Raw genomic sequence first — 72,089 nt, forward strand, 5'->3', positions numbered from 1 at the left:
ACATCCACCTCCCTAAACTCCTCTAAGATGCCCTCCAACTTTTGGGAGCCTCAGAAAAATCCTGAATTACCCACAAGAGTTCATAAAACAGAAATAGAGAGGTATGGGTCTGGACTTTGGAGCTTAAGAAGAGAGAGGTCAGGCTCCTTTTATGATGGATGACAATCTTAAGCACTTTGGAAACTGTTTTGATCCAAAATATCTCACTGTGGACAAAATCAATCTCATTTGCTGGTTCCTTTAGAGAACTATGGTGAGAACTCATTTAGGAATTTCCTCAGAACAGAAACTATTTTTGTATCAGGGAACCTTTTGGAAATTTAGTGAAATCAAAATTGTGTGGTCCTTCTCAGAGTAATGTTTTTATATACATAAATAAAGCATATAAAATTATAAAGAAAACCAATCACATTGAAATATATTTACAAAAATATTGTAAGAAAAACACATACATGATTTCATGGGCTCCAGCTTAAAAAAATTCTGCTCAAAAATATTCAGTGGCTCACTGCCTGTTAATTTTGATTCCTTTATCTGTTATTCAAGTCTTCAAGGATTTGGGCACTGATCTTCCAGCTACATTCCATATTACACCTGTATGGATATTTAATTCTCCAGTCATGAAACACTAAGTGTAAAATTCATTGAAAGTCTTAAAGCACTATGTAAGATTTTTACTCTCCATGTTATCTACATTTTAGCTAACCTATATTTAAAGTTATTTTCCAAATTCCTACTTTGTCACATAATTTTCTGTTATGCTAAAAACTTGTGGAATAAAATATTCTCATTTCTTGTGTCCTTTAGGGACTCATTGGGACAACCTATCAAAGAGGTTCTTTAGAGCTTTCTTCTTATCTTTGATCTGAAGGTTGTGGATGAGGGGGTTGCAGAATGGAGTAGAACAAGCTTACAAACTCTAGACTGGTTCCCAGACTGGTCCCCAGATTCCGGGCTCACATACATCATCGTGACTGAACGAGAGAATGGAGAAACAGCATTGAAATCAAAAGCACATGTTCAGAAGCCTTATTTCTTCCACAGCTTGCTGGCACCCTCCGTACAGCATTTAGGACATATCCAAGGTTAGTGATGTCTATCAGTGGAGGTATTCAACAGCAAACTGTACAGCATAGAGAATTGTAGAGCAAAGAATCTCAGCAGAGAATACAACTGGTTACATTTTTATCTTAGCACAAGTGGTTCCCAGATGTGTTCTCATTGGCCATGTTCTCTAGTCAATTGCACTCTTGGCATGTGTCCTATTACACCCTCTGGAGGTGAGAGTAGTTGTGGAAGAATGTATCCTTGTATGTATAGGGGAAACCTTTCTGAACACTTATCTTGTTAGTTAATTAGATAGTTCTTGTCTTTAAGTAATGTGGCCTATGGTTGGTTGGTATAAGAAACACATCAGTAGGCCATATGAACAAAGGAATTCAGTGGATGCAGAAGCCATGTGCAAAATATGCTTTAAGCATGAGCTAACATTAAAGGGGTCCCAAGAGCAATGAGCACTATATAGACATATTATTATATTGAATCAAGTAATACTTTGAATACGCTGCTAATGAAACCTTATGGGAACATTTCATAATTTATGCATTTCAACATCAGAAACTTGTTTGATTTTATCCTTGAAAATGACATTAAATAAACAGCATTACTATTTATTTTGCTACTGTGCCCTAAAGACTGTTAATCTTTTCCATGTGACTTGTAATTGTAACTATATGTATGCTGTTTCCACCATTGAAATGTGAACTTCATGAGAATTAGATTATTCTATTTTTCTCCTCTAATACTACTAGACTTTTCTACTTTTCTATGTGTATCCCTAGCTCTTAGCACACTGCTTGAACATAGTAAGCATTTTCTTTCATTTTTCGTTCATTCATTTATTCATTCAATATAAAATCATCAAAGATGTAAGATACATTATGTTGGGTAGAATTTTATTAAGTTCAAAAGTGGTATAAAAGAAAAGAAATAATATAATTTCTATGTGAAAGGGGCTGATAGCCTCAAGAAAGACATAATGTACATGACGAAATTGGTATTTACTTTTTCAATGAATATTTACAACACCAGCAGTTGAGACAAGACCCCAGACTTAAACCACACACAGAAGATAGTAAGTACTAGAGTAGGAAATCCTTGGGCAATGTCAACATTAATATGAGACAATTAAGCACTGCAGTTAGTTGAGTGACTTTTGCCCTCTTCTAGAGGGTGTTTGAAATTATTTAACTATGATAGCTTTCCTATAAATCCTTTTTTTTTCACTCAGGCACCGTGGCATGGTATACAGTGAAGTCCAAACCCAAAACTCATAATTTTTTTTTGGGGGGGGGGGACAGTAACTAACAAAACTCTTTGATATAGGGCTTCCATTGGTCTTCTACAATGTCCACTGCGCTGGTAGATTTCCACTGAGGAATCATCTTGGAGAAGCTCAAATAAGTTACTGTTATTCATGAATTATGATAATAGGCATGTGATGTATGTGTAACAATAAGACCCTTAAGATGAGATTTCAAGTGGAAATGAAATGTTGAAATTAAATAGTACCAATGCATGCAAAGAGATAAACATACGTATTGTAACACTTTTGTTTCCTTGCTGTACTTGTAAATTTTATAATTTCTGCAAGATCTCGACCACATAGATTGCTGTAGATGTATCAGATTAGGGCTCTTAACCCTTTTAGGTTTAGAGCCTAGGAAACCTTTTCAGGAAATGTTTTGAAATAATTGAGGGGAATGCTAAAATTTCAATTGGAGGTTAGGTATAAATAAAATAAGCCTGAAAAAAAATAAGCCCCTAAAGTTGAAATCTATCTGTCTATCCCTCTGGGTTCTTGAACCCATATTTAAGGACAATTATATTTACATGATGCCAGCTTCATGGCTTATAGAAGTGATCCTTGATACGTGGACTTTGATGGATATCTTGCAAAAACAGGCAAAGAAGAGTCACTCTCCAGACTCCTTCAAACAATTAATATGGCTCCAAACACTCAATGTTAAGATATAGAAGTAAAGACAATGAGAGAGCACCCCACCTCCTAAGTAACTGAGATTCAAGAAAATGCAAAGCAGAGACTGAAAAGAAAGGAAGCAGAGAAAGCAACCCAGGACAGGAGATTTTAAAATAGAAAGTCAGGAAGATTGAGTCACTGTGGGCATCATCTTTCCTTGTAGATGTTTCATGCTTTATGCTAGTGTGGAGATATATATTCACTGAAGTGATGTGTGCCACTCTTTCTACCCTATTCCCACTAGCTCTAAATTCATCCCCTTCTTCAATGTAAAAAAACAAAGACAGCCATGTCTCCCTGTAATAAAGGTTCAGTTATAAATGGAGCATATTTCCTTGATGTATACCGAAATTGAAATCAATCCTATGCCCCGAAGTCCATTTACATGGTGAAGGGGAGAAAAGTGTTTCACCTGAGTTTGGAGGTGGGAAGGACTGAATAGCCCACTTACTTTGGAGAAAGCTAAGCACAGTAGAGGAAAGGAATAATGCCCATAGTTGGTTAGAGCCCCATTTTTCAGAGGCTGTATTTAACTCCGTATTTGATTCCCAACTCTGAGGCAGATACCATCTTTCCTCAGCCCTAAAAATGAGGGTTTTTTGTGTTTCACTGGCTATATGAGTTGTAAACTCAACTGTTTTCAAGAGTTATAAGAACCAGGGGAAGCTAAGTATTACAGCGGCTAGAACTCTGGGCCTGGAGTAAAGACCTGAGTTCAAATCTAGTCTCTGAGCACTTACTAGCAGTGTACACCCATGGCAAGTCGCTTAAGTTAGGACTATTACAGTTTACTCACCTGTAAAACGGGGTGACAATAACATCTACATACTGGAGTTTTTGCAAGGCTCAAATGTGATAACAACCATAAAGCTGAATTAGTACCCTTCCTGGCAGTGTGGCCATCTTATTTAACCCAGATACAAATGCAATGCCCAGTTTAACATAATCTGCAAATAGAGATTGAAGAGTGAAGATCTAAGCATCCCACCTTTGTGCCAAGATAATATTGAAATTCTCCCCAGGACTTTTCTCAAAGCAGCCTTAATTTCTTTATTATGGAAGCTATAGATCATGGGATTGAAGAGTGGAGTGACAACTGAGTAGAACAAAGTGATAAATTTCTACATCTCACGTTGACTGGCTGACTCTGGGCTGACATATATCATCATGACTGAGCCACAGAATAATGAGACCACAGCTAAATGGGAAGCAAATGTAGAGAAGGCTTCCTGTTTTCCAGTCATTTGGCACTCGCAGCATAGCTCTTAGCACCTGGATGTAGGATCCAAAGATGTAAATTAATGTGATAAAGGTAATAAGGGTACTAGCAACACCACATATTAGAGTAGTTTTTGGGACAGGTGTATATGGCAAGGCCAGCATTGCCACTAGATCACATAAATGGTAGTCAATGATATTTGGACCACAGGAGGGTATCTGGGAGAGTAGAGTGACAGAGGTCAGAAACCAAAGGAAGGCACCCACCTAGCAGGCACCCACGAGAGTGACACAGAGCTTCACAGTCATAAGACTGGGATAGTGGAGTGAGTAGCAGATTGTGATGTAACAATCAAATGCCATCAGGTCCAGGAAGAAAAGTTCTGTTACACATAGAAAAGAAAAGATGTAGAACTGGAGGATCCACTGCACCACCTAGCTTATGGATAGAGCACCCTTGCTGCAGTCAGGAGGACCTGAGTTCAAATCTCACCTCAGATGCTTGACATTCACTAGCTGTGTGACCTTGGGCAAGTCCCTTAACACCAGCTGCCTCATTCTGGGTCATCTCCAGTCATCCTGATTAATATCTGGTCACTAGATTCAGATGGCTCTGCAGAAGAAGTGAGGCTAGTGACCTGCACCAGCCCTCCCTCCCTCAAAACAAAGACAAAGACAAAGACAAGTGCAAGTCAGGTCATTATTTCTCTGATGGCATGGTCTTCTTCAGCAATGAAGGATGAACATGCAAACTGATTATATCATTGAATCAGAGTAATAATAATTATATAATAATAATAATTATGCATACATCATGAAGAACCACACAAAGAGAAGGATTTCTATTTCTTGGCTTCAGGAAAAGCCCAGGAGGATAAACTCACAGTCCCAGAGATATTTTGATTGCCCAAGATGATCATTTCTTCATCACCTTTGAAATGGAAATAGATTTTGACTACTTCTAGTGTTCAAACACATAGAAACACACAAAATTACAGACATAGTTTACTTGACACAAGGAAACATCTAACATCTGGGGGGCATTATTAGGTTGGTAGGTGGGGAGGTAGGGGATGATATTTAAGGACTTAACCTTGGGTACAACCGTTCATAGGTAAGAGGAAGAAGAAAACTGATGATTTGTGTAAAAATCTCTCCACTACTTTAGCATCAGTGTATGCCAGGTTCTTGGTTACTCTTTCATGTCTCTGCTGAGAGATGCTTGTGTTAAATAACGTGACTAAACAGTTACGTGGAAGAGGGTCAAGTACTTTACAGGGAGGGGTGGGGTCTCATTCAGGCGAACCTTATTGATTTCTTATCTATAATTTCATAAGCTGGGGAGTGTTAATCAGCTAGGAAGTGAAAAGTATTTAGTTTGATTGTTTCCAGGCATAGAACACTTTTGATGAGGAATAGGTGAGGGTTCCAGAAAATGGGAAGAGTAGAGGTTGTAGGCAGTAGAAGTATTTCTAGAACAACAGCAACAAAAGCCAGTGGAATAAATAGACCAGGATATCTAAACCAGAGGTTTTTTTCTATACTAATACAGGTAGAAAGATAGATTAAGGGCAATTTGAGGAAGACTTTTATGCCATTATAAGAAAGTATTCATATACCATAGTATATCTTACATCTTTCATAATTTTAATGTAGAATGAACAAATGACAGAAGCAAGGAAGGAGGAAAGAAAGGAAGCAATGAAGGAAAGAATGAAGGAAAATGCTTACTATGTGCAAAGTGCTGTGCTAAGAATAGAAAATGGAAATAGATAAAAATAGAAAATAGAAATAGAAAAGTAGAAATAGAAAAAGAATATAGAATATTGTAGGAAAGTAGAAATTGAAAAGTAGTGGAGTCTAGTAGTATTAAAGTAGAAAAAACAGAAGTTCACATTTTAATGAGGGAAACAACATATATGTTTGCAACTACAAGTCACATGGAAAGATTTAACAGTCCTTAGGGTACAGCAGCAAAGTAAATGGTAATGCCTACTATTTTTATTTCTGAGAATAAAATCACATCCATTTCTCATGTTGAAATGCATAAATAATAAAAGATTCTCATAATATTTCATTAGTAGCACATCCAAAGTATTACCTTATTCAATGTAATACTATATCTATATACCCCTCTTTACTCTTGGTTGACCTTTAATGTTAGCTCAACTTTAAAGCATAGTTTACACATGGCTTCTGCAACCACTCAATTCCTTTGTTAATAAACCCCCACTGATGTCTTTCTTTCACCAACCAACCAGAGAGCACATTTCTTAAAAGTAAAAGCCATTCAATTAACTAACAAGATAAGTGTTCAGAAAGGTGTACCCTATACATACAAGGATACATTCTTCCACAAGTATTCCCTCCTCCACAAGGACACATGTCAAGAGTACAATTGACTAGAGAACATGCCCAGTGAGAACACATCTAGGAACCACTTGTGCTAAGGTAAAAATGTAACCGACTTGCATTCTCTACTGCGATTCTTTGCTCTACAGTTCTCTGCGCTATAGAGCTTGCTGTTGACTACCTCCACTGACAGATATCACTGATCTTAGATATATCCTGACTGCTGAATGGAGGGTGCCATCAAGCTCTGGAAGAAATAAGGCTTCTCAACATGTGCTTCCCATTTCACTGCTGTTTCTCTACTCTGTGACTCGGTTATGGTGATGTATGTGAGCCCAGGATCTGTAAACTAGTCTGAAATGTTAAAGCCTGCAAGCTTGTTCTACTTCATTCTTCAACACCCTGATCTACAACCTTCAGAAGAATGTTATGAAGAAAACTGCAAAGAAACTCTTTTGTGGCTTGTCACAGAGAATCCCTAAAGGACACAAGAAATAATATTTTATTCCATGAGTGTGTTTAGCATAACCAAGAATTAAGCGACGAAGTAGGTATTTCAAATACAACTCTAAAAAATGAATGTTTGAGGTTGTTTTTACGTTCAAGTAGGAAATAAGATATATAAGCAATGGGATATAGAATTTTTCATTTGACTTATTCTACTTTTTAAGGCATTCTTCTCGTTGTCTTTGTGGACCTCTTTTGCTATTTGGGTTAGTCTAATTTTAAAGGTACTATTTTCTTCAGTAATTTTTTGGGTTTCCTTTAGCAAGCTGTTGATTCATTTTTCATGGTTTTCTTGCATCACTCTCATTTCTCTTCCCAATTTTTCTTCTACTTTTTAAACTTTATTTTCAAATTCCATTTTGAAGTCTTCCATGGCCTGATACCAATTCCTATTTTTCTTGGAGGCTTTGTGATTGTGAACTTTCGCTTTGCTGTCTTCTTCTGGCTGTATATTTTGATCTTCCTTGTCACCAATGACCTATGAAAATATCTCTTCACTGAGAATGTAAAAATCTACAGTCTGTTTCTTTTCCCCTCATTTTCTCATTTTCCTAACCAATTACTTGACTTTGGAGCTTTGTTAAACACCAGCCTCCACAAGCAGCTTCTTCTTTAGCAGTGGTTACAGCTTCCCTGGCACTGGGGCTGGTGCTGGGGCTGGACCAAGCTCCCCTCTCAGCCAGATGTGAGACCCTTCCCACATACCTTTCAAGCTGTCTTTAGGATTTGTGGGTTGAGAAGTCAGGAATCCACAGCAGTTCCCAGCAATTCAGTTCCCTAAGGCCTACACCAGCTCAGTCCATGGCTGGCATGATTGAATTGTGCTCCACTCCCAGCCTGGTGCAATAGGCCCTTCTTGTCGACCTTCCAGATTGTCTTGGGCTGAAAGTTGCTTCAGTCAGTCATTTTGTGGCTTCTGCTGCTCTAGAATTTGTTTAGAATCATTTTTTACAGGTTTATTGGGGGATTTCAGGGAAGATCTACAGCAGATCTCTGTTTCTGCTGTGCCCTCTTGGCTCTGCCCCCCTCATTCTTCCCTTTTAGAAAGAAACAATCAGAAACACTCCCTTTGTAAATGTGCAGATGGTGGAAGACTCCATGGTGAGATCATTGAGATAATATTGATTAATTGATCCATTAGGCCAATCATAGTAAAAGGGGCAGTCATTTGCTGCTTAGAATAAATTTTCATTGCTATGACATCACAAGCACTCATTTACACTTCAGTCCCTTGTAGTTTGACTTCCGGTCCAACCACATGGAGTTGTTTCCTTCAAGGTCACCAAATCACTCCTTAATTAGTAAGGTGATAGTCTTTTTCAGTCTGCAGTATAGCTTCTTTCACATCTCTACATAATTTTGTATTGTTGATCCTACCCTGCTTCCTGGATACGATCCTTTTGGTTTTTGAGACTGTATTTCTCTGGTTTTCTTCGTACAGATCTTTTTTGGATTCCTCTGCAGATTCTTCATTTTCCTCCAATCTGATAAGTGTGGGTGTTTCTCAAGGTTCTGTCTTATATTCTGTCATCATTATTTTGGTGATCTCATCCATATCTATGTACACACATTACACACACACACACATACACATATGTATATAGTTGATGTATCTCGAATATTAAACTTGTATCAGAAATATCTGATACAAAGATTTTTTCCCCATTCAACTGCTTTCCTTCTTATTCTAGGTGCATGAATTCTGACTTTGCAGAAGATTTTCCATTTCAAATAAAGTTATCTACTTCATCTTTTGTAATTGCCTCTATCTTATGTTTGGTAAAGAATATATCTCTCATCCTTAGCTTTGAGAGGTATATGAACTGCTTTTCTTTTAATCTTTTTTAAAAAATTTATTTATTTAACTTTTAACATTCATTTTCACAAAATTTTGAGTTCCAGATTTTCTGCCCATTTGTCCCCTCCCCCCACCCTAAAACACCGAGCATTCTAATTGCCCCTATCACCAATCTGCCCTCTCTTCTATCATCTCTTCCTTCCCTTGACCCCATCTTCTTTTTTTGTCCTATAGGGCCAGATAACTTTCTATACCCCATTGCCTGCATTTCTTATTTCCTAGTAGCAAGAACAGTACTCGACAGTTGTTCCTATAACTTTGAGTTCCAATTTCTCTTCATCCTTCCCTCCCCACACATTCCCTTTGGAAGGCAAGCAATTCAATATAGGCCATATCTGTGTAGTTTTGCAAATGACTTCCATAATAGTCGTGTTGTATAAGACTCACTATATTTCCCTCCATCCTATCCTGCCCCCCATTGCTTCTATTCTCTCTTTTGATCCTGTCCCTCCCCGAGTGTTGATTTCAAATTGCTCCCTCCTCCCATTGCCCTCCCTTCCATCATCCCCCCCACCTTGTTTATCCCCTTCTCTCTCACTTTCCTGTATTGTAAGATAGGTTTTCATACTAAAATGAGTGTGCATTTTATTCCTTCCTTTAGTGGAATGTGATGAGAGTAAACTTCATGTTTTTCTCTCACCTCCCCTCTTTTTCCCTCCACTAAAAAGTCTTCTGCTTGCCTCTTTTATGAGAGATAATTTGCCCCATTCCATTTCTCCCTTTTTCCTCCCAATGTATTTCTCTCTCACCACTGAATTTCATTTTTTTAAGATATGATCCCATCCTATTCAATCCACTCTGTGCTGTGTGTGTGTGTGTGTGTGTGTGTGTGTGTGTGTGTAATCCCATCCACTACGCAGATACTGAAAAGTTTCAAGAGTTACAAATATTTTCTTTCCATGTAGGAATGTAAACAGTTCAACTTTAGTAAGTCCCTTATGACTTCTCTTTGCTGTTTATCTTTTCATGCTTCTCTTTATTCTTGTGTTTGAAAGTCAAATTTTCTTTTCAGTTCTGGTCTTTTCATCAAGAATGCTTGAAAGTCCTTGATGTCATTGGAAGACCATTTTTTCCCCTGAAGTATTATACTCAGTTTTGCTGGGTTGGTGATTCTTGGTTTTAGTCCTAGTTCCTTTGACTTCTGGAATATCCTATTCCATGTCCCTTAATGTAGAAGCTGCTAGATCTGTGTTATCCTGATTGTATTTCCACAATACTTGAATTGTTTCTTTCTAGCTGCTTGCAATATTTTCTCCTTGACAAGGGAACTCTGGAATTTGGCCACAGTGTTCCTAGGAGTTTCTCTTTTTGTATCTCTTTCAGGAGGTGATTGGTGGATTCCTTGAATACTTATTTTGCCCTCTGGTTCTAGAATCTCAGGGCAGTTTTCCTTGATAATTTCATGAAAGATGATGTCTAGGCTCTTTTTTTGATCATGGCTTTCAGGCAGTTCCATAATTTTTAAATTGTCTCTCCTGGATCTATTTTCCAGGTCAGTTGTTTCTCCAATGAGATATTTCACATTATCTTCCTTTTTTTCATTCTTTTGGTTTTGTTTTGTAATTCCATGATTTTTCATCAAGTCATTAGCCTCCATCTGTTCCATTCTAATTTTGAAAGAACTATTTTCTTCCATGAACTTTTGAACCTCCTTTTCCATTTGGCTAATTTTGCTTTTGAAAGCGTTCTTCTCCTCATTGGCTTTTTGAACCTCTTTTGCCAATTGAGTTTACCTATTTTTCAAGGTGTTATTTTCTTCAGCATGTTTTTGGGTCTCCTTTAGCAAGGTGTTGACCTGCTTTTCATGCTTTTCTTGCATCTATCTCATTTCTCTTCACAGTTTTTCCTCCACCTCTCCAACTTGATTTTCGAAATCCTTTTTGATCTCTTCCATGGCTGGAGCCCATTGAATATTTATTTTGCCTGTTTGGGATACAGAAGCTTTGATTTCTATGTTTTTTCCTGATGGGAAGCATTGTTCTTCCTCATCTGAAAGGAAGAGAGGAGATATATGTTCACCAAGAAAGTAGCCTTCTATGGTCTTATTGTTTTTCCCTTTTGTGGGCATTTTCCCAGCAGGTTACTTGATTTCTGAGTGTCCTCTCCACACCCACCTTGCCTCCAGATCCACCCAGCTTCCACCCAGCCAGTGCTTGGGGTCTGAGATTCAAATGCTGCTTCCCAGCCTTATTGCTTTGGTGGGGTGGGGCTGCTATTCAGTGTGAGATTAAGTGCAGGTTTTCAGGTCCATTGCAAGGGGCTCAGTTCCTTCAGGGGGTTTATGCAGAGACCTTCAACAATGGATCTGAGCTCCTGCCTGCTCTGGGAGCCCCCATCTGCTGCTGCCTCCACTGCTGGCTCCAGAGGGGACCTGAGTTATGGGGGCACCCCCCTCCTCTCTTTGGGAACTGAAAAGCCCCTCTCACTGACCTTTGCCGCCTGTGGGTGGAGGGACCTGCTCGGCAGCTGGAGATTCTGTCTCTGAAGCCTGCTTGGATCCGCTCCTCTCAATGCCGCGGCCAAGGCAGGGCTGGGTTCTGTTCTGCGTCTGGTGGGCGAGGGACCTTTCAGGTCAGTTTTTCAGGTCTCTCTGGAACAGAAATCTCCTCTGCTCCGTTGTTGTGTGTCTTCTGCTGCTCCAGAATTTGTTGAGAGTTCTTCTTTACAGGGAGATTTTCAGGTACCAGGGAAAGAATGACTCAAACCTTAGGGTGCCTTTTTTTATCAAGAGTCTTTAGAGGATGAACCTGGGAAAGGGCACCTCAACCTTTAAGGCACCTTTGCATCCACATCTGATGGTCATGGATTCATTTGAAATGTGGCATGGAAAATGAAAAAAGGTGTTAGTGTAAGCCTAATTTTTGACTTAGTGTTTTTCATTTTTCCCAGCGCGTTTTAATCAAATAGAGAGTTTTATCAGATAATACTGGGGAGAAGAGACATCCTTGCTGTTCTATAGTTATTGGCAAAGTTTCTTGTGTCCTACTGATTCATTCTAAGTTATATCCCTTGCATCTCCCTCCTCTCCAGGCAGAGCCATTAAAAACCACCTCAGGAATTCATCACCTATTATTTAGACTATAGTAAATCCAGCCCCCATATTTTTACAGTCTGTTCTCTCATCCATCCTTCCCATAGTTGCTAATATAACGTGTGTTCATCCTTCGTTGCCGAAGAAGACCATGCCATCAGAGAAATAATGACCTGATTTGCACTTGATTTTGTTTTTGAGTGAGGAAGGGCTGTGCAGGTCACTAGACTCACTTCTTCTCCAGAGCCATCTGAATCCAGTGACCAGATATTCATCAGGATGACTGGAGATGACCCAGGATGAGGCAATGGGGGTTAAGTGACTTGCTCAAGGTCACATAGCTAGTGAGTGCCAAGTATCTGAGGTGAGATTTGAACTCAGGTCCTCCTGACTCTTGCACTGGTATTCTATCCACTGCACCACCTAACTGCCCCTGCTAAAATAATATTCTTTGCTCAAAAACCTTCAGTGATTTCCTGTTGACTCTATAGTAAAACAAAAATTTTCAACAGCTTTTGTTTCAACCCTTCCTACCCTGAATCCCAAGTGTATCTTTCTAATTTTATTTTATACTAATCACACTACCATTGTTTCTGAGTGAGATAATAATTGTAAAGTCCATTGAAGTTCTTAAAGAACTATATAAAATTTTTACTCTCCATGTCATCTGCATTTCAGCCAACTTGTATTTGAAGGGGGTTTTCGAAATTCCTACATTGTCCCATAATCCTATGTTATGCTAAAATATTATGGAATAAAATATTATTTCTTGTGTCTTTTAGGGACTGTCTGGGATAAGCCACCAAAGAATTTCTTTACAGCGTTCTTCATATCTTTCTTCTGAAGGTTGTAGATCAGGGGGTTGAAGAATGGAGTAGAACAAGCTTGCAGGCTTTAACATTTCAGACTGGTTTACAGATCCTGGGCTCACATACATCACCATGACTGAGTCAGAGAATAGAGAAACAGCAGTGAAATGGGAAGCACATATTGAGAAGCCTTATTTCTTTCAGAGTTTGATGGCACCCTCCATACAGCAGTCAGGATATATTTAATATCAGTGATTTTTGTCAGTGGAGGTATTCAACAGAAAGCTGTATAGCACTGAGAACTGTGGAGCAAAGAATCTCAGTAGAGAATGCAACTCAGTTGGTGACACTTTCACCTTACCACAAATGGTCCCCAGATGTGTTCTCACTGGTCATATTCTTTAGTCATGTGTGCTCTTAGCATGTATCCTGTCACCCCCTGTGGAGGAGGAAGTACTTGTGGAAGAATATATCCTTATATGTATAGGGGAAACCTTTCTGAACACTTATCTTGTTAGTTAATTGGATGATTTTTGCTTTTATGAAATGTGCTCTCTGGTTGCTTGGTGAAAGAAACACATTTGTAGGAGCTTATGAACAATGGAATTGAGTGGATGCAGAAGCCATATGCAAAATATGCTTTAGAGTTGAGCTAACATTAAAGGTCAACCAAGAGTGAAGAGGGGTACACAGATATATTATTACATTGAATCAGGTAATATTTTGGATGAGCTGCTAATGAAACATTATGGGAATATTTCATTATTTATGCATTTCAACATCAGAAACAGATGTGATTTTATTCTTGGAAATAACATTAAATAAGAGCCATTAGTATTTACTTTAGTGCTGTAATCTAAGGACTGTTAAACCTTTCTATGTAACTTGTAGTTGCAAACATATGTATGTTGTTTCCCCCATTAAAATGTGAGCTTCTTGAAAACTAGACTATTCTATTTTTCTACTTTAATTCTGTTAGACTTTTTTACTTTTCTATTTGTATGCCTAGCTCTTAGCACAGAGCTTTGCACATAGTAAACAATATCCTTCCTTCCTTCCTTCCTTCCTTCCTTCCTTCCTTCCTTCAATATTAAAATAATCAAAGATGTAAGATACACTGTGCTGTGATACACTATAGTACAAAAGAAAAAGACAACATGGTTTTGGTCTGAAAGGGGCTGATAGCCTCAAGAAAAATATAATCCACGTGAAGAGATCTATATTTTATTTTCAATGAACACTCACAACCCCAGCTGTTGAGACAAGACTCCAGACTTAAATCACACACAGAAGATAATACTTGAGTAGGAAATCCTTGTGCAATGTCAACGTTAAGATGAGATAATTAAACACTGGAGTTAATTGAGTGACAGTTGCCCTGTCATAGAGGGTGTTTGAAATTACTTAATTAGGATAGCTTTCATATGAAATCTCTTATTTTTTCACTTAAGTACTAAGTTCATAGATTTTTTTGCGGGGGAGAGTTAACAGTAACAAACAAAACTCTTTTATGTAGGGTTTCCATTGGTTTCCAACAATGTCCACTCTACAGGAAGATCTGTGCTGAGGAATCATCTTGGAGAAGCTCAAATAAGTGACTATTATTCATGAGTTTTGATAATATTTGTGTCATATAACTCTAGAAATATGACTTTTAAGTGGTTTTAACTAAAACTGAAATGTTGAAATTAACTAGTACCCATGCATACAAGAGAGATAAACATACATGTCATAACACTTCTGTTTCCTTGTTGTACTTGCAAATTTTATAATTTCTTCAAGGTGCCCACAACATAGAACACTGCAAATGTATTAGACCAGGGCTCTTAATCTTTTGAGGTGTCTTAGATGCATTTGGCAGTCTGATACTTAGGGATCTTTCTCAGGGAACTGTTTTAAATAGTTGAGGGCAATGCTAAATTTCAATGAGATGTTAAGTGTAAATAAATATGCAGTTTGCTTCCCATAAATCTAAAATCTATTCCTCTGGGGTTCTTGAACCCAAGTTTAAGGACAACAATATTAGATGATGCCTGCTTCAGGGCTTATAAAAGTGATCCTTGACATGTAGAGTTTGTGGGATGACTTGTGAAGACAGTCAAAGCAGAGACACACTTCACTACTCCTTCAACCAATTAACATGATCCCAAACACTCAATGTGAAGATATAGAAGTGAAGACCACGAGAGAACACCTCACTTCTTAAATAATTAAAATTCAAGAAAATGCAAAGTAGAGACTGAAAAGAAAGGAAGCACAGAAGGCAACCGTGGAAAGGAGATTTGAACATAGAAAGTCGAGAAGACTGAGTCACTGTGGGTATCATCTTTCCTTATAGATGTTTCATGCTTTATTCCAGTGTGGGAATATATAGTCACAGAAGAGATGTATGCCACTCTTTCTGCCTTGTTCTACCTGGCCCTAAATTATACCATCCCCCTCTCCACTGTAAAAAATTATATAGCCAGGAAGAGGGACAAGACAGCCATGTATCTCTCTGATAAATGTCCAGTCAGTAATGGAGCGTATATATCCTTGATGTGTTGCTAAATTGAAATCAACCTTAGGCAATGATGTGCATTTACATGATGAAAGACAGAAAAGTGTTTCAGTAGAATTTAAAGATGGGAGGTAATGAATAGCCCACTTACCTTGCAAAAAAGGTAAGCATAGGAGAGAAAACAAGAAAGATGCTCATACTTAGTTAGGGCCCTGTCTTGCAGAGACTGTGTTTGGCTCTGTATTTGATTCCTGACTCTGGTGCAGAAAACATCTTTCCTTAAGTATAACCATGAGGTTTCTTTATGTTTCACTGGTGAATAGGATTTATAAATTGAACTATTCCCATAAGAAGCAGAGACAGCTAGGTGGTAGAGTGGATAGAGCTTTGGGTCTATATTCATGAAGACCTGAGTTTGAATCCAGCCTATGACCACTTACTAGCTCTGTACAACAGAGGCAGGTCATTAAACTTACGTCCATCAGAGTTTCCTGAAGAGTACAACAGGGTAATAGCATCTATATCCCTGGGCCATTGCAAAGATCAAATGAGATTAATAACTTCAAAGTTAAATGAGCACACCTCCTCGCACACAATAGACATATAAATGCTTATTTCTTCCCCCCACCCCACCCTTTTACCCACTTTCACATAAATCATAGATTCCTAGTATTGGCAGCGAACTCAGAGGCCATCTTATTTAACCAAATACAAAAGCAATCCCCACTATAATATACCCTAAAAATAGAAATCAAGAAGGGAAGATCTAAGCATCCCTCATATGTCAAGATGATATTCAAATTCTCCCCAGAACTTTTCTCAGAGCGGCCTTGATTTCCCTATTACGGAAGCTATAGATCATAGGATTGAAGAGTGGAGTGGCAACTGAGTAGAACAAGGTGATGAATTTCTGCATCTCAGGTTGGCTGCCTGACCCTGGGCTCACATACATCATCATGACTGAACCATAGAATAATGAGACCACAGCTAAATGGGAAGCACATGTAGCAAAGGCTTTTTGTCTTCCAGAGCCCTTTGGCACTCGCAGCACAGCTCTTAGCACCTGTGTGTAGGACCCAAGGATGTAAATTAAAGTGATAAAGGTGATAAGGGTACTGACAACTCCACAGGTTAGAGCAGTTTTAGGCACAGGTGCACATGATAGGGCCAGCATTGCCCCTAGATCACATAAATAGTGGTCAATGATATTTGGACCACAGAATGGCACCTGGGAAAGGAGAGTGACAGGGGTCAGTAACCATAGGAAACCACCCACCCAGCAGGCAGACACCAGAGTGGCACACAGCTTCCCAGTCATAATGTTGGGATAGTGGAGTGGGTAGCAGATGGCGATGTAACGATCAAATGCCATGAGGGCTAGGAAGAAGAGTTCTGTTGCACATAGAGAAAGGAATATGTAGAACTGGAGGATGCAGCCATTGTAGGAGATTGTCTTGGTCTCAGAGAGGAGGTTGACTAGCATGTTGGGCACACTGGAGTTGATGTAGCAGATCTCAAGGAAGGAAAAGTTGGCTAGTAAGATGTACATGGGAGTGTGGAGCTGCTGGTCCCACCACACAGCATAGACAATTGTCCCATTCCCCATCAGAGTAAGTGTATACGTAATGGAGAACAGCACAAAGAGAAGGATTTCTCTTTCTTGGCTGCATGAAAAGCCCAGGAGGATGAACTCGCTCACAGTCCCAGACATGTTTTGAATATCCAAGAGTGTCATTTCTTCCTCACCTTTGAAATGGACATAGATTTGACTATCATTAGCATTCATATATATATATATATATATATATATATATATATATATATATATATATATATATATATATATATATATATATATATATATATATATATATCAGATATATATGTATAAGCCTATTTAGACATCCATCTGTCTATCTATCTATCTATCTATCTATCTATCTATCTATCTATCTATCTATCTATCTATCTACCTATCTATCCAATCTATCTATTTCAACGTCTGTGTCCCCAGTGTTTTGTGGAACAAATATTTTTGTATTTCAGGAAATGTGTCCTCAGAGGATCAATATGACATATCATCTTGTATATACACATACACATGCATATATGCCTGCACAATTTATGTGTGTACATATGCGTATGTATATGTATATGTGAAGATATGTGTGGATGTATGTACGCATATGTGTATAAAGAAAGAGCATTTTCAGGTTTGTGGAAATACCCAGTGCTTTTGCTCTACTGGTCTTATCTATCAGAGTTCTGGATCATCTGCATGACACAATGCATCCCAGAAGAAAGTCTTCACTGGAGTTCTCTAATAGTAATTGTTTCTCTTTCACCTAGGAACCCTGAGGGTCTTCTCCTCCTGGTTTGATTTTTTTTTTTTTTGTGGTTAAAGGGGCCATCCCTTGAGCAGCTATTTAAAGAAGCCTATTCATTGAATAGTGTATCTCTTTCAGAGTGAGAATGGTGTAAGACCTTAGCCTGAAAGGGCCAGAGTTTCACATTGCACCCTTGGCAATCTTCAGCCATCCTGATGAATATCAGTCCACTGGATCCAGATGAGGTTGGTGACCTTGCACAGCCCTCCTTCACTCAAATCAAAGTCAACTGCAAGTCATGTCATCATCTTGATGTCATGATCCTCTTTAAGAAGGAAGTATAAACACAACAAAAATTCTATTACTTCAAATGCTCCATCTTTCAAAGGAGCACATGTTGATTGAATGAAAATCTGAGCTCATTCTTTAGAATAGGTAGCATGTTAGGGAAAGTCAGCAACAGTATTTGAGTAACAAAAGGAATGTTGAGGTCACTTGAATCCCTCATTCCAATCATCAGAGAAGAAGAGATTCGTTCCTGTACCATTATTCATGATAAGACTCAATTTTTATGTTAGAGTATAAAGAATGATAACCATAGATCAAGAGCTAGAAAATACCTCAGTGGTCCCCAAACTTTTAATTTTATACATAAGACAAGTGAAGTCCAGGAAACTTGTGATTTGCTCAAAATTACATTTGGGAAATTAAAAAGTCAAATACAAATTTGAATCTATTCCCCTGTCACTTGAGCCTGACCTCTTTCTACTTTCTCATGTGTTTTCTTCAAGCAAAATTATCCCATTTCCCAAACAAAATTTACATCTCTTGTGGTAACAGATTTCATCAAGGTGTTAGGCCACCTAAGTTAGCTGAAAGTCTGAATGAGAATAAAGACTAGAGGTTGAATTTCAATTTCATTGCCAGAGGGAATTCCCTATTTCCATTCCATTACCAATAGGGACAATCACCTTCACTACAACCCTTTGAACTCAGGTTTAATTGATTTAAGGGCACTTGTCTTTAACACTCTGCATTGTTTCCTTTATTTTTAATCAAAGTGTTCTCTGCAGTTACTCAGAGAATGTCTTGCCCTCCTTCCTTTGTGTATTTAAAATCATTTGGCGCAGTGTCTGGCATAACAGAAGCTGAGATGGGCTAAGAATAAAGACAGGTAATCAATAATTTCATCTCTGAGTTCAGATGTGAACTCCTGATTATTAATTATTACTATCTGGATGACTTGGGTAATTGACTTAACTTCTTTGGGCCTCAGTTTCCTTATTTGTAAGGTGAAGAGGTAATACTAAATCACCTCTGAGGCCTCTTGTAGCTCTAGAATCATGATCTCATGGATGTACCAGTCTTAAACCATATTATCCCTGCACATAAGCAGATGCAACAAGTGGAGAGAGGGTAGGCTTTATACTTGCAATTTAATTTAAAAAATAGGCATTAAGAGGACCAATACTTTCATATTTGATAGACTGAGCATGGCAGGAGTTGAGGGCCAAGAATATTGTAACATTCAAGTAAAACGTGTGTTTGATGATGGAGTGAAAGGCTTGGCAAGAAAGAGAGCTGAAGTTCAGGAGACATATAAGTGCTTGGAGAAAGGTCAGCTTCTTTGTTTGGATGGAGCATTTATGAGAGTGAGGAAAAGCCAGTTTCCATGATAATTCCATGCAAGTGACACTACAATAAAGTCAAAGGAAATTCTTTCATTCATATGCAACCTGAAATGAGGCATATGTCCTCTTATGACTTTTGATGTAATTTTATAAGACTCATCATTAGTTCCAAATTCAGAATTTCATTTAGATTGTATTGGAAAACACCCAATGGTAGAGCAGGAGAGTTGAAAAATCCAGGTGTCATATGTTTCATAATTTCTTTTTGTATGGGGATAGGGATCGTGCCATTTTTGTTAGCCTTCCAGTTTCAAGAGGTATTTCCCATTCCTTTCTTAATTATGTGAAAGGAATAAGGGCCATATATTTAAAGATAGAAACTGTCTAGTCCAACTCCCATCCCTTTACAGATCTTTTAACTAAGACCAAAAGTGTTAGGTTCACAGTCAAGGTCACACAGGTACTAAGTGGAAGATCTGTTACATGATGCCAGGTCCTCTGAGTCTATGTATCATCAGATATTTTCCCCACTGGATCAACCTGTTTCCCTCAAGTAGAGCTGTCCTTTCCCACAGCCCTTGCATGTTACAGAATTTGGCATGGAGATACAGGGCCTTATCACCACTTACCCCAGTAATTTGTATCCAGTGTTAGATACCAGCTTTCTATGCTCCAGTCACCTAAAGGCGTACCAGCATCTGACTTTTGTTAGAAGAGGCCCCAGTGATTACTGTAAGAAGATTGTGTTCTCTGGAAGTTCTTGCTTTCTTATGATAGTTCTTCCTTCTTATTCCTACTTGCTTTTATCCTTTAGGGACTTCTCCAGAGGAGCACCAGGAGAAATTACTGATTGCTCTCTTGGGTAGGTAGATTTTATTTTCATTGAGTAGTAATAAAGAAAATAATAGAACTTCAATCAGCATTACAAGAAACCACCCCCTCCTTTCTTCCTTTTCTCCACCCCAGTCCTCTAGTATAGAATCACAGGGGATCAGAGAACATCAAAGCTGGGAGGGACCCAAGAGATCATGTTGTCAAATTTCCTCATTTTATTTATTGATGACAAAATTAAGGCCCAGAGAATGGAAATGACTTGCCCAAGGTCAAATAGCTAGTAAGTGGCAGGGCTGGGATTGAAATGTGTTTCCTGTGCATCTTGACTTAAAGACCAGTGCTCTTTCTTCTTCCAAATAAGTGATATGAAGTCAAAATGCACCTGAGAAATTAAGGGGATAGGAAGTAAACTAATATGGTTGGCCTAGATGAGGAGTAGGGAATCATGTTTCAAGTTTTTGCAGTTTCTTTCTGGAGAATTGAGATATTCCCACAGAAGAAATATGCCAACCAATAGTGCTAAAAAAAAGCATTAGACTTTTTAAAATTACAGGCATAGTTTACTTTACACAAGGGAAAGAAACATGCAATATCTTGGGGCCATTATTAGGTTGCTAGGAGGGAGGTAGGGGAGGATATTTAAGAACTTAGCCATTCTCAGGTAGGAGGAAGAAGGAAATTGACGATCTGTGTAAAAACCGCTCCACTACCTTAGCATCAGTGTATGCCAGGTTTGGTGACTCCTCCATGTCTTTGCTGAGAGATGCTTGTCTTAAATAATGTGATTAAATAGCAAAGTGGAAGAGGGCCAAGTACTTAATAGAACATAGAACACTTTTGATGGGGAGGAAGTAAAGGTTTCAGAAAATGGGGCAGAGTAGAGGTTCTACGCAGGAGAATTATCTCTAGAACAACAGCAAAAGGCAGTGAAATAAATAGACCTCTAATCCAGAGATTTTTTCTGTACTAATAGAGGTAGAAAGATTAAATTAAGACATTTCAAGGAAGACCTTTATGTCATTATAAGAAAATATATATTCATCTTTAAAATAATGGAAATCATAAAGGATTTTGATCAATGTCATAATAGATTAGAGTGATTCTTTAGAGAAATTCATTTGGCAGCTGTGTGTAGTATAGGTATTTCAGAAGGAGAATGGTTAAGAATGAGCAAGCCATTTGAGACTCTGTTCCAATAATGGTTTGAGGAGATATGAGCTTGGCCTAGGTTGGATTAACGATGAAAAGGAAGAAGTTACTTGATAGCCCACAGGAGATAAGAATCAATATGACAGACTGACATGGTGAATTTGGCAAGTGAAGGATAACATATTATAAAAGATGACAGGGATTTCTAGCCTCAGTTTTTAGAATAATATTAGTTCCTAGATAAAACGAGAAGAAATAAAAAAAGAGAAAAAATTTCGTATGAAGATATTGGTTACAGTATAAGATACATGTTAATTTTTACAAGCCAAAGGAATTTAAAATAGTTAGATGTGTTATGAGGACCATAGATGTAGAGATGTGACAATCATCTTTTTTTGGCCCATCTGGTCCCAGAAATTATTAGGAATAACAAAATAGTTACATAGTAACAAAATCTCTGAGTGGGAAGGGATCTGATTTTTTTTTCAGTCATTTCACTCATATTAATTCTTCATGATAGCATTTGGGGGTAAAGATTCTGGAGTGGTTTACCATTTCCTTCTGGAATTCATTTTCCAGATGAGGAAACTGAGGCAAATACGGTTAAGTAACTAGTCAGTCACATAGCCAGTGAGAGAGACAGAGACAGAGAGAGATGGAGAAAGAGATCCAGAAAAACAGAGACAGAGGATCAAAGACAAGAAGACAGGAGAGAAGAAGAGAGGAGAGAGAGAGAGAGAGAGAGAGAGAGAGAGAGAGAGAGAGAGAGAGAGAGAGAGAGAGAGAGAGAGAGAGAGAGAGAGAGAGAACAAAGAACAGGGGAAAGTGAAGGGGGAGACAGGACAGAGAAAACAACAGCACAACAATTCTGGTATAGAAGATGGTTGATTTGAGGAAAAATGAAGGTGAATAGTAGAATAATTGTGTGGTTGAAATAATATTGGTGTCAAGTAACAGTTCTCTCAGTGTTGGCTTTTACAACTTCGAATAGATAATTTTTGCCTTTGTAGATTTCAATTTACTCACCATGTGGATTAGATGATTTTTATATTGTTACAGCTCTGACTTTTCAATTCTATGACTGAAAAAAAGTATCTAGACAGGCAGGGACACATTATGGATCAAGACTCTTGGGCACTTTTCAAGGAATGAGTTCCAACAGAGGCTAGATTCTTTTTGCACCTTCTGCCTTTGGTTTACTCACTGAAGTTCACATCAGGAGGAGTTGCCAAAATAAAGTGAGAGGTAATTAAATTTTTAGAAAGTAGCTTGTTACCCTCCCCCTGCAACAAACCTGTGATTAGTAGTCTTCCTGCCCTTGAAATGAGGTGTTTTTGTCAACATAGTCTCTAAAGTCCTTTAATTCTTCACCTTATATGGTTCTAGCATCCTATGCTTTAAAATAGTTTACTTACGACAGAAACTAATTTTTTTAATTAATTTATTTAACTTTTAACATTCATTTTCACAAAATTTTGGGTTCCACATTTTCTCCCCTTTTGTCCCCTCCCCCCACTCCAAAACACCGAGCATTCTAATGGTCCCTGTCTGCCAATTTGCCCTTCCTCCCTCCCCACCCCTTCCCTTTGGAAGGCAAGCAATTCAATATAGGCCAGATCTGTGTAGTTTTGCAAATGACTTCCATAATAGTAGTGCTGTGTAAGAACTAATTATATTTCCCTCCATCCTATCCTGTCCCCCATTACTTCTGTTCTCTCTTTTGATCCTGACCCTCCCCATGAGTGTTGACCTCAAATTGCTCCCTCCTCCCTGTGCCCTCCCTTCCATGATCCCCCCCCCCCGACCCTGCTTATCCCCTTATCCCCCACTTTCCTTTATTGTAAGATAGGTCTTCATACCAAAATGACTGTGCATTTTATTCCTTCCTTTAGTGGAATGTGATGAGAGCAAACTTCATGTTTTTCTCTCACCTCCCCTCTTTTTCCTTCACTAAAAAGTCTTTTGCTTGCCTCTTTTATGAGAGATAATTTGCCCCATTCCATTTCTCCCTTTCTCCTCCCAATATATTTCTCTCTCACTGCTTGATTTCATTTTTTTTTTTAAGATATGATCCCCTCCTCTTCAGTTCACTCTGTGCACTCTGTGTCTATGTGTGTGTGTGTTATCCCACCCTGTACCCAGATGCTGAATAGTTTCAAGAGTTACAAATATTGTCTTTCCATGTAGGAATGTAAACAGTTCAACTTTTGTAAAGTCCCTTATGACTTCTCTTTGCTATTTATTTTTTCATGCTTCTCTTCATTCTTGTGTTTGAAAGTCAAATTTTCTTTTCAGCTCTGGTCTTTTCATCAAGAATGCTTGAAAATCCTCTATTTCGTTGAAAGACCAATTTTTCCCCTGAAGTATTATATTCAGTTTTTCTGGGTAGGTGATTCTTGGTTTTAGTCCTAGTTCCTTTGACTTCTAGAATATCCTATTCCATGCCCTTCGATCCCTTAATGTGGAAGCTGCTAAATCTTGTGTTATCCTGATTGTATTTCCACAATACTTGAATTGTTTCTTTCTAGCTGCTTGCAATATTTTCTCCTTGATCTGGGAACTCTGAAATTTGGCCACAATGTTCCTAGGAGTTTCTCTTTTTGGATCTCTTTCAGGAGGTGATCAGTGGATTCCTTGAATACTTATTTTGCCCTCTGGTTCTAGAATCTCAGGGCAGTTTTCCTTGATAATTTCATGAAAGATGATGTCTAGGCTCTTTTTTTGATCCTGGCTTTCAGGTAGGCCCATAATTTTTAGATTGTCTCTCCTGGATCTATTCTCCAGCTCAGTTGTTTTTCCAATGAGATATTTCACATTATCTTCCATTTTTTCATTCTTTTGGTTTTGTTTTGTGATTTCTTGGTTTCTCATAAAGTCATTAGCCTCCATCTGTTCCATTCTAATTTTGAAAGAATTATTTTCTTCAGTGAGCTTTTGAATCTCCTTTTGCATCTGGCTAATTCTGCTTTTGAAAGCATTCTTCTCCTCATTGGCTTCTTGAACCTCTTTTGCCAATTGAGTTAGGCTAGTTTTCAAGGTGGTATTTTCTTCAGCATTTTTTTGGGTCTCCTTTAGCAGGGAGCTGATCTGCTGTTCATGCTTTGACTGCATGTCTCTCATTTCTCTTCCCAGCTTTTCTTCCACCTCTCTAACTTGATTTTCTATGAGCCCTTCTATGGCCTGAGCCCATTGAGTGGGCTGGGATATAGAGGCCTTGACTTCTGTGTCTTTGCCTGATGGTAAGCATTGTTCTTCCTCATCAGAAAAGAAGGGAGGGAATGCCTGTTCCCCAAGAAAGTAACCTTCTATAGTCTTATTTCTTTTCCCTTTTCTGGGCATTTTCCCAGCCAGTGATTTGACTTTTGAATATTCTCTTCACACCCACTTCGCCTCCAGATCCTCCCAGCCAGCGCTTGGGGTTTGAGATTCAAATGCTGCTTGCCAGCCTCAGGGCTTTTGGCGGGGGCAGGGCTGCTATTCAGTGTGTGATTAAGTTCAGGTGCTCAGGTCGGGGCAGGGCCGCCTCACGGGCACAGTTCCCTCAGGGGGTTTTTGCAGAGACCTTCAACAATGGATCTGGGCTCCTGCCTGCTTGGGGAGCCCCGGTCTGCTCCCGTCTCCGCTATTGCCTCCCGAGGGGGCCTGAGTTATGGGGGCACTCCACTCCTCTCTCGACCCACCAAAGAGACCCTCTCACCAACCCCTGTCACCTGTGGGTGGAGGGACCCACGTGGCTGCTGGAGATTCCATCCCTGAAGCCCGCTCACATCTTTTCCTCTCAGTGCCATGGCTGCGGCAGGGCTGTACTCAGCTCCCAGTCCCGGCGCCCAGTCTGCAGCGTGAAGGACCTTTTGCGAGAGGTTTGCAGGTCTCTCTGGAACAGAAATCTCCCTCGCTCCCATGTTCTGTGTCCTCTGGGTGCAGAATTCTCAGTGCGTTACTTTTTTATAGGTGTTCTATGGGTTGTGGGTTTGGAGCTATGTGTATGTGCATCTTTCTACTCCGCCATCTTGGCTCCGCCCCCCCAGAAACTGATTTTTTGGAAGAGCATAATAATAGGTGTGTGTGTGTGTTTGTTTGTGTGTGTGTGTGTTTGTCTATGTTTGTGCAGGTGTCATTGAATTACTTGAGAAATAAGAGGAGGATGAGGATATGAATCATACGTTTGGCAGAAAAACATAAAAAGAAGGTGGTAAAGGTTATTAAAATTTGATTGAATTTGGTATGAGAAACTTGAGAAAATAACACAGATTTTTCAGAGGACTCTTTAATGCAATCAATTTTACTGAATGTAAGGGAGTATGGGCTCCCATCACTACCACAGCCATCAACCTCCTCAAGTAAATAATTAGAGATGAGCAATAACTGTTATTGAAGGGACTTTAGTGTAATATGGCATGTGCGTGTATGTGTGTGAACATATTCACAAACTTTCCAAGGCTCCAATCTCCAAGTCCAGGGTCCAGTTTGAGTATTAGTTGGATGGGAAATCATTCCTTCTGGTACAGCAGACCTTGTATCTTTCTTGACTGGCTAGAAATGAAAGTAGGAAATGTATTTCCTCTTGGTAATGGACAAGGAGATGTCACCTTAGAAAAGCATATACCTTCTCCTCAGTTCTCTAACATGGAATTTGTGTGGGATGGCTCGGATCCCTACTTAAATTAATTACTCAGAGGCCTCTCAAAGTGATGACAGAAAGCTGATTTATTCGATTCTCGAGAAGCGGGGCAATTCCTGTACCAGTTCACCTGGAGCAGGAAAAGCTGAAGACAAAGGAGAAGCAATGATATATATAGACTAACGCAAGTCCCTCCCTCCCCACTGACCATTATCCTCATTAGCTGAGAATATGATCTTACATTCTAGACGCGAAATCTAGTCAATCCCTTTTGAAATGAAGACATCGAAGAATTATGTAAGCTTCATCCAATCATTGAGACCCTAATGTACTACACAGTTTTATATCCTTATATGGAATTATTCCACTCTAAAAATATTGTAACCTTGAGCCTCTCGGTCTTACCTCACCCCTGGGAGAAGAATTACAATCTGAGAAGTCTTCACTAAACCTATTTCACTCAAACTGAAATATGATTTCCACAGCAATGAAAACGTGGAGATAGTGAAGATAGTCTAGTCCTTTAAATATCACCATGCTTTAAAATAAGCACACACAAACAATAGGGGTTTTGAAAGAGAGAAAAAGAGTCTATCAAAACTCACTGAAGGAGTCTACATCCAATTCTAGAATTTTATCTAAGAGCCCTCTGACCTATCTCCCTGAAGGCTGTTTTTAATATCTGGCCCTTATCAGAAGGGTCAGTCAAATTTCTGCCTCTTACAGGAAGATGAACTCTGGAAAATATAGCAGTTTTCTAATAAGTCCTCTATTTATAGTGGATCATTTTCCCCTGACACTTTCACCAGAAGTGTACCCAGAGAAATGACTGATTGCTCTCCAGGGCAGATCAATTCTATTTCCAGTAAGTTTTGATAAGGAAGATGATAGAATTTTGCTATGGTTACGGCATAACACACCGAGAGGAGCAAGTCTTATGCCTGGCTAGCAGGCTGCTCATCCTCCTGTGGAGCTTGCGAGCAACAGAATGAGGTGTAAGAGTGGGTCATGAAGCAACTCTGATTTATTCAAGCAAGCATTCTGGTTATATAGTCCCTGCCAGTCAGCCCAACGAACCATGGTAACGCACACAAACAAATCCGAAACTAAAGTAACAAACAGAAGCCGAAACTATAGTAACAAACACAAGCAGGGGTGGGGCCGTCCCTTCCAGTGCCATCTTGTTCACCCTTCCCTGTTCTAGACTCAGTTTACCTGATGTCTGTCAGTGTGGCGTCCCAGGTGGCATGGTGGTCAGCGCCCCTTACAGAATTCAACACGACAACAAATATCACTCTGTGTGAGTTGAAGGGGCCTCTGTGGCAAGTAAGTAATTTGGAAGTAAGAATGGATACGATGTATTCAAGGAGATGGTTGGAATAACAACAACAAGACACCTTTTCATAAATAGTAAGTTTTTGTTTACTTCTTTGCTTGTACTTGTGACTTCACTGGTATAGGGAATGATCCAGTTCTTTTCTCCACCTGCCCCTACCTCAATGCATGCTACCCTTAGTTTTATATCTGCAACTGATCATCTTAGAGAGTTGCCTGAGGGCACTGAGATGTTAAATGGTTTGTTGATGGTCATCCAGTTAGCAGGTGTCAGAGGTAGGATTTGAACCTACGTCTTTCTGACTTCCAGATCAGCCTTCTAGACATACTACTGTTGATATTCAGGCCTTCTTTGACAGTGTATGTATTATTTTCCTCTTTTTACAGATAAGGAAACTGGGATTTCGAGAGAACAGATGACTTTCCCACAATGATACATCTATTAAGTGTAAGTGTTGGAATATAGGCTTCCTGAGTTCATGTGATCACGGATAACATGGTGAGAATAACTCTGATAACAATACCATATTTCACGGCATAATTGCTATGTTCTGGTTTTTTTTTCAGTTCAAAACTGGGTTTATAACCTTTCATCATGTAATTGTCGAAAGGTATAATTCTGTTTGACATGCCACTTAAATGATAAACAGAGCAACTTTTTCTTCATCAGTGTCATTGCATACCCATTTATCTTTTGCACATTGCAAGCGGATCCTAGAATTCTCAGCACACATGTATTCTCAGTTTTTAATTTTAACTTAGATTCAGGAGTATTCCACACATCCTAATCTTGCACCAATGACATTTGGATAATAAATGATTTTTAAGTAATACCAGTACAATACAAAAGATTCATAGAATGTTCACACCCCATTTTTTGCAAAGAAAAGGGTATAAAATCTGCAATGAATATGAAATATGGTAACAGGGATTTGTTTGATATAGAAAAAATCCAATTAAATAATAGCTGATATTAAGATCTGCAAAGTATTTTGCATAAAATAGCTCATCTGAACCTCAAAAGTGACTTGTGAGGTGGGAATTAGTCTCATATCCAATTTAGAAATGAAAAGCTATGTTTCAGAGAAGCTATGTGAATGCCTCAGAGTCTCCCAGTTGATAAGGGTTGGATACAAGATTTGAAACCAGGTGTTTGTGACTCCAAGTCCAGTAAGCTTTTCACTATGCCATGTTACCGGGCCTCCAGTTGTGATTGTGCTATTAGATCTTTGTATCTAACACTGGGTAGCTCTCAGAATCCCGGTTTTCACATTCACAAAATAATAGAAGTTGGGCTTGATAATTTCTTTTTTATTGTTGTTTCCACATCATATTGTGAAAGAAGAATCAAAACAAAAAGAAAAATCACCAGAAAGAAAAAAAAAGAAACAGTGTGCTTCAATTTACATTCAGACACCGTAGGCTTTTCTCTGGATGTGGATAGAATTTTCCATCATGAGTCTTTTGGAACTGTCTTGAATGATAGCGTTGCTCAGAAGAGCTAAGTCTGTCAAAGTCAATCATCTCACAATGATGATGTTAGTGTGCATAGTTCACTTCACTCAGCATCAGTTCATGAAAGTCTTTGGAAGATTTCCTGAAATCCACCTGCTCACCATTTCTTATGTAACAATAATTACATTCACATACAAAAATTTTTCTTTTGGTTGCTTATCTTTATATTTATTCAATTCTAAGATTTTGAGTTTCAAATTCCCCCTGCCCCCAGAAATAATGCAATCTGAAATAGGCTATACATGTGCCATCATATTAAGCATATTTCCACATAATATTGAGTTGTAAAAGAAGAATTAGAGCAAAAGGGTAAAACAACGAGAAAAAAAGCATAAAAAATGAGAAACCAGTATACTTCAATTTGCATTCAGATTCCATAGTTCTTTATCTAGATGTGTCTTTTGGAATTGTCTTTCATCATTGCACTGCTCAGAAGAGTTGAGTCTAACAAAGTAGGTTACTGCATACTGTTACTGTTACTATGTACAATGTTCCCCTGGTTCTGCTCACTTCACTCAGCATCAGTTCATGCAAGTCTTTCGAAGTTTTTCTGGAATCCACCTGCTCACCATTTCTTATGGAATATTAGTATTCCATTACATTCATATACCACAAGTTATTCAGCTGTTCCACAATTGATGGTCATCCCCTCAATTTCCAATTCTTTGCCATCACGAAAAAGAGCTGCTATAAATATTTTTGTACATGTGGGTCCTTTTTCTTTTTTAATGATTTCTTTGTGATGCAGCCTCAGTAGTGGTATTGCTGGATCAAAGGGTATAAACAATGTTGTTGACCTTTAGGCCTACTTCCAAATTGTCCTACAGAATGCTTACGCAGTTCACAACTCCACCAACAATTTATTAGTGTTCCAATTTTCCCACATCTGCTCCACCATTTATGGGCTTCATGATTTTTAAGGTCCCTTCCAAATCTAAGATTTTATGTCTATGCGTCATTGTAGTGTGTAATAGCGTCAATAATTCTTGGGATAACAGCATAATTTCCAGGAAACCTGTGACACTGACCTAGGTAGTTGTACCGAACAGGAGTTTCATGTTTAAGTGGGTCTTTTTCAGCTGCTTCCCTACATTTACATGGATTTCAATGAGCCTAGGCCTGGATTCCTTGTTTCTAAACCCATTCTGTAGCTTTCCTCTCATGACACAAGAGAATGTAGAATAAATATCATCCTCTTGTGAAATCTCAAAAGGGAGAATTTGGATCCTTAAACATGGAAGGCAGAAGGATGCTGAGAGATGTTCAAGGATTACTGTCAGGTATTTACAGATATATGTTGAATAAAAAGTTGAATTTTGGAATGAGGAAGGATATGAAAAACATTATGGCTATTATCCTTGACTAGTAGTTTTAAAAATCTTTCTGCCTGAACTACTTTCCATGATTATTCCCACATCCATTGTCCCTACTAATATATTTCTTCTTCTCCTGCTAAAATGATTGAGCCATAGGTTATATTTGACCCTTAAATAATATGCTAATATCAGTTGTCCAAATGGGTGCATGGGCTATCTTTCTTAGGTCTAAAGAAGCTATCACTTTACTAATTATCCCAACAAAAAGGGCAGAAAAAAAGGGCAGAGATAGATCAGCATAAATAAATTCAAACTAATCTTCCCAACCTCTAACCCCTCCTTCCCCCCTTCCCCTATTCATCAAGGCCAAATTCTGAACATGTCCTCAAAATATTTTTAAAGCTTATTTGAATCTATGCTTCATAGTGCATCCTACATGTGTACTACTCCTATCAGTCAAACAAACTTCCAACAGAAGCGTATTTTTTGGTTACTTTGCATAGCAGAAATAGAGAACTTAGCGGAAAATAACTGGTTAAATCCTTCTTTATGGAGCACGGAACACTTCCACCTCCCCAAACTCCTCCAATATGCCCTTCCACTCTTGGATGCCTCAGAAAAATCCTGAATTACCCACAGAAGTGTCATTCATAAAACAGAAATAGACAGGTATGAGTCTGGCTTTTGGAGCTCAACAAGGAAGGTGGTTTCAGCAAGAAGGGAGAGGTCAGGCTCCTCGGTCTGCCTTACTACTCTGTGAACTTTTATGACGAATGACAATCTTAAGCACTTTGGAAACTGTTTTGATCCAAAATATCTCACTGTGCAGAAAATCCATCTCATTTGTTGGTTCCTTTGGTGAATTTTGGTGAGACTCCATTTAGGAATTTCCTTCGAACAGACCCTATTTTGCATCATGGAACCTTTTGGAAATTTAGTGAAATCAAAATTGTGTGGTCCTCAGAATAACGTTTTTATATACATAAATAAAACATATAAAATTATAAAGAAAACCAATCACATTGAAATATATTTACAAAAACACTGTAAGAAAAACCCATACATAATTTCATGGGCTCCAGCTTAAAAACAATTCTGCTAAAAAATCTTCGGTGGCTCACTGCCTATTAATTTTGATTCCTTTATCTGGTATTCAAGCCTTCAAGCATTTGGGCACTGGTCTTGCAGCTGCATTTCATATCACACCTGTCTGGATATTTAATTCTCCAGTCAAGAATCACTGCTAATAAATGTAAAATTCATTGACAGTCTTAATGCACTACATAAAATTTTTGCTCTCCATGTTATCTACATTTCAGCTAACCTATGCTAAAAACTTGTGGAATAAAATATTCTCATTTCTTGTGTCCTTTAGGGATTCGCTGAGACAACCCACCAAAGAATTTCTTTAGAGATTTCTTCTTATTTTTGATCTAAGTGTTGTGGATCAGGGGGTTGCAGAATGGAGTAGAACAAGCTTACAAACTAACATTCCAGACTGGTTCCCAGATCCTGGGTTCACATACATCACCATGACTGAGTCATAGAATAGAAACAGCAGTGAAATGAGAAGTACTTGTTGAGAAGCCTTATTTTTTCCAGAGCTTGATGGCATCCTCTGTACAGTATTTAGGACATATCCAAGGTTAGTGATGTCTATCAGTGGAGGTAGTCAACAGCAAACTGTATACCATAGAGAACTGTAGCGCAAAGAATCTCAGTAGAGAATCCAACTCATTTGGTTACATTTTTACTTTAGCACAAGTGCTTCCCAGATGTATTCTCACTGGCCATGTAATCTAGTCAATTGTACTCTTGGCATGTGTCCTACTACCCCCTCTGGAGAAGGGAGTACTTGTGGAAGAATGTATCCTTGTATGTATAGGGGAAACGTTTCTGAACACTTATCTTGCTAGTTAATTAGGTGGCTTTTGCCTTTCAGTAATGTGTCCTCTGGTTGGTTTATGAAAGAAACACATCGGTGAGCCTTATGAGCAAAGAATTGAGTGGATGCAGAAGCCATGTGCAAAATATGCTTTAAACATGAGCTAACATTAAAGGGGACTCAAGAATAAAGAGCACTATATGAACATAATATTATATTGAATCAACTAATACTTTGGTTGTACTACTAATGAAACCTTATAGGAACATTTCATAATTTATGCACTTCAACATCAGAAACTGATATGATTTTATCCTTGGAAACGACATTAAATATGAGGCATTAGCATTTACTTTGCTATCCTACCTTAAAGACTGTTAAATCTTTCCATGTGACTTGTAGTTGCAACATACATATGTTGTTTCCACCGCTGGAATGTGAACTTCTTGAGAATTAGACTATTCTATTTTTCTCCTTTAATACTACTAGACTTTTCTACTTTTCTATGTTTATCCCTAGCTCTTAGCACAGTGCTAGAACATAGCAAGCATTTCTTTCATTTTTTCATTCATTCATTTATTCATTCAATATTAAAATCAATCAAAGATTGGGTAGAATTTTATTAATTCAAAAGTGGTATAAAAGAAAAGAAACAATATAATTTCTATGTGAAAGGAACTGATGGCCTCAAGAAAGACACAATGCACATGACAAAATTGATATTTAATCTTCAATAAACATTCATAACACCAGCAGTTGAGACAAGAACCCAGACTTAAATCACACACAGAAGATAATAAGTACTAGAGTCAGAAATCCTTCTGCACTATCAACGTTAATATGAGACAATTAAGCACTGGAGTTAATTGAGAGACAGTTTCTCTCTGAGAAAGGTGTTTGACATTATTTAACTATGATAGCTTTCCTATAAACCCGTTTTTATTCACTCAGGTACTATGGCATGGTATAGAGCAAAGTCGAGACTCAAAGCTCATAGGTTTTTTATTTTTGGGAAAAACAGTAACAAACAAAACTCTTTGAAATAGGTTTTCCTTTGGTTTTCTCCAATGTCCACTCTGCAGGAAGATCTCCACTGAGATTAAGGAGAAGCTCAAATAAGTTAGTTGTTCATGAGTTATGACAATAGGTATGCGCTGTAACTGTAACAATTAGACCCTTGAGATGAGATTTCAAGTGAAAATGAAATGTTGAAATTAAATAGTGCCAATGCATACAGAGAGATAAACATACATATTGTAATACTTTTGTTTCCTTTCCGTACTTTTGAATTTTATAATTTCTACAAGGTCTCGACCATATAGATTGCTGTAGATCTGTTAGACCAGGGCTCTTAACCCTTTTAGGTGTCATGAACCCCTTCGGTGGTCTAGAGCTTAGGAATCCTTTCTCAGGAAATATTTTTAAATAATTGCGGGAAATACTAAATTTCAATTAGGGGTTATGTATAAATAAAATAAACCCCTAAACTTGAAATCTATCCATCTATCCCTCTGGGGTCCGTGAATCCAAGTTTAAGGACAACTATACTACAGGATGCAAGCTTCATGGCTTATGGAAGTGATCCTTGATATGTGGACTTTGAGGGATAACTTGTAAAAACAGGCAAAGCAGAGGCGTTCTCCACTACTGCTTCAATCAATTAATATGCCCCAAAACACTCAATGTTAAGATATAGAAGTGAAGACAACGAGAGAACACCACACCTCCTAAATAATTGAGATTCAAGAAAATGGAAAGTGGAGACTGAAAAGAAAGGAAGCAGAGAAAGTAACAAAGGAAAGGAGATTTTAAAATAGAAAGTCAGGAAGATTGAGTCACTCTGGGCATCATCTTTTCTTATGATGTTTCATGCTTTATGCCAGTGTAGAAATATATATTCACTGAAGAGATATGTACCACTCTTTCTACCCCGTTCCCACCAGCTCTAAATTCATCCCCTTCTCCAATGTAAAAAAAATATGTGAAGGCAGAGGGACAAAGACAGCCATGTCTCCCTGTAATAAAGGTCGAGTTATTAATGAAGGTTGATGTATACCTAAATTAAAATCAACCCTAGGCATTTAAGTCCATTTACATGGTGAAGGGGAGCAAAGTATTTCTCTTGAGTTTGGAGGTGGGAAGGATTGAACAGCCCACTTACTTTGGAAACAGCTAGATATAGTAGAGGAAAGGAATAATGCCCATAGTAGCTCAGAACCCCATTTTTCAGAGGCTGTATTTTACTGTGTATTTGATTCCCAACTCTGAGGCACATAACATCTTTTCTCAAACCTAAAGATGAGGTTGCTTTGTGTTTCACTGGCTATATGAGTTATAAAATGAACTGTTTTTAAGAGTTGTAGTGGGAAGTTAAGTATTTCAGTGGATAGAACTCTGGACCTGGAGTGAAGAAGATGTGAGTTTAAATCTAGTCTCTGACCACATACTAGCAATGTACACCCATGGCAAGTCACTTAAATTATGACTATTACAGTTTACTCAACTGTAAAACAGGATAACAATACCATCTACCTTCCAGGGTTGTTGCAAGGTTCAAATGTGACAACAACCATAAAGCTGAATTAGCACACTTCCTGAAAGTGTGGTCATCTTATTTAACCCAGACACAAATGTAACGCCCACTATAACATACCCTGCAAATAGAGATTGAGGAGTAAAGATCTCAGGATCTCTCCTTTGTCAAAATGATATTCAAATTCTCCCCAGGACTTTTCTCAAAGCAGCCTTAATTTCCTTATTACGGAAGCTATAGATCATGGGATTGAAGAATGGAGTGGCAACTGAGTAGGACAAGGTGATGAATTTCTGCATCTCAGGTTGGCTTCCTGACCCTGGGCTCACATACATCATCATGATTGAGCCATAGAATAGTGAGACTACAGCTAAATGAGAAGCACATGTAGAGAAGGCTTTCTGTCTTCCAGAGCCCTTTGGCACTCGCAGCACAGCTCTTAGCACCTGGGTGTAGGATCCAAGGATGTAAATTAATGTGATAAAGGTGATAAGGGTACTGAGAACACCACAGGTTAGAGTAGTTTTAGGGACAGGTGTACATGACAAGGCCAGCATTGCCACTAGATCACATAAATAATGGTCAATAATATTTGGACCACAGAAGGGCACTTGGGAGAGTAGAATGACAGGGGTCAGTAACCAAAGGAAGCCACCTACCCAGCAGGCAGACACCAGGGTTCCACAGAGCTTCCCCGTCATAATGGTAGGATACCGGAGTGGGTAACAGATGGCAATGTAACGATCAAATGCCATGAGGGCCAAGAAGAAAAGTTCTGTTGCACATAGAGAAGAAAAGATGTAGAACTGGAGGATGCAGCCATTGTAGGAGATGGTCTTGGCCTCAGAGAGGAGGTTGACTAGCATGTTGGGCACACTGGAGTTGATGTAGCAGATCTCAAGGAAGGAAAAGTTGGCCAGTAAGATATACATGGGAGCGTGGAGCTGCTGGTCCCACCACACAGCATAGACAATTATCCCATTCCCCATCAAAGTCAGGGCATACATAATGGCAAACAACACAAAGAGAAGAATTTCTATTTCTTGACTGTACCGAAAGCCCAGAAGAATGAACTCACTTATAGTCCAAGAGATGTTATGAAAATCTAAGATGGTCATTTCTTCAATACCTTTGAAATGGACATCGATTTCACTGTGTTTTGTATATATGCATCTCTCTCTGTCTCTCTCTCTCTGTCTCTCTCTCCCTCTCCCCCTTCCTTTATCTCTGTTCCCAGTGTTTTATTGAACAAATATTATTATATTTCACAAAATGGGTCATCAGATGAGCCATGTGTTCTAATACATATTTGCATGCAATACTTCATTCAAATAAATATGTATGTGTATATATGTGTGTATGTATGTGTGTAGTATGTATGCACGTACATATGTAGAGAAAGAGTTTTTTCAGGTTTGTGAGAATACCAGTACTTTTGCCCTACTGGCCTTATCTATCAGAATTCTATATTAACTGCCTGATACAATGCATTCCTGATTAATGGCTTCACTGGAGTTCTCTAATTCTGTTATTTCAAATGCTCCATCTCTGAAAGAAGCACATGCTTGATGATTAAATAAGAATCTCCTTTTTTTGAAATAGAAGAGCTCATTCTCTGAAATAGCTAACATGTCACAGAAAGTCAGCAACAATGATTGAGTAGCAAAGGGAATGTTTAGGTCACTTGAATCAGTCAGTTCTATCATCAGAGATAAAGAGATTCATTTCTGTAGTATTATTAATGATAGACTCCAGTTTTAGCTTAAAGTAGAAAAACTGATTATTATAGATTTAAAAAAAAGCCAGAAAAGACCTCAGAGGTCCACAATCTTTTCGTTTTCTAGATGAGAAAAGTGAAGCCCAGGAAAGTTGTGCTGTGCCCCAAATTACACGGATATTAAAAAGTCAAATGCCAATTTGAATCCATTCTCTTGGTTCTACAGCCTGACCGCTTTCTACTTTCTCACCTGTTTTCTTATCCTGTTTCCCAAAGAAAGTTTTCTTTTTCTTAGGTAACAGACTTCATCAAGGTGTTGGGCAACCTAACTCATATGAAAGTGTGAATGAGAATGAAGAATAGAGATTGACTTTGAATTTCATTGCCATTGGGAATTCCTAGAGGCACTATTTCATTTCCATTTCCTTTACCAAATAGAGACAAGTGCTTTCACTAGTACCCTTGAACTCAGGTTTTATTGACTTAAGGATAACTCTCTTTCCAATCTATCACATTCTGCATCTTTATAACTTTCCTTTATTTTTTTTTCAATGTGTTCTCTGTAACCACATGGAGAATGTCTTACCCTTCTTCCTTTGTGTATTTAACAACATTTAACTCAGTGTCTGACTTAACAGAAGCTGAGATGTGGAAAGAATAAGGCCAGGTAATTAATAATTTCATGTCTGACTTCAGATGTGAATGCCTGCTCATTAATTACTACTATATGTATGACTTTGGGCAATTGACTTAACTTTTTTGGGTCTCAGTTTCCTTATCTGTAAGATGAAAATGTAATATTAAATCACCTCTGAGGTCTCTTGTATCCCTAGAGTTAGGATTATATTCATTTACCAATGTCTAAAGCTATATTATCTCTGCTCAATGTGACCATAAGCAGATGCAACAAATGTATTAGAGATGATAGACTTTATACATTGAAATCTGATAAAAAGAATGGACCATAAGAGAGCAAATAGTTTCATGTTTGATAGACTGAGCATGGCAGCTGAGAACCAAGAATATTGCGACATTCAAGTAAAGTATGTGTTTGATGGGAAGAAAGAACTGAAGTTCTGGAGAAATACAAGTACCTGGAGAAAGGTCAGCTTTTTTGCTTGGATGGAACATTTATGAGGATGAGGAAATCTCAGTTTCCATGATAACGTCATATGAATGACACTACAGTGAGGGCAATTGAAGTTGCTTCATTCATATGCCACCTGAAATCAGGCATATGTACTGATATGACTTTTGATATCATTTTATAATTTATATATAACTTCTCATTTCATCATGATTAATTCCAATGTAGAATTCAGAATTTCTTTTCTATTAGAATGTCCCTAGTGGTATAACAGAAAGGTTGAAAAGTTCAGGTAACATACTATTTTTTTTTTTGGTGTGGGATCAGGGATCCTGCCATCTTTGTTAGCTTTCTAATCTGAAGAGGTATTTACCTTTCCTTTCTCTGCTATGAAGTAAAAATTTAGTTTTCCTAATGAGTAAGATAAAATAATTATATGTAAAGAATAAGGACCATATATCTATAGATAGAAGTTATCTAGTTCAACTCCCATCACTTTATAGATGTGGTAACTAAAACCCACAATGAGAAGGTCAAAACAAGGGTCACAGAGGTACTAAGTGGAAGAACTGGGACTTGAATCCAGGTTTTTCGAGTTTACTTATAGTCAAGTACTATCTCCTTCTACATTACCCTGTCTCCCTAAGGTAGTATCTTCCTTTCCCACAGCCCTTGCATTTTATAGAATTTGTCAGTGAGACATGAAGCCCATTGCCACTTACCCCAGTAATTGATATCCAGCTTCCTTTGCTCCTGCCACTAAAGGAGTATCAACATCTGACTTTTATTAGAAGAGGCACCACTGATTACTGTAAGAAGACTGTGTTCTCTGGAATTTCTTGCTTTCTTATGGTGGTTATTCTATCCTATTCTTGTATGTTTTTATCCCTTAGGGACTTCTCCAGAGGAGCACCAGGAGAAATTACTGATTGCTCTCTTGGGTAGGTAGATTTTATTTTCATTGAGTAGTGATAAAGGAAATAATTGAATTTCAATCAGCATTACAAGAAACCACCTTCCCCCCCTTCCTTCCTCCTTCCTCTTCATCCCAATCCTCCAGTATAGAATCAGAGGAGACCAATGAATATCAAAGCTAAGAGGAACACAACAGGCCATGTTGTCTAATTTCCTCATTTTATTTATTGATGACAAAATTAAGGCCCAGAGAACGAAAGTAACTTGCCCAAGCTCAAATAGCTGATGAGTGGTAGGTCTGGGATTGAAACGTGAGTCTCCTATGCTTCTTGACTCAAAGACCAGTGCTCTTTCTTCTTCCCAACAAGTGACATGGAGTCAAAATACACCTGACAAATTAAAGGGAGAGTAAGTAAACTAATATGGCTGGCTTCAATGAGTAGTAGCAAATTATATTTCAATTCTTTGCAGTTCCTTTTTGGAGGATTTAAATCAGGCCTGCACAAAATACTATATGGGGGCTATTTTGGTGGGCCACAAGGTTGTATTTTTGCAACATCTGGGGGGCATTGTTAGGTGACGAGGTGGGAAGTAGAGGGGGATACTTAGGGTCTTAGCCTTGAGTATAGCCATACTCAAGCAGGAGGAGGAAGGAAATTGGTGATCTAAGTGAAAAACCCTTCACTGCCCTAGAATCAGTATATGCCAGATTTTTGAGTGACCACTCCATGTCTTTGCTGAGAGTTGATTGTCTTAAATAACGTGATTAAATAGCAATGTGGAAGAGGGGCAAGTACTTTATAGAGAGGGATAGAGTCTCATTCAGGTGAACCTTATTGATTTCCTATCTATAATATCATAAGCTGGGGAGTGCTATTCAGATAGCACTTTATTCTATACTAATATAGGTAGAAAGGCAGATTGAGGACTTTTTGAGGAATGCTTTTGTACCTCTATAAGAAAGTATATATTTATCTTGAAAACAATCAGTAATCAATAAAGGATTTTAATCAAGGTCATGATAGATTAAAGTGGTATTTTGGAGAAATTAATTGGCAGAGTGTGTAGTATAGGTGGTATAGAAGGGGAGTGGTTAAGAACAAGGAAGCTGATTGAGAAGCAGTTGCAGTAATAGCATGAGGTGATATGAGATTGGCCTAGGTAGAATGAAGGAATGAAAAAGAAGAACTTATTTGATAGCTCAAGAGACAAAAGGTAAGAATCAACAAGAGTGGTTGACATGTTGAGTCTGGCAAATGATGGATAACGTGTTGTGAAAGATGGCAGGTATTTCAAGCCTCAGTTGTTAGAATAACATTAATTCTCTAGACAAACAGAAGAAATTAAAAAAAGAACAAGTTTTGTATAAAGGAGATGGTTACAATATGATATATTCTAATTTTAGCATCCCAAGGGGATTTCAAGTAGGAAGATGTGTGATAGATCAGGACCATAGATGAAAAGATGTGACAATTTTCTTTGTCACATTTTGTGATAGAAGGTATTATGTCATAGAAACAAAATCTCAGAGTGGGAAAGGAACTGTTTGTTGTTCAGTTATTTCAGTAGTGTCTTCTTCATGATCCAATTGAAGGTTTTCTTGGTAAAGATACTGGAGTGGTTTGCCATTGCCTTCTGGAGTTCATTTTCCAGATGAGGAAACTGAGGCAAACAGGGTTACGTATCTTGCCCAAGGTCACACAACCAGTGAGAGAGAGAGAGAGAGAGAGAGGGAGAGGGAGAGGGAGAGGGAGAGGGAGAGGGAGAGGGAGAGGGAGAGACACAGATACAGAGACAGACCAAAAGACGAAGGCAAGAAGACAGGAGAGAAGAGAGTACAGAGGAAAGGTGAAGTGGAGACAGAGGGCAGAGAAAACAGTAGGACAACAGAGTTTTGATAGGGAAGATGATGATTTGAGGAAGAAAGAAGGCAGAAGAGTAGAATAGTTGTGTATTTAAAACAATATTGATTTGTTCAAATAATTCAGGTAATAGTTCTGTCAGTGTTGGGCTTTGTAAGTTGGAATAGGTAATTTTTGCCTTTCTAGATCTAAATTTGCTCGTCATGTGGAATTTGTATTAGCTGATCTTTATGGTCTGTTACAGCGCTGAGTTTCTTCATTCTATGAGTGTGTAATAGATGTATCTACATAGGTAGGGACACATTATGGATCAAGAGCGTTGGGCATCTATCAAGGAATGAGTTCCAGCAGAGACTAACTGAATGAAGGGCAATTCTTTCTCCATCTTCCGCCTTTGTTTTACTCCCTAAAGTTCACCCCAAGGAATGAAGTTGTTGGATTTTTCTGGGATCCCTTTTTAACTCTTGTTCAGTGTGTGGGACAATGAGAAGATCACAGGATTTGGAGGCAGAGTAATTGGGTTTGATCATGTGTTTCTGGGTCTCAGTTTCTTCATCTACACAAAAAAAGGGTTTAGACTAGATGACCTCTAAGATACCTTGTAGTCATATCTATGATCTTATAAGTGTGTTTCTGCTGTACCTCCATCTCCCCTTCACGTATCAGAATATCTGGGACAACAACGTGAATTCCATTTGTAAAGCCTTGATAGCACATTCATCTGAGATGGAAACTTTTGATTCCTAGCTAGCCCTAAACCTGAGTTCAAGGAATAAGAAGGGACTTACAGCATTTTGTAACAGACACAGACATTTTGCAATAGGCAACTAGTTGGCTCAGTGTATAGAGTACCAGGCCTGAAGTCAGGAAGACTCATTTTCCTGAGTTCAAGTATAACCTCAGATACTTACTAGTTATGTGATCCGGGGCAAGTCACTTAACCATGTTTGCCTCAGTTTCCTCATCTGTAAAATGAACTGGAGAAGGAAATGGCAAACCACTCCATTATCTTTGCCAAGAAAAGCTCAAATGCGGTCATGAAAACTTGGGTGTGACTGAATGGCAACAGCAACATTTAACATAACAGCATTTTGCTCCTCTCAATAAAATAAGGAGTTCCTATATGGTAATTATTATCAGTGCCTTCACTAATGTGTTTACAGATCATTGGATTAGAGATTTTTAGAGCTTGAAGGACCTTTAGAAATCATTTGATTCAGCCCACTCCATTGAAGACCAAAGAGATAAATGTAATTGCCCAATGTCTCACAGGCAGTACATAGTAGATCCAGGATTTGTGCCTCTGTTCTCAGACTTGGATTCTAGTGTTCTTTCTCTTCTCAGGTCTTAGTAAAAGCAGAGACAACAAAGTTTTCCTTGGCATTATTATTTGCAAAACGTGGTTATTTTTCTTCACATTGTCTCTAAAGTCATTTTATTTTTGACGTTATATGGTTCTATTATACTATGCTTTGAAGTAGTTTAGTTAAGGCAGGAATTCATCATTTTTTGAAGAGCCTAACAAATACCTTGAGCCTATGTGATAAAGTGATTGTGTGTGTGTGTGTGTGTGTGTATGTATGCACGCATGCATGTATATATGTGCAGGTATCATTCAGTTAGTTGACAAATAAGAGGGGGGTGAGGATATGAATAATAGGTTTGGCAGGAAAAGATTAAAAAGAAGACTGTAAAAAAGTCATTAAAGTGTGATTGAATTTGAGATCGGAAAATTGAGAAAATGATGGATGGGATTTTACTGAACAAAAGGGAATATTGGCTCCCATCACCATGACAACTATCAACCTTTGCAAGTAGATAACTAGAAATCAGTAATAACTGTTGCTCAAGGGACCTTAGTGTAATATGGTATGTATGTACATGTGTGTGTGAAACACATATTTCAGAAGTTTTCCAAGGCTCCCATCTCCATCTCCAAGTCTAGGGTATAATTAGAATAATTGCTGGATGGGAAATAGTTCCTTGTGGTATAGCAGACCTTGCGTCATTCTTGACTGGCTAGAAATGAAAATAGGAAACTTATTTCCTTTTGGTAAGGGACAAGATGATATGTCACCTTTGAAAGCACATAACATCTCAGTTCTCCAATATCGAATTGAAATTTGATTTCCCCAGCAATGGAAACATGGAGAGAGTCATGGTAGTTGAGTCCTTTAAATGTCACCTGGCTCTGCTCCCCAATGGCCAGCTGTGCAGTGTTGTACAACTCATTAGATCTTAGTTTCTTGCTTGAAAAATGGGCATACGGGTGGAGCCAATATGGCAGAGTAGAAGCAGGGACCTGCTACAGCTCTCCCTCTAAATCCCTCAAAAAAAAAAAAAAAACCCAGTAAAAATGATTAAACAAATTCTAGAGCAGCAGAAGCCACAAAATGACAGAGTGAAGAAAATTTCCAATCCAAGAAAATCTGGAAGGTTGACAAGAAGGGTCTATTGCACCAGGCTGGGAGTGGAGCACAGTTTGCCTTGAGTCATGCCAGTGTAGACTGAGGAGAACTAGGCCTTAGGGGACTAAATCAGTGGCAGTTGCTGTGAATTTGAGATTTCTCAATGCACAAATGCTAAAGACAGTTTCAGAGGTTAGTAGGAAGGGTCTCTCACCTGGCTTGAGGGGAGCATGGTCTGACCCCAGCCACAGACCAACCTGAAGACCCTGACCCCAATCCAGGGTGGCTATAGCCACTGCTGAAGCAGAAACTGCTTCTGGAGCCCTCAACTTAACAAAGCTCAAAATTCAGGTAATTGGCTGGGAAAATGAGCAAACGGGAAAAAGAAGCAGACTATAGAATCTTAATTTCTTGATAAAGAGGTATTTTCTTATGTCATTGGTGATGAGGAAGATCATAACATGCAGGCAGAAGGAAACAACAAATCCAAAACCACTACATCTGAAGCATCTAAGAAAAATATGAATTGATCTTAGGCCATGGAAAAACTCAAAGAAGATTTTGAAAATCAAGTAAGAGAAGTAGAGGAAAAATTGGGAAGAGGAATGAGAGTGATGCAAAAAAATCATTCAAAGAAAGTCAACATCTTGCTAAAGGAAACTTACCCAAAATGCTGAAGAAAATAGCACCTTAAAATTATACTATCCCAAATGCAAAAGAGGTCCAAAAAGCCAATGAGGAGAAGAATGCCTTAAAAAGCAGAATGAGCCAAATGGAAAAAGAAGTCCAAAAGCTCACTGAAGAAAATAAGCCTTTAAAAATTAGAATGGAGCAAATGGAATCTAATGACTTTATGAGAAATAAAAAAAATTATAAAACAAAATCAAAAGAATGAAAAAATAGAAGACAACGTGAAGTAACTCATTGGAAAAATGACTGACCTGAAAAATGGAGCCAGGGGAGACAATTTAAAAATTACTGGACTACCTGAAAGCCATGATAAAAAAGAGAGCCTAGATATCTTTCAAGAACTTTTCAAGGAAAATTGTCCTGATAGTCTCAAACCAGAGGGTAAAACAGAAATGGAAAGAACCCATTGATCACCACCTGAAAGAAATCCCCAAAGAAAAACTCCTAGGAATGTTGTAGCCAAATTCCAGTTCCCAGGTCAAGGCAAAAATATGACAAGCAGCCAGAAAGAAACAATTCAAGCTTAGTGGAAACACAATCAGGATAACACAGGACTTAGCTTCTACACAAAAGGATTTGAGGGCTTGGAATATGATATTCCAGAGTTCAAAGGAGATAGGATTAAAATCAAGAATCATCTACTTAGCAAAACTAAGTATAATACTTCAGGGGAAAAATGGAACTTCAATGAAATAGAGGACTTCCCAGCATTCTTGCTGAAAAGACCAGAGCTAAACAGAAAATTTGATTTTCAAATACAAGAATTAAGAGAAGCATGAAAAGATAAACAGGGAAGGAAAACCACAAGGGACTTATTATAGTTGAACTGTTTACATTCCTACATGGAAAGATGATATTTGTAACTCATGAGACCTTACTCAGTATTAAGATACTTGGAGCTCAGAAAGAAGAGGGAAGTCAGACTCCTGCCTAGATCTTAAGCACTTTGAAACCTGTCTTGATCCAAAATATCTCTCTGTGGAGAAAATCCATCTCATTTCTTGGTTCCTTTAGAGAATTTTGGTGAGAACTCATTTAGGAGTTTCCTTAGAACAGTCTCTTGACCTATTTTGTATCATGGAACCCTTTGAAATTTTGTGAAGCCCAAAATGTTCAGCCCTTCTCAGAATAATGTTTTTAAACGCATAAATAAAACATATAAAATTATAAAGAAAACCAATCACATTGAAATATATTTACAAAACTATTGTAAGAAAAACACATACATAATTTCATGGCCTCAGTTTAAAAACTTCGGCTCAAAAATCTTCAGTGGCTTTCTTTTGCCTATCAATTTTGATTCCTTTATCTGGCATCCAAAGCCTCATGCATATGCACATTGATTTTCCAGCTGCATTCCATATTACACCTGCCCAGATATTTAATTCTCTAGCTAAGAAACACTACTCTTTAACATGCAAAACATGCCCTATATTACCCTACATTCGTACCTTTGTTTCTGCTTTTCTCTGTGGTAGGAAAACCTTCTTTTTCCTCTCTTTATATGGCAAATTTCAACCTGTTTTTTAAGATCCAGTTCAAAATTACCTGCTCCATTAAGCTTTTCCTCATCTCTGGTTATTCATGAATTTATCTCCCAGATACCAATTTGTTTTGTGAAGGCACTTACACAGTATGTTATATTACAACTATCTGTTCCATTCAGATGATACTTCAAAAATCTTGATGGTACCAGAATAATAAAACAGAAAGAACCCTGGGTTTAGAATTACTAGGCCTCTTTTATAAGTTGTTGCTTATAAGATATTGTTCATTTGAACACTCTACTACTTAGATTTCTCATGAGAGAATTCTCAATGACAGGATTGAACTTATTGCCCTTTACAAGCCTTCTAGTTCCCAATCTATGCTTTTATGATCTTGCCTTATTCATTGATTAGCTTGTTTTTCTTTGATTTTCCAAGTTGATGTCACCTAAGTTATGCAGTACTCTTCATTTTTATTTGTAAGAGTTCAGTTCTCTCATGGAATTTACTCTTCTCTTTTAGAAGGAAACATTTCTATCTATAACTTAAACTGAATTGTTTGCCTTCTCAATGGGGAGTGCTGTGGAAAGAGGAAGAGCGAGAGAGAGTTTGGAACTCAACTTTGGAAAACAAATGTTAAAAATTGTTTTCATATGTAACTAGGGAAAAATAAAATACTAAGTAAAAAACTGAACTATTAAGAAATGATGAGCAGTACTCTCTCAGAGAAACCTAGAATGTCTAATATGAACTGATATGAACTGAAATGAACAGAACCAGAACACTGTACACAGTAACAGAAAAATTGTATGATGATCTACTATGAATAACTTAGCTATTCTCAGCAATATAATGATCCAAGACAGTTCTGTAGGACTGAGAAAGAATTGGTAGAGCCTGAATGCAGATGAAATACACTTTTTCTTTACTTTTCTTTTTTTGTTTATGTTTTCTTTCACAGAATGATTTACACGGAAAAGTGTTTTGTACGATAGCACATATATTACCTGTGTCAAATTTCTTGCTTTCTCATTGAAGGGAGGAGCTAAGGGGATGATTTGGAATTAAAAATTAAAAAAAAATGTTAAAATAATATTTACATATAATTGGGAAAAATAAAATGTTAAATAAGATTTTAAAAAGAAAAGAAAGAAACAGTCAGGAACCCTCATATCCTATTGATTCATTCTAAGTAATATACCCCACTCCAGGCCCTCATCATATATTAGTTTGACTATTATAAATCCAATCTCCCTATTTTTAAGGTCTGCTCTCTCACCTATCCTTCCCACAGTTGTTAAAATACTGTTTTTTGCTCAAAAATTTTCACTGATTCCTTATTGACTTTAGAATAAAACACAGATTTCTGAAATTTATGTTTCAGCTCTCTATAGCCTGAATCCCAAGTATACCCTTCTAGAGTTATTTCATGTTAATTGCACTAGCATTGTTTGTGAGGACCAAATATGTAAATTCCATTGAATAAGAGTTCTACTGTGCATATTATTTGCATTTCAGCTAACTTGTATTTGAAGTTATTTTCCAAATAACTACTTTCTCACATAATTGTTATTATGCTAAAAAGTTGCGGACTAAAATTTTCTCATTTCTTGTGTCATTAAGGGAATCTCTTGGATAACCCACCCAAGAGTTTCTTTAGAGCTTTCTTCATGTCTTTGTTCCGAAGGCTGTAGATCAGGGGGTTGAAGAAAGGAGTTGCCATGGAGTAGAACAAGGTTACAAATTTCTGCATTCCAGACTGGTTCCCAGATCCTGGGCTCACATACATCACCATGACTGAGCCATAGAATAGAGACACCACAGTAAAATGGGAGGCACATGTTGAGAAAGCCTTATTTCTTCCAGAGCCTGATGGCACATGCAATACAGCTCTCAGGACATAGGAATAGGAGCCCAATATGTAGAGGAAGGTGATGAAGATGATGAGAGAGCTGATGGTACCACAGGCCAAAGTAGTCCTAGGGACTGGGGCACAGGATAGGGCCAACAATGGCCCCAGGTCACACAGAAAGTGATCAATGATGTTTGGGCCACAGAAAGGTACCTGTGAGATTAGGATCACAGGGGTCAATAACCACAGGAAACCACCCATCCAGCAGAAGAATGCTAAATTAGCACAGAAGCTGTGGGTCATGATGGTGGAGTAATGCAAAGGCTGGCAGATGGCAAGGTAGCGATCAAATGCCATCACAGATAAAAACAAACCTTCAGAAGCACACATTGAGAAGAAGAAATAGAATTGAAATAAACAGCCGGTAAAAGAGATGGTTTTGGTTTCAGAGAGCATGTTGGTCAACATTTTGGGAACATCAGAGTTAACATAACAGATTTCTAAGAAGGAAAAATTGGCCAAGAGAGTGTACATGGGAGTGTGGAGCTGCTGGCTTGACCACACAGCATAAATGATCGATGTATTCCCTATGATGGTGAGGATGTAAATGAGAGAGAACAACATAAAGAGGATGATTTGAGTTTCATTTTGACAAGTGAAACCCAAGAGGATAAACTCACTTACAGTTCCAGAGTTATTAATGACCCTTGAGATCTTCATTTCTCTTAATCTGTGAAAGTAAAAGAAACGGTAAATATCTGAAGACTGATTTGGCCTTTTCTCCCTTTCCCACATTTCCCCAGCCTCTACCCAAGAATCTGCTTTTACCATTCTGTCCTAGGTCATGATACTGAAGTTGTGCTATTTGACAAAAAATAACCAGAAGAAATTCTACACTTTAATATTACTTCTACAATTTTTGTGTTTTATGGAGTTTTTTTCTTTTTTGCCAGTGAATTTTTGTGCCTCTCTTCCCATTTAGCCCATCCTGCTTGTTAAGGCATTCTTTTGCTCATTGGCTTTTTGTACTTACTTTACCACTTGTCCTAATTTGTTTGTAAGGTATTATTTTCTTCAGTATGTTTTGTGTTTCCTTTACCAAGCCATTGACTTATTTTTCTTGATTTACTTGCATCACTCTCATTCTCTTCTCAATTTTTCCTCTACTTCTGTTACTTGATTTTCAAAATCCTTTGTGAGCTCTTCCTTGGCCTGAGACCAATTCATATTTTTCTTGGAGGCTTTGGATGTAGGAGCATTGACTTTGTTATCTTCCTTTGAGGGTGTGTTTTGGTCCTCCTGTGGTCAGATTTTTTTTTCTTGTTGTTCACTCATTTTTCCAAACTATATCTTGACTTGTAACTCTTTGTTAAAGTAGAACTCTGCTTCCAGAGTAGAGTGGGCACTGTTCAAGGCTTCAGGGGTTTTTCCAACTCTTTTCAGAGATACATCTGGGGATATGTCAGTTTTCAATTCTTTCAAGGTGGTATGATCTAAGGAGAGGTGTGTTTGCTTCTCTCTTGGCCTATAATGTGATCTGTGAGTGACCAGAAGTACTTCTTTTCTGCCCTGGAACTGTGACAAGGGTCCCTGATCCACTGTGGCAACAAACTCTGGTGTGTTAGTGCTCCTCATCACCCTGGGACTGCCACCCAGGACAGTGGCCCTGATCAAAGTATGGGCAAAGGAACAGAGTTCTCCTTTTGTGCCAGCAAAGAAACCCCAGTAATCTCTTTCTGACCAGTTGTTTGATCCACTTACCATCTGTGGGCTTAGAGTGACAGAAGTAATTGCTACCATTGTTCATTCAGTTGCTCCCAAGGCTTGGTCCTGGTTTGCTGGGTCTGGGTCTGTGTTGGAAAGGCCTGGGTTGCACTCTGCTTCACTCTCACCAAGCTGCGGTGAGATGACCTTCTAATTTGTCTTTGGTTGGAAAATTATTTCACTCTGTCCTTCTGTGGGTACACAGGGATTGTATTATGGCATTGTTTTGTTAATGAATGTTATTTTATTTTCCCCTAAATTTATTAATTTGTTTTCAACAATCACTTCCATGAGTTCCAAATTTTCTTCCCCTTCCTCCCCTTTCTCTCTCCAAGGTGATATGCAACCTTATATGGGTTCTACACATACATTCCTATTGAACACGTTTTCACATTAGTCATATTGCATAGAAGAATTAAGACAAATGGGAGAAACCATGAGAAAAACAAAACAAAATATAACAAAGGAGAAAATAGTTGCTTCATTCTGCATTCTGACTTCATAGTTCTTTCTCTGGATGTGGATGGCATTTTGCATCATGAGTTTTTGGAAATGTGTTAGGTCCTTGCATTACTGTGAAGGGCTAAGTCTATCAAAAAACATTCCTTACACACTGTGGTTATTACTGTGTACAAGCTTCTCCTGGCTATGCTCACTTCACTTAGCATCAGTTCATATAAATCATTTCAAGTTTTCTGAAGTCTGCCTGTTTGTCATTTCTTATACTACAATAGTATTCTATTACATTCATATATCACAACTTGTTTAGCCATTCATTAATGTGCATCCCATTGATTTCCAGTTCTTGACCACCACAAAAAGGGCTGCTAAAAATATTTTTGTCCATGTGGGACCTTTTCCTAATTTTTTTTATTATGGCATTATATAAAGGTATTTGGAGGGGTTTGGAAGAACTCAGTAGAGTCACTTTCCTTTTCTCTGCCATCTTGACTGTGCCCCCTCAAAAACATTTTTTTCTCATGTAAAAAGACAACACAGTATCCTGAGAGAGGGAAAACTAAACATTTCATATGCATTTTTCATAGTGTTTTGGAATTCCAAATGCTGGCACTGCCACTTCCAATTTAATAGCTTTTCAGAAGGTACTTTAAGTGTCCGTCCTAACTGATCTTTATCTTTCTGATTCTTCTAAGTATAATCACAGTCTCCTAATGTCATAGTACCTCACATTTATATATCACTTTAAGGCTTGTCAAAATATTACATACATCATATTCTTTGATCCTCAAGATAACTGTGACACTTCAGGATGTAGAAGAATCACAGCATTCATAGGAAAGAACTACTGGATTTGTTTTATTTTAGCTCTACCCTGCTTCCTTTTTTTAATCTCCCGTTTATCTTCTAGTCAGTACTCTGAAGAATCCCCCTCTTGAATTTTCCCTGAATATTCTAGATTGTATTAGCTGTTTCCCCTCTACTTTTCATCACAGTTTCATTGCCATTTTTCTGATTCTTTTAGAGCAATTTAATTTGAATCTTATGGAATAAAAATAATTAGCTGCAGACTTACAAAAGTTCACTCTCTCTTCATAGTTGACTGCTTGTCATATAGATTTCACAGATGACCAACATCTCATCATTTCTCTAGAAGATAAGAAAACAACCAAACAAAAACAAAGAAATAATTTTGCCCGAATTTTGTGTCTTTAAGTATACAATTCTCTCCAGGATACCCTACAGAGAAGAATGGTGTAGAGAAAATAGTAAACTCATTTATAGTAGTCTTACTAATAATGGCTATAGGAATCTACGGAATCTGAAATACTGGAATAATGGAAATAAGGAAATAAACGGGGACACTTGCACTATTCCATCATAACAAAACAGATGTTAAGATAACAGTAGAAAGATGATTTGTCTACACATACATACTTACAGCCCTTGAAATAGAATTTACTGTTTGGCTCCTTGGTGAAATGCTAATATTTGACCCTTAATACAAGGAATGATTCTTTTTACTCAAGAAGAAGAAGGGTATCTATCTGGCTAATGATATATCTCCTCCATTTTTTATCCACTTTCTAGTCATAGCTGGCTGTCTCCAGAGGCTTTCTATGCGAAGCAAAGGAAAAATCCTTGTTTGTCATGCAATGCCTGAAGGGAATTTGATTTTTTGTGACAATCATTTATTCTTTCAATAAAATTTATTGTATCTAACATATAAGATGATAAAATACTTAAGTTCTTTTTCTTACCTCTACTTACCAATCATTTATTTAGCACTTACCTTAGACATAACCCTATGGTAGATGATGGTCATATAAAGGCAAAAAAAAACCAAATTATTTAAAACAAAACAAGTATTTCCTGTAATGAAAGAACTTACATTTAACTTATTACCATAGTAATCACCAGCCTCTTTATTTCATGACTTTCTGACACACATGGGTTGTCTCTGAAAGTAAAGATGTGATTTCCACATGGTACAGTAACAGTGTCTTAAAAAGTTATAATGGTTTCAAATCTTGGAAACTTTCACATCATTTTGTGCTGTCAAATGCAGTTGTTATCTTGAATTCAGAGTTTCTGATCTCCTTACTAGCAAGGTTACCCCAACACTGCATTATAAAAATAGAGTAGAATAGATAACTGCTTTATATCATGCTGCAGTATTAGTACCCTTTTCTTCCCAACTCTCCTTGACCCTTTTAACTCCAACTTTGAGAAAAGTAATTGAATTAATACCACCATTTGTGGAAATGTTGTCCAGGTCAGAACAATTGCTATCACTATCTTTGTAATTTCCGTATTCAAAAACTTCCCTTTAGCTGTTGCTTCTCTATATGTACTGTTTTCTATTAAATGCAAGCTTCCTGAGGTCAGGGATCATCTTATGTGCCTGTCCTTGTATCCCCACTGCTTATCACAATTACTGGAATTTAGTAAGTGCTTAATAAAAACATTCATTCATTCATTCATTCATTCATTCATTCATTCATTCATTTATTCATTCATAGCTTTTGAATTTTGCCACAGGCTAATCAGCAAGAGACATACCATTCATCTTAACTTTAAGGAATTGATTAGATATAGCTGGGTTTCTTAACTATTCTATTTTTGGCATGGATCCCTTTGCTTGTCTGGTGAAACGATTTTATTTTGAAAAGCATTATTCTGACAAATTTGCAATAGAAGGAAATGCTAAATTTACATTGGTGGCTAATGAAGTTACAATTTTTTCCCACTAAAATTCAGAAACCCCTTGAAAACTGTTCTTAAACCCTTTGTAGAGGGTGCATGGACCTGATCTAAGAATCTCTGGTCCAAAGAAAGACTAAGCTGACTGAATGGACTAAACAAACTTATATGAGGATAAACTCTGGAAGATGCCGTTATATACCTCTTTAAAAGCTTCTATTTTTCGTAAATATGGTTTAAAATATATGCACAGAAGGAAAACTATTGATAAATAAATCTATCTGAAGTCCAATTCTATAACAAAAGAACTCTATTGAAATTATAAAAAAAACTACGAAAGAGAAGGATTTTAGTGTTACATTAAAATTTTATGCCATAAAATGTTCATTAAGATTAGTGAAATTCTATCATGGGGTTAAACACAAAACTGGGAAAGGCATGCAAAAATATTTCTTACATGTGATTTCATTTTTCAGTCTTCATCAAGTCAACAAAAAACATTGCTATGTGTTAAGTGTTGGAGTTACATAGAAAGACCAGAAGGGTCATGCTTTCAAAGAACTCATAGTCTAATGATGGATACATCATACAAATGATGATGTACAAAGAAGTTATATACAAGAAAAATTGGAAATGATTGAAGAAGGAAGGCACTATCATTGTGGAAAAGTATAACTCCAAGGTTAAGACTCTTTCTACTGCACAAGATGCCACAGTCAAAATGTGCTATGGGCTTCTCCAGCTCTATGATGTTTTTTTTCCCCGAAGAATATGGCTGTGAAGAAACAAGTGATCAGGAGAGAAAGGAGGAGAATTTTGGGGAGTCTATCCTAGAATATGCATAAAGCAAGGTAGAATCTTGTTTCTCATTCTTATGTTTTTTTTTCTTTTCTTTGAGGGAGAGTTATTGCGTTTGTCTTTCGTTCTTGAAGAGGACCATGACATCAAGATGACATGACTTGCTATTGACCTGTTTTTGAGTGAGGTAGGGCTGTGCAAGGTCATCAACCTCACTTTCTTCTCCTGAGTCATCTAGATCCAGTGGTCTGATATTCATCAAGATAGCTGAAGATGGCCCAGGATGTAATGTGATACCCTTTCAAGCTTAGGTCTCATAGCATTCTTCCTTTGAGTGAGATATACCCATTCAATGAATAGACTTCTTTAAGTAGTTGCTCAAGGGATGGCCGCTTTATTAAAAAATATCAGACTGGGAGAAAATCCTCAGGGTTCCCGGGTAAAGGAGAAACAATTACTATTTATTGTTTAAATCCACTTTGTAGGTGGGTGGGGACTTGTTGTCCAGTCTACGAGCTCCAGAGTGAATTGGGTTTGAGGTTTGATCTTGGAGCAAGAAATGTAACCAGTAAATCCAGAGGAAAAAGGCAGCTTTGGGGAGTGGAACACAGAGAAGGAGGAGGAGGGGGAGGAATTGGAGGAGAGAGGGGAGAGCTGCTACTCACTCCTCTTGAAGAAAGGACAAACACGACCTGAGAAACAATAGTAATTGTTTCTCTTTTACCCAGGAACCCTAAGGGTCTTTTCCTCCAAGTTTGATTTTTTTTTTTGGGGGGGGGGGATTAAAAGGGCCATCCCTTGAGCAACTACTTAAATATGTCTTAAGGTTCTTTTAGGGAGCAGCTAGGTGGTGCTGTGGATAGAATACCAGTGTAAGAATCAGAAGGACCTGAGTTCAAATCTCACCTCAGACACTTGACACTCACTAGCTGTCTGACCTTGGGCAAGTCACTTAAACCCAATTGCGTCATCTGGGTCATCTCCAGTCATACTAATGAATATCTGGTCACTGGATTCAGATGGCTCTGGAGGAGAAGTGAGGACCTGCACAGCCCTCCCTCCCTCAAAACAAAGTCAACAGCAAATCATGTCATTATTTCTCTGATGGCATCGTCCTTTTTGAGAGTGAAGGTCAAATACAATGAGGGAGAATGAGAAAAAGAACCTTTTTAGATGGACATCAAGAAGGGAAATGTGACTTTTCCCTGGATAGGTTCTTTATGCCAGTTTTGTAATTCAAAAGTAAGCAGTAATAGTAAACCTCACAAATAATGAGAATATCACTGCAAGGGGCAATGAGCATTAAAGGAACTCCCTAGGAATGCAATGGTCTGATTTAAAACCCGTTAGGAGTTACAAAAAGTGAATCTCAAAGGAGTTGCTCCTTCCAGGCTTAGACCTCATATTTGCACATCAGCAGTGAAACCTCAGAAGCAGGCATGGGTGTGTGCTTATTTCCTCATAGTAATTTGAAGTTTGAGTCTTTCCCCCTTGAGTTCTGAAGTTTGTGTTTAGTCAATTCACAAGAGTATCTTTGAGTTTTATTGATTCTCAATGAAATCCTAAGTCTTGTTACTCCCTAAAGCATAGCTCATTTGCAGAGATGATTTCTCATCTATTATGCTACTTCCTCAGTCTTGAGGGAAATAATTAAAAATAACAAAAGAAATGGTTGCAATCATTATAATAATAAGAAACCATGGCTTCCAAGGAAGAGCTCATTTTTGAGGCACCTAAGTGATGGACTCAAATGAGTTTATAGAACAAGGAGAATCTGATTCATGGAGAAGGCAAGTAAAAAATGTTGTAATCTTATGCAGAAATAATACCATACACAAAATATGAAATTTAATTAAAAATTAAAAAGAATTTTTCAGTATTGAATTGAGAAGTAGTAAAATGGAAACATGCAAACAGAATCTTTTTTTCCTCAGGTACAAATCAGATGCTAATTTCTCCATGAAGTTTTCCCTCAGCTTAACACTTTCTTACTCTACCTCCTTCAATTACCTTGTATTTCACTTATATGTATATTTTATATCTCCCCTCCCCCCACCCATTTAATGTAAGTACCCAGAGGGCAGGGGCCATTTAAAATTTTTCTCCTTGTAGCTATGGCAGCTTGCATATTATTTTATATAGAATTGTCCAAAAGTCTTAGTGCAGTTTTAAGATAATGCTAAATGTTTATTAAACTATTAAGGCTTAAACTTGCGGTAAAATTTTTGAGACACCCTGCATATAGTAAGTACTTGATTATTACTTGCTGAATTGAATTTTTATCAAATTTGTATTATGTAATATGTCCATATACATATATGTACATGTATAAGTATATGTGTGTGAGTGTATGTATATATGTGTGTGTGCATATATATATATATATATACATATAATATAGAGGTCAGAGAATATGTACAAAAATTCACAAAGGAAGAGCTGTAAACTATTAATAGCTACATTGAATATTGCTCAGTATAGATCACTAACACTGAAAAAATTCAAACTAAAATGACTCTGTCTTTTTACCTCACACCTAGAAAATTGGCAAAGATGAAAAAAAGATGGAAACAATCAATGGTGTTAGGTTCATGGAAAGATAAGCACACATATACACTAATTTTGGATCTATGAATTAATCAATTTGGAATTATGTCTAAAAAATTGACTAAATTTTTCATGCCCTTTGACTCAATGGTATCACTCTAAATATATATTATACAAAGAACAACAAGAGGAAAAATAGACTTCATTTACAAAAGCATTTACAGCAGCATTTTTATGGTAGCAAAGAACTGGAAACAAAGTAGATGTCCATTAATTCAAGAATGGTCACTACAGAGATATAAAAGAATATTACTGGGGGGAGCAGCCAAGATGGTGGAGTAGAAAGACACACATATGCTAGTTCCGAACCCACAGCCTATAAAATGCCTGTGAAGAACTCCCAACAAATTCTGGAGCAGCAGAAGCTACAGAGCAACAGAGTGGGGGAGATTTCTGTTCCAGAGAGACCTGAAAAACTGACCCAAAAGGTCCGTTGCACACTGGATCTGGAGCAGAGCACAGCCCAGCCTTGGCCACGTGGCAGATCTGAGCAGGCTTCAGGGACGGGATCTCCAGCAGCCGCTCGAGTCCCTCCACCCACAGGTGCCAAAGGTCAGTAAGAGGGTCTTTTCAGCACGCAGAGAGGGGAGTGGGGTGTCCCCATAACTCAGGGCCCCTCAGAGGCAGCAGCAGAGGCAGCAGTGGACAGGGGCTCCCAAAGCAGGCAGGAGCTCAGATCCATTGTTGCAGGTCTCCACATAAACCCCCTGAGGGAACTGAACCCCGTGTGGCAGGCCTGCCCCACCTGAGCACCTGAACTTAATCTCACACTGAATAGCAGCCCCGCCTCCGCCAAAAGCCCTGAGGCTGGGAAGCAGCATTTGAATTTCAGACCCCAAGCACTGGCTGGGCAGATCTGGAGGGGAGGTGGGTGTGGAGAGGACACTCAGAAGTCAAGTAACTGGCTGAGAAAATGCCCAGAAAAGGGTGAAAAAAATAAGACCATAGAAGGTTACTTTCTTGGTGAACAGATATCTCCTCCTTTCCTTTTGGATGGGGAAGAACAATGCTTACCATCAGGGAAAGACATAAAGGTCAAGGCTTCTGTATCCCAAACATCCAAAATAAATATTCAATGAGCTTAGGCCATGGAAGAGCTCAAAAAGTATTTTGAAAATCAAGGAAGAGAGGTGGAAGAAAACTGGGAAGAGAAATGAGAGAGATGCAAGAAAAGCATGAAAAGCAGGTCAACACCTTGCTAAAGGAGACCCAAAAAAATGCTGAAGAAAATAACACCTTGAAAAATAGGCCAACTCAATTGACAAAAGAGGTTCAAAAAGCCAATGAGGAGAAGAATTCTTTCAAAAGCAGAATTAGCCAAATGAAAAAGGAGGTTCAAAAGCTCACTGAAGAAAATAGTTCTTTCAAAATTAGAATGGAACAGATGGAGGCTAATGACTTTGTGAGAAACCAAGAAATCACAAAACAAAACCAAAAGAATGAAAAAATGGAACATAATGTGACATATCTCATTGGAAAAACAACTGACTTGGAAAACAGATCCAGGAGAGACAATTTAAAAATTATGGGACTACCTGAAAGCCATGATCAAAAAAAGAGCCTAGATATCATCTTTCATGAATTTATCAAGGAAAACTGCCCTGAGATTCTAGAACCAGAGGGCAAAATAAATATTCAAGGAATCCACTGATCACCACCTGAAAGAGGTCCAAAAAGAGAAACTCCTAGGAACATTGTGGCCAAATTCCAGAGTTCCCTGGTCAAGGAGAAAATATTGCAAGCAGCTAGAAAGAAACAATTCAAGTATTGTGGAAGTACAATCAGGATAACACAGATCTAGCAGCTTCTACAGTAAGGGATCAAAGGGCATGGAATATGATATTCCAGAAGTCAAAGAACTAGGACTAAAACCAAGAATCACCTACCCAGCAAAACTGAACATAATACTTCAGGGGAAAAAATGGTCTTTCAATGAAATCGAGGACTTTCAAGCATTCTTGATGAAAAGACCAGAGCTGAAAAGAAAATTTGACTTTCAAACACAAGAATGAAGAGAAGCATGAAAAGGTAAACAGCAAAGAGAATTCATGAGGGACTTACTAAAGTTGAACTGTTTACATTCCTACATGGAAAGACAATATTTGTAACTCTTGAAACTTTTCAGTATCTGGGTAGTGGGTGGGATTACACACACACACACACACACACACATGCACACACACATAGAGACAGAGTGCACAGAGTGAATTGAATAGGATGGGATCATATCTTAAAAAAATGAAATTCAGTGGTGAGAGAGAAATACATTGGGAGGAGAAAGGGAGAAATGGAATGGGGCAAATTATCTCTCATAAAAGAGGCAAGCAAAAGACTTTTTAGTGGAGGGAAAAAGAGGGGAGGTGAGAGAAAAACATGAAGTTTACTCTCATCACATTCCACTAAAGGAAGGAATAAAATGCACACTCATTTTGGTATAAAAACCTATCTTACAATACAGGAAAGTGGGGGAGAAGGGGATAAGCAGGGTGGGGGAGAGGATGGAAGGGAGGGCAATGGGAGGAGGGAGCAATCTGAAGTCAACATTCTTGGGGAGGGACAGGATCAAAAGAGAGAATAGAAGCAATGGGGGGCAGGACAGGACGGAGGGAAATATAGTTAGTCTTACACAACACGACTATTATGGAAGTCATTTGCAAAACTACACAGATATGGCCTATATTGAATTGCTTGCCTTCCAAAGGGAATGAGTGGGGAGGGAGGGATGAAGAGAAGTTGGAACTCAAAGTTTTAGGAACAACTGTCGAGTTCTGTTCTTGCTACTAGGAAATAAGAAATACAGGCAATGGGGTATAGAAATTTATCTGGCCCTAAAGGACAAAAAAGAAGATGGGGCCAAGGGAAGGAAGGGATGATAGAAGAGAGGGCAGATTGGTGATAGGGGCAATTAGAATGCTCAGTGTTTTGGGGTGGGGGGAGGGGACAAATGGGGAGAAAATCTGGAGCTCAAAATTTTGTGAAAATGCATGTTAAAGTTAAACAAATTTAAAAAAAGAATATTACTGTGATATGAGAAATGACACAGAAAACTTCGACCTTCTTGGGCTTCATGTATGACTTACGTGAACCAATGTAGAGTCCTTTTCAACAGCAGGACTGCTTAGATTCAACTCTACCATCTCTTTTTCCTCCCTACTTTCCCTCTTTCTCCTTTTTGAGTGTTGTATTCTCCCATTATATGGTAAGCTTCTTTTTTTGGGCTTTAAATAGTATTTTATTTTTCCCACAATTACATATCAAGAACATTTTTAGCATTAATTTTTACCAGATTTTGAGTTCCAAATCTTTATCCTTCTATCCCTCCTTCTTTTCCCCTCTTCCTAAAATAGTAGTCAGTTTGGTATAGTTTATCACTTTAAAACTTATTTCCCACATTCATCACAGTTGTGGAAGAAGAAGCAATTCAAAAGAAAAAAACCAAGAAGTAATAAAGTGAAAAAAACGTGCTTTGATTTGCATTCAGAATCCACCAGTTCTTGATCTGGATATATATAGTATTTTCCTTCTTGAGACTTTTGGATCATTGTGTTGCTTAGATGATCATCACATGATGTTGCTGATACTGTGCACAGTGTTTTCCTGGTTCTGCTCATTTTGCTTTGCATCAGTTTGTACAAGTCCTTCCAGGTTTTTCTCAGATGTGCCTGTTCATCATTTCTTATTGCACAATAGTATTTCATTATATTCATCTACTACACCTTGTTCAGTCATTCCCCAATTGATAGGCATCCTCTTAGTTTCTAATATTTTGCCCCCATGGATAGGGCTGCTATAAATATTTTGACACATGCAAGTCTTTTCCCTTTTTTATGATCTCATTGAAATTCAGACCTAAGGTATTATTTAATCAAAGTGGATGCACAGTTTAATTGCCCGTTGGGAGTAGTTCTAAATTACTCTCCAGAATGATTGGCTCAGTTCTCAACTCCATCAACAATGCATTAGTGTTCCAGTTTTCCCATATCTTTCCAACATTTATCACTTTTCTTGTTTTGTTATACTAGCCAACCTGAGGTGGTATTTCAGAGTTGTTTTAATTTGCATTTCTGTAATCAAAAGTAATTTAGAGCACTTCTTCATATGCCTATAGATAGCTTTGATTTCTTCATCTGAAAACTGCCTGTTCATATCCTTTGATCATTTATCAGTTGGAGAATGGCTTATATTCTTACAATTTTCACTCAGTTCTCTATACATTTAAAAAAAGAGGCCTTTATCAGAGACACATGCTGTAAAGATTGTTTCCCAGCTTTTTTCTTTCCTTCTAATGTTAGTTGCATTGGTTTTGTTGGTACAAAAGCTTTTCTATTTAATATGTTCAAAGCTATCTGTTCTAGAGTGTGTAATGCTCCTTTTTTCTTATTTGGTCATGAATTCTTCCCCTTCCCATCGCTCTGACAGGTAGACTATTTCTTTCTCTTCTAATTTGACAGCTTCATTGTCTATGGTACCCGGAGGATGTCTCTTTGCCCTGGGCTGTGCTGAAGCGAGGCTATCCATTTGAGGATGCTTACTCATCCAGGGCTGTGCCAAAGCATGTGGTAATTCTCAGAGCTAGAGTCTGCCGGTTCCCCTGACTATTCTATGTGGGATGTCCTGGTGTTCGTGTTGGTGTTTGTCTTCTCCACCACACTGGGACCCAGGATCTCCCTCTGGTTTGCTGAGGTAGGCTTGCTGCAGGCTTACTGGGACCCTTCCTGTCCTGAATTGTGCTCTCTTTTTACCTGAGTGAGATGGACCTTTCTTGCTGAAGCTCCAAGTTTCTTCGCCTAAGAGACCTCTTCATCCAATCTTTCCACTGGTTTTACTATTCCAAGATCTAGTCTGGGGCTACTATATTTTGGTTGTTCAGAGGTGAATATGGGAGAGCTACAGTGATTTATTGCTTGCTCTGCCATCTTGGCTCTTGGAGGTCCATGTGATATGCTCCCTGAGGGCAGAACCCGTATTTTTTTCTTACATGCATTCCGAGTGTTTATCATAATATTACATTATAAAATAAGTAGAAATAAGAAAACAAAAGACAGACCACCGAAATTTAAATGGAAAGAATAATAACATGACATCAAATACTGGATAGTTTAATGACCAAGGTTGGTTCCAGAAAAGATTTGCAAAAAGCTGCCTTCTAGGAAAATTCTGGGAAGATAACAGAGTAGGTCAAAAAACTATCGACTCTCCAAATTTCCTCCACAAAAAAAAAAAGACAGAGTGTCACTTGAAGACAACTTGAGAAGACCCCAGGTAAGACCTGACCTTCAGAGGTTTCAGTCTGAGTGAAGTTTGAAACCCTCTGGGCTGACTCCACAGACTCAACTGACAATAAACTCTGGCCACAACTGGGTTGAGAGGCAGCCTCAGCCTTAGAAACTTTCATCTCATGGACTGTGTGTGTGTGTGGGGGGTGGGGGCGGGGGGGAGGTTCTGATGTCTGAGAAGAAGATTGAAGGACTTTCCACTGACAAAGGACATGAAGTACAGATTTGCTGCCCAATTGCATCCCAGACTGTGATTCAGGGGTAGAAAGAGTTAGCACACACCCAGTGAGTGCAGTAATGAGTGAAGACCATGTTGGGTATGGGCACTAACTGATGAGCAGAGTCATTCATTTTAGTTCCAGGGCAGAGAGAATGGTGGTAATTCACAGCTACTGGAGCGACCACAAGGAGCAAGATGATTTGTGGGACAGTATGGTGGATAGCTTGGAAAATAATGTATAGTATTTATTATATAGATTTTCTTGAGATGGAAAGTTATTGTTTTATACTGGATTCTCTCATGGTCTTCTGTGTAGATGGCAATTTTTTTCTTCTTTTGTATTCAAGTTTAAAATAAACTTTAAAAATTACCAATAAAAAGGAGAAAACCCATTTCCCTCCTTTTATGAAGATTTGGGGGAGTATAGGTGTGAAATATTGCATATAGTGTCTGATTTGGTCTATGTGTTAATTCTTTTTGCTGAAGTTTTTTCTTCACTTTTAAAATATTTGTTGCAATTGAAGCCTTTCTGGGAAGAGAAAGGAGGAAGAAAATATTTGGAAATGAATATTATATAAAAGCAAAAGTAAAGATATAAACTTCAAAACAAGAAAAGATATATGAGTGTACTATCACAAGTGGTTGGGAGGACCTTCTGTAGTTACAGTCAGGTTCTTGTGGTTCCTGGTTCATTTGTTTACCTTCCCACTCTTAAACCCATGTTCTAATCATAAATTGGACTTTGTCTTTTTACTCATTTCCTGAGCCTTAATTGCTTCATAAGTGGGACAACCGTTACAGATTTACTTATACACAGATTTATTTATTCATATTTTCATTTGATATTCAAGATGACTCCTATCTCCATGGTAAAAGGGGGAAACACCATACATATATAATTGTGTAAAAGGACTATTCATCTCAAACCTTAACTTCACTTCTAAGAAAGTCTTGTTGCTATTTCACAGGGACTGACTAATCTATTTCCTTAGTTCATAATGGTCACATAATTCTCTTCAGATAATGTCCATTATGCTAAGAACATGTGGAATAAATCATTCTTATTCCTTGTATCCTTTAGGGAATCTCTGGGACAACCTACCCAATAGTTTCTTTAGAGCTTTCTTCATATCTTTGTTCCGAAGGCTGTAGATCAGGGGGTTGAAGAAAGGAGTTGCCATGGAGTAGAACAAAGTTACAAATTTCTGAATTCCAGACTGGTTCCCAGATCCTGGGTTCACATACATCACCATGACTGAGCCATAGAATAGAGATACCACAGTAAAATGGGAGGCACATGTTGAGAAAGCCTTATTTCTTCCAGAGCGTGATGGCACATGCAATACAGCTCTCAGGACATAGGAATAGGAGCCTAGTATGTACAGGAAAGTGACAAAGATGGTGAGAGAGCTGATGGTACCACAGACCAAAGTGGTCCTAGGAACTGGGGCACAGGATAGGGCCAACAATGGCCCCAGGTCACAAAGAAAATGATCAATGATATTTGGGCCACAGAATGGTACTTGTGAGATTAAGATCACAGGGATCAGTAAACATAAGAAGCCGCCCACCCAGCAGAAGAATGCTAAATTAGCACAGAGGCTGTGGGTCATGATGGTGGAGTAATGTAAAGGCTGGCAGATGGCAAGGTAGCGATCGAATGCCATCACAGATAAAAACAAACCTTCAGAAGTACACATTGAGAAAAAGAAATAGAACTGAAGCAAGCAGCCAGTAAAAGACATGGTTTTGGTTTCAGAGAGTATGTTGGCCAACATTTTGGGAACATCAGAGTTAACATAGCAGATTTCTAAGAAGGAGAAATTGGCCAAGAGAGTATACATGGGAGTGTAGAGCTGCTGGCTTGACCACACAGCATAAATGATCGATGTATTCCCTATCATGGTGAGGATGTAAATGAGAGAGAACAACATAAAGAGGATGATTTGAGTCTCTTTTTGGCAAGTGAAACCCAAGAGGATAAATTCACTTACAGTTCCAGAGATATTTGTGATGCTTGAGATCCTCATTTGTCTCTTATCTGTGAAAGTAAAAGAAACACTAAACATCTGAAGACTGGTTTGGCCTTTCACCCTCTCTCCCTTTCCTCCCTTTTTCCACCTCTACCCAAATATTGGCTTTCTCCCTCTGTCCCTGGTCGATTATTCATGATACTGAAGTTTTGCTATTTGACAAAAATAACCAGCAGAAACTGTATAATTCAATGTAGCTTCCATATTTTTATGACCTCCTCTAGGGAGCAGCTTGGGCTCTGAGAAAAAAACTAGTTGGACAAATTGCATAGTAGAAATCCCATAGTCTACTAGTCTATATGTCCATTTTCAGAGCAAAACCATCACCACAACAGATGTGTAACTACCTTCTGAAATACAGATCAGAACCATTCTCCATTTTCTTTGGTCCTTCTCAGGGTACCATTTTATTCCATCCAGAGATATACATATAATGGTTCCCTTTACTTTCCAATTCAGTGTCCCCTTTCCATGAAATCCAAGATTTTAAATGATGAATTCTGAAGTGAGTTGTTATTGTATCATTGCCATATCTAAATTGTTACATCATTAAATCATTGGTACTATTTAAATCTTCTGACTTAAGTATGTTGGGGAGATGTCAGCGACTGAAATTCTACTTTTAAACAGCATAATTGGTTTCATTGAAAGAAATAAAAGAAATAACCCCAAGTTATACCTCCAACTCTTATCAGTTATCTCTCAACTCCACTCATTTTGTGTTTTTATAATGGAGACCAGAAAAAAGTGTCTATGGAGGGCTAGAAACAGAATTTAGTGCTGCTGTACTTCTAATGGCAGGTGCCTCAACAGCATTTTTCCTTATATAAAACAACACAGTGTCCTAAGAGAGGAAAACCAAATATTTTGTATCCATTTCTGGCAGCGTTCTGGAATTACTAATGTGACACTGCCGCTATCAAGATTCAGATATTTAAAGGTAAGTGGAGTATTTCCCATTCAGGGGGTTTTGAGAAGATACTTTAAGTACCCATCCAATCTGTTTTTTATATTTTTTGTTTTTCTAAGCATAGTCACAGTCTCCCAATGTCTTGGTAGCTTACATTTATATGTAATTTTAAATTTCATAAAACATATGAGGAGAGGATTCTGGGATGATAGCAGAGTAGGTCAGAAAAAAAATCCAGCCTCTCCATATTTTTCCCACAAAAAAAGACAGAACATCATCTCAAAGTGAACATAGAGCAGCAGAAATAAATAAAATCCAGGGCAAAGCAATTGTTATCCTTAGAAAATCTGACAGAACTTCTGGAAAGACTAGACTTCTAGGGACAGAGGTTTAGGTGGGATTGTGTTACAAACAGCTCAAGGCAGACTCATGCCTTCCTTTCAGGCAGATTCTTGAGGCAACAAACAGACTGAAGCAACAAACAAAAACCCTGGGGGCATCTGAGTCAAGAAGTAACCTCAGCCTCAGGAACTTTCACTTCACAGACAGTGATGGGGGTTGGTCTGCTGAGTAAGGAAGGATTGAAGGGTCCTCCACTGTTTTGGAATATCAGACACATCTGTGTTGACCAGATGTGGTCCTGGGATACAGCTGTGGGTGAGGAAGCCCTGTGAATGAAGTAGCAAAGGGGAGGATACCCAGTTGGATATGGACACTTGTAAAATAGTGGAGTCCCTGGTTTCCATTCCAGGTCATAGGAAAAAGCTCAACTTTCCAGTCATGGAAGGAACTGCAGAGAGAATGTTGACAGGAGAGGTCCTACTCGTGGCTTAGTGGTAGAGAGGAGTGCTGAATATTGGTCCCTGGACATAGCTCAGAAAATGGCAGTGAGAAGACCATGAGACCTGGGGCATCATTTCCCATAACTTGGGACTAGAACTTGATTATAACAATATGCTGCTAAAAATAAAACGTAATGAAAATGAGTAAGCAAAAGAGAAAGAATCCAACCACAGACAGCTACGATGTGGGTTCATATTCAGCAGAAGATAGTGAAGTTAAGAAAGCCACCCATACTTCTAAGAGAAATGTCAAATGAACACAAGCCCAAAAACAGTTCTTGGAAGAACTCAAAAAAGAACTTCAAAAATAAAATGAGAGACTGAAAAAAAAAATAGGAAAAAATAAAAAACAGTCCAAGAAAATTATGAAAAGGAAGTCAACTAATTGCAAAAAGAAAGATCCTAAAACTTAAGAAAATACCACTTGAAAACTAGAAATAGACAAGGGGAAACTAGCATCATTATTAAACACCAAGAAATAACAAAGCAAAATCAAGAGAATGAAAGAAAAAGATAGACTGTTAAATAGTTCATTACAAAACAACTGATATGGAGCACAGACTGAGGAGAGATAATATAAGAAGTGTTGAAATCCTTGAAAATACTGTTTGAAAAGAGAGTCTGGAAACAATATTGCAAGAAATTATTAAGAAAAATTGCCTCTAGAACTAGAGGGTAAAGTAGAAACAGAAAAAAATCCATTGATCACTACCTGGAAGAGATCCCAGAAAGAAAACTTACAGAAATATCATAGCCAAGTTTCAAAGCTCCCAGGTTAAGGAGAAAATGTTATAAGAAACAAAAAAGAAACAACTTAAATACCGTGGCACCTTCTACATTAAAAGACCATAGGTCTTGGAACATAATGTTTCAAATAGCAAAAGAGCTGGGATTGCAAACAAAAATATCTTACCCAGCCAAGTTGAGTATAACCTTTAAGGGGAAAAGTTGATATTTAATGAACTGAAAGAATTTCAGCTATTTGTGAGAAAAAGACTATCTATCTCAAAGGAAAAATTGACATATAAGATCTAGGAGACAGATAAAGAAAACTAAATATTAAAGACCAATTTAAGGAACTCAATAAGGTCAAACTGTTTATTTCTTTTTGGGAAAATCTTATCAATACTCTTAAGGTAATCAGTACTCATTATTACTTGGGTAGTTTGAAAGAAAGGCTTAGGCTCAGCTGAGTATGATGGGTTGATTCTAAAAATAAAAACTAGGTAGGGAGAGTTAAAAAGGAGCAATTGTCTTACATAAATGAAATGTGAAAGAAAGAACTGATACAGAGGAAGCAGGCTGGAGTGGAGGGCTGGTACAGCTGGAACCCTACTCTAATCAAAACTAGGTTAAAAAAGGAGAAACATGTGCATCTAGGAGGGTACAACAGTCTTCTGAATTTATAAAGAAATAAGAGGGTGAGGAGACAAGACAAGGGGGAGACTTTTAGAAGGGTGTGTAGATTAAGAATTTGAAGGGTAAGGGGAAAGGACGAGGGAGGGAGTCTTAAAAAGGGTAAGCATTAGGAAAGTAGTGGTCAGAAGAAAATTAGACTTGTGAGGAGGGAAAGGGTAAAAAGAAAGACTGAGAAGGATAATATTGGGGAAAAATAGGTTGGAAGGAAATACACAGATAGTAATTACAACTTTGAATGTATCAAAGTATCCAAGATCATCAGGACACCAGAAAATTGGGGGATAAATTTTATAGATAGTTATAGATAATTCTATAGATCATTTCTCATATCTCAAATATACAAAGAACTTTGTCAAATCTATAAGCATGCAAGTCATTTCCCAATTGATAAATGGTCAAAGGATATGAACAGGCAGTTTTCTGATGAAGAAATCCAAGGATTTATAGTCATAAGAAAACATGCTCTAAATAATTACTGATTAGAGAATTGCAAAATAAATGAAACTTGAGATATCATTTTATGCCTATCAGATTGGCTAATATGATAGAAAAGAAAGAGACAAATATTGAAGGGGAGTCAAAAAATTGTGACCCTAATTCACTGTTGATAGAACTGTGAATTAATCCATCCATTTTAGAGAACGATCTGGAATTGTACCCAAAGAATTATTAAACTGCCTGTACCCTTTGACCCAACAATATCTCCATTAGGTTTATTTCCCAAGATGATTAGGGGAAAAGGAAAATAACTTATGTGTTTTAAAATTTTTATATCAGTTCTCTTTGAGGTGGCAAAGAACTGGAAATTGAAGGTAAGCCCTTCAATTGGGAAATGGTTAAACAAGTTGTGGTATATGAGCATGATGGAATACTACCGCGTTAAAAGAAATGATGAGTTGATGATTTTAGGAAAAAAACATGGAGAGAATAATAAAGAGTGAAATGAACAGAAATCAGAGAACAGTAAGAGCCATATTGTTTTAAGAACAACTTTGAGTGACTGTCATTTTCAATAATATAAACACCCAGATTATATGTATACACACATATACAGACATTTGTTTCTGATGATAACCATCTTTAGGGTGGGAGGAGAAAGAGGAAAGATATAAAATGTTCATGATAGAGAATAAAAGAAGATTTAGACAGAAGCATAGAAAGTAACGTAGCTTTGAAAATTATTTGTAGGGGCAACTAGGTAGGACAATAGATAGAGGGCCAGGTCTGGAGTCAGGAGGACCTGACTTCAGTCTCAGACACTTACCATCTGCGTGACTATGGGCAAGTCACTTTACCCCAATTGCTTCCTCCCAGAAAAACCCCAGAAAATGATGTATGTGCTTATTATATAGTTTTTCAGAATCACTAAATAGTATAAAATGTAAATTCATGGTTTTGTGATGAATCTTCCTTTTATGCTGTGCTGCGTATGTGGAAATGTCCTTTTGTCTTCATGTATTTAAGATCAAAATGAATACAAAAATCAAAACAAAATTACATACATTATTTCATTTGATCCTCATAATAACCCTGAAAAGGAGGAATTACTTTTACTTCCTTTTTATTGACAAAGAAAACCAAGACTCAGAGAAAATGATTTTCTAAGTCTCCTAAACCCAACAATCTATTCATTATGCCATCCTGCCTCTGATTTATGCAAAATCACTAAATGAGAATCAATACTACCCAAGGAAGAAATGAAAAAAGATATATTGAGAGATATGTGAAGATAAAAATTCAGAGAAAAAAAAACAAAAGAAAATGAAGCCTCTCAATTTCTTGATGACTGCTCTTATGGCTTTCAAACCTGGTGATGAGGAATCAGTCACAGCATTCACAGGAAAAGACTTCTGGAGTTGAATCCCCTAGTATCTTAGCTCTACCATGTTCCTTTTCTATTTCTCATTTATCCTCTGGTCACTACTATGAGGAATCTCCTTCTTGACTTTTACTTGAGTATTCTAGATTTTATTGACTCAGTTTCCCCTCTATTTTCATCACTATTTCATTGTCATGTTTCTTATTCTTTTCAGAACAATTTAATTTGAATTACATGGAATGAGGACAATCACCTACAAGCTCACCCAAGTTTTATGTCTTCAAGGATGCAGTTCTTTTAAGTTGTCATAAGGAAGAATGGTTCAGAGAAAATGGTAAATTCCTTTTTCAGTTATCACACTAATGATGGCCATAAGAATGTATATAATCTGAAATTTTGGCATATTCTTGAAATAATCAGGGAAACTTGGGTTATCTTATCATAACAAAATAGGTATTGAGATAACAGTAGAAAAGTTATTTGACCTCACAAACGTACTTACATTCCTTGAAATCGAACATATTGTCTGAGTCCTCAGTGAATTGCTCATTTTTGGTCCTTAATACAAAGGATGGTTTGGTCTTTTTACTCAAGAAGGAGAGTATCTATCTGATTAAGTATATACCTCCTCTATTATTTATTCAATTTCCAGTCACAGTTCACTGTCTCCAGAGGCTTTCATTCTGAAGCAATGGGGGAAATAACTGTGTATCATTAGTGCCTGAAGGGAATCTGCTTTTTTTTTATGGCAGTCATTGATTTATCTGTTCAGCAAAATTATCAAGTGTCTCCAATATAAGATGATGAAACACGAAAGTTCACTTTCTCACCTTGCCTTGAATGATACTGTATATTTCATTCAATAATCATTTATTAAGCACTTACTGAAGGCATGGCCCTCTAATAAATGTTGGGCATACAAAGGCAACAGACAAATAAATAAGGTAAATAATCCCTGCCAAGAAGGAGCTTAAATTTTACTTATGACCACCGATATCACCAGCCTCTTTATGCCATGACCTCCTGAAAGACAAAGGTTGTCTCTTGAAATAAAGAAACTATTTCCAAATGGGGTAGCAGCAGTATCTTAAAAAGTTATAATGATCTCAGGTCCTGAAGGCATTCCAGCCATTTTGTGGTGTCCAATGTAGTGGTTATGAGCATGATTATCTTGAATTCAGTTTCTGATCTCCTTGTTAACTATGAATTCAAGGTTGTTCCAATTTTGTAAAATAAAAATGGTGACTTGAATAGATAATGGTTTTAAAGCAAGCCATAATGCTTGAACCCTTCTCTTGCTAACTGTTCCTCCCCATTTTAACTCTAGCCCTGAGAAAAATAATTGAATTAATATTACCACGCTTTGGAAATATTATGTAATTTTTTTTACATCAACACAGTTTAATCACCTTCAAACAGAGAAAAAGCCCTGGTTAACTCTCTCCCTACTAACGTCATCTCCACAGGACAGCATTTTAGAAAGGGAGAGGAAAATATAGACTCTCTCAGAAACACAGCTGCATTTGATACACAGATTTTTTATCCCTGAAGCTCAGCTCAGGGCTGGAGAAAATCGGTCGCCCAAATGTTGTACAGGGGATCTAGACCACCACTGGGGGTTGGGGGATAGGGGTGGAGATCATCCTGGCCCTCTGCACTTATGGAGACCAGCAGAAGTGCTACGAGAGTTAGCCCTAAGGGAAGAGGACGAAGGAGGGAAACACTGGCCAAGGCCTGAGTTAACCTGCAGGAGGTTCCTCCTTCTCACCCACCTCTGAAGCTAGTCCCTTGTGTCTCAGTTTTATTCATTTGTACACTTGAGACCACTGGAGGCCTCATGGACTGAACTTGAAGTTCAGGAGGGGGGTAAAAGGGGTAGCATTTATGAACACTTGCAAACCCCTCACAGAAAAGGAGGTACCAAAGTGCAGACTTTTTAGCTGTTGTTACAACTCCCAATTGGAGCAAGAGTTTGAAAAAGATATTAGTAAAGGGGAGGTGGTGGTGGAGAAAGAGACAGAGAGAAACAGATAAAGAGAGAGACGGAGAGAACAGTGAGGACATAGCTATTGGCATCACACAATTTTTTACTGAGGGTGGCACAGGCATAACAAAGTTTTGGATTGGGCTATGAAAACTGCAAATTGTTAACTCACTAACTATTCCTACTAACTTCTATCTAATTGAAAAAGAAGGGGGTCAGAGAGGTAGAGAATGGGGAGGGAGATTGAAGAAGAAAAGAAGGAAACTACATTAATCAATACAAGTGTCCAGAAAGAAGGATCCCACCCCACAGGCACAAACTGGTATGGCACCAATAGCACAAAGACTCTGCCAGTCATGGCTCTGCCCCATCCCCATTCCTCTCCTCCATCTAGGGCTCAAATTGCTTCCATTTGGGCCCTTTGGGGATTCAGTGAACAGAAGTCTGGGAGGCTATCTCTGGTCCAGGGATAGGTAATGGAATGTCAACAACTCTCCAGAGAAGTGACCCGAAGGAAACTCTTGAGGTCAAGGCCCTTGAAACCCGAGTTTCAAGCTACTATATTTAATGGACATCACTCTGCTATTTCCTGGATTTCAAGTCAAATCGTTTGTATAAAGAATGTTTCAATCCAGAACCAGGTGAACAGAGAGCAAAGAAACAGCAAAAGGGATGGCTCACTTGCCCTCAGTCTCAAGGTTGTCTTCTCCCCCCTCAAGCATTGTCTGCTCGCATTAAAGAAAAACACAGGTCTCTCTCTCTCTCTCTCTCTCTCTCTCTCTCTCTCTCTCTCTCTCTCTCTCTCTCTCTCTCTCTCTCTCTCTCTCTCTCTCTCTCTCTCTCTCTCTCTCTCCTACACAGAGAAGTTACTTCTCAGTTCCAGAGGACTCCTGGGGAGTCCCTGGGACTCTGGACCCTGCTGGGCCAGAACACTCGACTTCACATCTTCAGCAGCACAGGCTTTCAGGGGCAGCTCATTAGAGCTCAAAGGCTCTGTGGGGACCACTGGGCTCTGTGGATATGGGTTATTACTTGCCTCTTGAGTGATTGAAGGTTGAGTTCTATTTTCTTCCAGGGGCAATATGCCCCCATGATCCAGCACATTGGGATGCAAGGGGCCACACTGCACCTCACAGTAGTTCTTTAGGATGTTGCCATGGCTGTATGGGTTCTGTGCTCAGTTCTTCCCAGTCCAGGAACTTTGAATTGATGGCCTGTTTGAGGACCAGGAGGAACATATGGAATCCTGTTAACACCACAACAGACCAGAAGGTGAAGAAGCAGATGAGTACTTCCAGCACAGTTCCAGGAGTTCCTTTCTATGTCTCTAGAAAGCCAATTTTCAAGGACTTGAGGGTCACATAGACTATGTTGAAGGTGAAGATACAGATGGTGAGGAGTGAGAGAGAAAGGATGAAGAGGCAGAAGTAGAGGTAGTTCCTCTTGCTGACACAATTTCCAACCCAGACACAATGACGGTCAAAGTGCTCCACCCAATTGTCACAGATGGTGCAGTAGGAGGTGGGGTGGGGGTGGGGGGTGAGGGGTGGGGGTGGTGGGGAAGGTGAGGGGGGAGATGGTGCAGGGCGGTGCGGGGTGAAGGTCTTACATATATAACAATACTTTAGTTTCACAATCTGGTTGTTGATCTGGAAATTCTTGATTCGAGGGGGCTGAGGCTGACCATGTGGCACTGTGCCATTGGTTGCCTCTATCTCCATTTCAATGAAAGCTGCTTCATTTGGCAGGGCCCCAGGGAACCACGCGGGGGTCACTGAAGCTCATCCACAGCAGTGTAGCCATGAAAAAGAGGAAAGCTGCAAAGACAGGGACAGCAGGAGACAGCTGAACAACCAAGTAGCAGCGCTCAAAAGCAAAGAAGAAGATGCAAGTACCCAGGATGAGGGAGAGAGTCAAGGAGAAGACCCCTTCTGCCTGGCTATCATGACACATCATCGCTTCTTCCACTTTCGAGTTCCCTTCTTCCTCACCAACATCACAGACATGACTGCAATACACCTCCTAAACTTGCCTTCAGTCATAGGAGAAATGTAATTCAAGGCCAGGCTCAGAACCACAACTCTGGTAGCATTGGTGGCTGCTGCTTCTGTAGAGCCAGATATCATAAAAAATCTGACTTTCAGCCCTGGCGCTTGGACTGCGGTGGGAAAGGTGGCGTTCTCCTCTGGGAGGGAGCGAACCATTTTATGTCAATTTTGCCAAACAGCACAACTCCTAATATCATCTTTGTGACTTCCTTGTTCAAAACGTTCCCCCTGGTCGTTGCTTCTCTCTATCTTGCTTACTTATATATGTATCCCCACCGCTTAGCATAGTGGTTGAAATTTAGTGCTTAATAGACAATTTTCATTCATTCATAGTTTGTGTTTTTTTCTATGTCAGTCAGCAAGAGACACACTATTCATCTTTAGAGAGTTGATTATCTAAAGCTATGGTTCTAAATTTTTTGCATCATATATCCCTTTGTTTGTCTGGTGAAACCTATCAAACCTTTCTCAGAATATTTTTCTAAAAATTATAATGGAAAGAAATGCTAAATATAAGTTGGAGGTTAATGAAGTTATAATTTTTCCCATTAAAGTTCAGAGACTTACTGAAATCTATGCATAAACCCCATGAGGTTCATGGACCTCATCTTAAGAACCTCTGGTCTATTGAAAGTCTGAGTAACCAAATGGACAAAATATGCTTTCATGGGGAGAAGATCTGGAAGAAGACTTTGTATGCTTCTCTAAAAACTGTTCAACTCTACACA

The 72,089-nt window shown here is 38.3% G+C and overlaps 4 protein-coding genes and 2 pseudogenes across 4 annotated transcripts; all 6 read right to left on the bottom strand.

The window, feature by feature from the left end:
- Window positions 1-3,948: 3,948 nt before the first annotated feature.
- Window positions 3,949-8,590, bottom strand: LOC140514075 (olfactory receptor 11H12-like; annotated as a pseudogene).
- Window positions 8,591-16,111: 7,521 nt separating this feature from the next.
- LOC140514496 (olfactory receptor 11G2-like) lies at window positions 16,112-17,050 on the bottom strand. The gene has a single exon (XM_072624917.1). The coding sequence runs from the start codon at window positions 17,048-17,050 to the stop codon at window positions 16,112-16,114; it is 939 nt and encodes a 312-aa protein (XP_072481018.1).
- Window positions 17,051-34,640: 17,590 nt separating this feature from the next.
- On the bottom strand, window positions 34,641-35,636 carry LOC140514414 (olfactory receptor 11G2-like). Its single transcript, XM_072624728.1, has one exon. It carries the CDS (start codon window positions 35,577-35,579, stop codon window positions 34,641-34,643), a length of 939 nt encoding a protein of 312 aa, XP_072480829.1. The 5' UTR covers window positions 35,580-35,636.
- A 10,609-nt stretch (window positions 35,637-46,245) lies between these two features.
- Window positions 46,246-47,199, bottom strand: LOC140514076 (olfactory receptor 11G2-like). The gene has a single exon (XM_072624061.1). The coding sequence runs from the start codon at window positions 47,197-47,199 to the stop codon at window positions 46,246-46,248; it is 954 nt and encodes a 317-aa protein (XP_072480162.1).
- A 14,168-nt stretch (window positions 47,200-61,367) lies between these two features.
- On the bottom strand, window positions 61,368-62,336 carry LOC140514077 (olfactory receptor 11H6-like). Its single transcript, XM_072624062.1, has one exon. It carries the CDS (start codon window positions 62,334-62,336, stop codon window positions 61,368-61,370), a length of 969 nt encoding a protein of 322 aa, XP_072480163.1.
- A 7,843-nt stretch (window positions 62,337-70,179) lies between these two features.
- On the bottom strand, window positions 70,180-71,319 carry LOC140514389 (palmitoyltransferase ZDHHC9 pseudogene; annotated as a pseudogene).
- Between the last annotated feature and the right edge of the window lie 770 nt (window positions 71,320-72,089).

Source organism: Notamacropus eugenii, chromosome 7 (genome assembly GCF_028372415.1).
Source record: "Notamacropus eugenii isolate mMacEug1 chromosome 7, mMacEug1.pri_v2, whole genome shotgun sequence".
In the NCBI taxonomy this organism is placed as follows: Eukaryota; Metazoa; Chordata; class Mammalia; order Diprotodontia; family Macropodidae; genus Notamacropus; species Notamacropus eugenii.

What these genes read in the sequence shown, in the direction of transcription:
- LOC140514496 (XM_072624917.1), bottom strand. Translation starts at nt 17,050, where the DNA reads ATGACACTCTTGGATATTCAAAACATGTCTGGGACTGTGAGCGAGTTC.
- LOC140514414 (XM_072624728.1), bottom strand. Translation starts at nt 35,579, where the DNA reads ATGACCATCTTAGATTTTCATAACATCTCTTGGACTATAAGTGAGTTC.
- LOC140514077 (XM_072624062.1), bottom strand. Translation starts at nt 62,336, where the DNA reads ATGAGGATCTCAAGCATCACAAATATCTCTGGAACTGTAAGTGAATTT.
- LOC140514076 (XM_072624061.1), bottom strand. Translation starts at nt 47,199, where the DNA reads ATGAAGATCTCAAGGGTCATTAATAACTCTGGAACTGTAAGTGAGTTT.